General features: G+C 32.6%; 20 non-coding genes across 20 annotated transcripts; all 20 read left to right on the top strand.

Moving 5' to 3' along the window:
• The first annotated feature begins 39,589 nt into the window (after window positions 1–39,589).
• Trnan-guu (transfer RNA asparagine (anticodon GUU)) lies at window positions 39,590–39,663 on the top strand. Its single transcript has one exon. It is a non-coding gene; the product is annotated as a tRNA-Asn (tRNA).
• A 100-nt stretch (window positions 39,664–39,763) lies between these two features.
• Trnan-guu (transfer RNA asparagine (anticodon GUU)) lies at window positions 39,764–39,837 on the top strand. Its single transcript has one exon. It is a non-coding gene; the product is annotated as a tRNA-Asn (tRNA).
• A 447-nt stretch (window positions 39,838–40,284) lies between these two features.
• Window positions 40,285–40,358, top strand: Trnan-guu (transfer RNA asparagine (anticodon GUU)). Its single transcript has one exon. It is a non-coding gene; the product is annotated as a tRNA-Asn (tRNA).
• Window positions 40,359–40,632: 274 nt separating this feature from the next.
• Window positions 40,633–40,706, top strand: Trnan-guu (transfer RNA asparagine (anticodon GUU)). The gene has a single exon. It is a non-coding gene; the product is annotated as a tRNA-Asn (tRNA).
• Window positions 40,707–40,805: 99 nt separating this feature from the next.
• On the top strand, window positions 40,806–40,879 carry Trnan-guu (transfer RNA asparagine (anticodon GUU)). The gene has a single exon. It is a non-coding gene; the product is annotated as a tRNA-Asn (tRNA).
• A 100-nt stretch (window positions 40,880–40,979) lies between these two features.
• Window positions 40,980–41,053, top strand: Trnan-guu (transfer RNA asparagine (anticodon GUU)). The gene has a single exon. It is a non-coding gene; the product is annotated as a tRNA-Asn (tRNA).
• A 100-nt stretch (window positions 41,054–41,153) lies between these two features.
• On the top strand, window positions 41,154–41,227 carry Trnan-guu (transfer RNA asparagine (anticodon GUU)). Its single transcript has one exon. It is a non-coding gene; the product is annotated as a tRNA-Asn (tRNA).
• Window positions 41,228–41,327: 100 nt separating this feature from the next.
• Window positions 41,328–41,401, top strand: Trnan-guu (transfer RNA asparagine (anticodon GUU)). Its single transcript has one exon. It is a non-coding gene; the product is annotated as a tRNA-Asn (tRNA).
• A 622-nt stretch (window positions 41,402–42,023) lies between these two features.
• On the top strand, window positions 42,024–42,097 carry Trnah-gug (transfer RNA histidin (anticodon GUG)). Its single transcript has one exon. It is a non-coding gene; the product is annotated as a tRNA-His (tRNA).
• Window positions 42,098–42,197: 100 nt separating this feature from the next.
• On the top strand, window positions 42,198–42,271 carry Trnan-guu (transfer RNA asparagine (anticodon GUU)). Its single transcript has one exon. It is a non-coding gene; the product is annotated as a tRNA-Asn (tRNA).
• A 100-nt stretch (window positions 42,272–42,371) lies between these two features.
• On the top strand, window positions 42,372–42,445 carry Trnan-guu (transfer RNA asparagine (anticodon GUU)). Its single transcript has one exon. It is a non-coding gene; the product is annotated as a tRNA-Asn (tRNA).
• Window positions 42,446–42,719: 274 nt separating this feature from the next.
• Window positions 42,720–42,793, top strand: Trnan-guu (transfer RNA asparagine (anticodon GUU)). Its single transcript has one exon. It is a non-coding gene; the product is annotated as a tRNA-Asn (tRNA).
• A 100-nt stretch (window positions 42,794–42,893) lies between these two features.
• Trnan-guu (transfer RNA asparagine (anticodon GUU)) lies at window positions 42,894–42,967 on the top strand. The gene has a single exon. It is a non-coding gene; the product is annotated as a tRNA-Asn (tRNA).
• Window positions 42,968–43,983: 1,016 nt separating this feature from the next.
• Trnan-guu (transfer RNA asparagine (anticodon GUU)) lies at window positions 43,984–44,057 on the top strand. The gene has a single exon. It is a non-coding gene; the product is annotated as a tRNA-Asn (tRNA).
• Window positions 44,058–44,157: 100 nt separating this feature from the next.
• Trnan-guu (transfer RNA asparagine (anticodon GUU)) lies at window positions 44,158–44,231 on the top strand. Its single transcript has one exon. It is a non-coding gene; the product is annotated as a tRNA-Asn (tRNA).
• A 274-nt stretch (window positions 44,232–44,505) lies between these two features.
• Trnan-guu (transfer RNA asparagine (anticodon GUU)) lies at window positions 44,506–44,579 on the top strand. Its single transcript has one exon. It is a non-coding gene; the product is annotated as a tRNA-Asn (tRNA).
• A 100-nt stretch (window positions 44,580–44,679) lies between these two features.
• Trnan-guu (transfer RNA asparagine (anticodon GUU)) lies at window positions 44,680–44,753 on the top strand. The gene has a single exon. It is a non-coding gene; the product is annotated as a tRNA-Asn (tRNA).
• Window positions 44,754–44,853: 100 nt separating this feature from the next.
• Trnan-guu (transfer RNA asparagine (anticodon GUU)) lies at window positions 44,854–44,927 on the top strand. The gene has a single exon. It is a non-coding gene; the product is annotated as a tRNA-Asn (tRNA).
• Window positions 44,928–47,748: 2,821 nt separating this feature from the next.
• Trnan-guu (transfer RNA asparagine (anticodon GUU)) lies at window positions 47,749–47,822 on the top strand. Its single transcript has one exon. It is a non-coding gene; the product is annotated as a tRNA-Asn (tRNA).
• Window positions 47,823–47,922: 100 nt separating this feature from the next.
• Trnan-guu (transfer RNA asparagine (anticodon GUU)) lies at window positions 47,923–47,996 on the top strand. The gene has a single exon. It is a non-coding gene; the product is annotated as a tRNA-Asn (tRNA).
• Window positions 47,997–72,089: the final 24,093 nt, after the last annotated feature.

Below are 72,089 nucleotides of genomic sequence, written 5' to 3'. Positions count from 1 at the left end.
CGTGTACACATTGCGAACCATAAGAGTCTTGATATTTTTAGCGAGTTGTGGAAGCTATTTCGATATGCCTTGCCCAATTTAAAACGCCACGGTTTAGCAACAAAACGGCGCAAGGTTTTAATATCTCTGGATGCAAATGAAAACTACTTGGATTATTCACCTATATTATTCTATTAAACTTTATTCTATTAAAAAATTATCATTTTGCTTTATTAATTTTCAAAAAGTCTCTGTGAAATAAACAAATTTCTAGAAGATCTGAAGTTGGGAAAAGAGAACTAGGATTCTGTTTTAAACCCATATTTATTACGTTTTTGAGATTTCTTCAGCCTTGGTTCAATTTACGAAAGCAATTAGAAGCATGTTGCCGCTCTAGCGGGTTTTGAGTAAATTCACGCTTATCCAATAATTGCGAAATTGGTAACTTATTGGTAGAAATGGAATTCAAAAGCAATTTCAGAACTTTTCAACCAATATCTTTTCATAGAATTTCTTGTGAATGAAACTTAACCCTACACTATTCAAATAATCATGAGAATTTTAGCTCACTTGATATTCTAAGTGTAATTTCTTAGTCTTCAAAGTTCCCTTTTCTATTAATGTTAAAAGTACAAATTCTGTATTTTTGGTAATTGTTGTATTCAATACTTGTGCATCTAGGAGTTATCTGTTTGTAAATATAAAACTAGTCTTAAACGATCTTTATCCTCATACATTATGCGATGAAAGGGAAAACCAGGAGAACAACTTAAGAAAAACAGACTCAGCGAAACCAAATTTTTTTCCTGTTTATAATGCAAATCTTGACGGCTCTGCATTTACCCGAGTTATGTATTACATATACGAATAGGAAGGTATCTGCCACCTGGCAGACATTTCTCCTCTGATTAAGAACATTGCTGTTTGATGATAAAATGTTAACTTCTCTCGCATCTATCAATATGAGAAGATATTAGTTTACTTTAAGTAAGCGAGCTTTCATTCGGCTTTAAATCAATGGTTTTTGGTTTCTCTCGCCTGTTAATAATTTTGTGTCAACAGTTGAAAGAAACCAAAGTTTGCTAGCGTGATTTATATCGTACCAATAGCTGCACATTTCAAGCAAGCCTTAATTCCCCATCCATTTAGCTTACTATAAACTATATTTCCGCAAACTGTCGAATCACTGGTTGGTCGCGAGCTAATTTTTGGTGGGTGGCAATAAAATTTTGAGCGTGTGCGTCTTTTTACAACCTGAATAAAAGGATGGGGCTTAGAATCTTCTAGCCATATGGCAGCGACGCGACAAAAGTAGTACAATATGCAGATAAACTGATGCTGATTGACAAAAAAATTACGAACGTCTTTCCAACTTGCGGATAACGTATATAAGGAACCTGACTTTTGTACGTAACTGCCGCGTTGCTTATTGCCTAAATCTGCAACTTCTCTGAAGTTTAGATTTTCATGCAATATTCACTGTCCATTTAATCAGAAAATCCTCTACTTTGTAAATGTTTATTTTAAGTACGCAGCAACTTCGAAGCAGTTTGCTGTTTATGCATAAACATTCATATTTCTGTTTCTCGGTTCCTCGTTAGCCCATCAAACATCTGGGAAAAGAATGCTGTTAATCGCTGAAAAAATTCATTTCTCAGAAGATGAGTGTCTGTATTTAGGCTTTCTAAAGGTGAATCGTATTTAAAAATATGGGAACCCTTGCTGTAGATCGATTAGAATTACATGGGTAGCAGATTCAAATAAGCATGTAAACATCACAGTAAGCTTGCTAATACTGAACTTGGTAATATCACCACTTTCAAATCTCCAAAAAAGAGCAGAACTAAATTTTATTCAAAACCGTATATTTCTTATGCACTTTTATTTACTTCTGTATTTAATTCCATTTGGTATTGAGTCGATTCGTGCATTTGTCAGTTTTGTATATTGAGAATTGGCTTAGATGAAATACTTCTGTCTTTACAGGTGTCTGATTTGCGCTGAGTGCCGGTGTAGCCGGTCAATGCTTTCAACTACTGCATGATTGCACAGATATATTTCTTGATTTAAATTGCTGATCGAAGTGTTTAGATTTCTATGGGCTGTCGGAAGATGCGAGTGCTACGATGAAAACACTTTGGACATCAGCAGAGTCTTTCAAGTCATTTGAAAGAGAAATGCAGGCTTAAACTGTGAAAAGCACGAATCTCTATCCAATTGTAAGTAAAATATTTCGTTGACTTTATTTTATAAAACAGTAAATTTTCATTTGAAATAGTTTTGTGGTTGCTTATCATTCTCGCGAAAGGCTATTTACAAATTTGTATTTGCATAATCTTTATTTTACAATTGCACTCCCTAATTTTGTCCGAATTTTGCATATCGGAAGTCCTAGATATAAAATTTTAGATAGTTTCAACGTTACTAGATATAAAATTCCGTTTTTAATATTTGCAAATATAGCAAATAAATCACTTCATTAATACTTTAAGTTTTCAGTTTAATCGTCAATACGGCAGGTTTTCTCAAACTAATTTTTTTTATCGTCATTAGTATTGAAAAAATTCAAAATCCGATTCACACATTTAATTTTAAATGGCATTTTCGAGGCATATTGATTAAAATGATAAAAAAAATATCTTTGGATATATTTAGTTAATATTAATAAAACAAGCTATAGAGTAGTTGAAGAATAGTCGGATGCTTATTTTCTAGAAACGTGATGTTAATTTGCATATTCAAATTTTCACCAACCAAACATTTTAAAGCATTTCTTAATACTTTTTCTTTTTACTATAAGGCATATTAAATAAAAATTGCGGTAAGTTTAAACATTTGTTCCCTTTTAAAAATGGCCTGTGGGAATCGGGCATTACACTAGCTAACCTAAGGAAATCGTTTTTGTATTTTATTTCAGTGCTTTATGCATGTAATTCATCCAATATAAAACTTCTACTTTGCATTTTCTGTGCTTTTACAAAAACTGATAATATTTGCTGATATAACTCCTTGCCTATTTGTCCCAAACGACATTCGTTAAAAATGTTATTGGAGTAGTCTATTGTGTGTTGATCTACACCTATGAATCTACTGTGTTACCTTCGCATTATTTTTAAAAAAATAAAGCAATGTCGAAAGACACCCCTCTATATATAGCATTTTAATACTTTTAATTCCTGATAGAGAATCCTTTTGAGAAATCGAGATAGCGCTTGGAATGTGGAAATGTGCCATTCTAAAAGTTTTAATTTGTCTTTATATTAAACTATTCGAGTAGTGATGCTTTAGATCTTGTTTCTTCAATTGGTATCAAAACTTTAATAAATTTCTTTAAAAAAAATTCTTAACTTATGTATAAAAAATTAAACATAAAATATGCTTTATTTTTAAAATGAATTTCCTTGTTCGTTGGTTATTTTAATGTCGTAGGAATTATTTTTCAAGATTCGTTATTGATGTATTCAAAAACGGAAATTCTTATTTAAGTTTAAAACTTAATTTTCAGTTGCTTAAAACTTGTATATCGTTCACTCAAAATTACAAAATGTTAAGAACGTAAGCTATTTAAATCTGGAGAACACGGGTATGAGATCGAAATTGGATATTGGTATTTGAAAAAATTTTTTAATCTAAATTTGGAAATGGTCCTTTGCATGAAATATTTTATTCAGTTAGAGAATAGATTTTCAGTGACAAATGTTTAAAGTTTTACTATGCAGTACTTATTTTCCGAATAAAGGGCAATGTTTTGATATTTTCTTATTGAAATGACCATCCGGATTTAACGAATGTTTTAATAATCATACAAATTTATTTCAGGAAATGTGAAACTTCTCCGTCTCTGGCTTAACAAGACCTAGAACAGACATCTTTTTGGAATATGCAGCTAATTCGTGAGCTTTATCAACCTTCTCGTATGAAGAATCGTTCGTCACAACTTTCCTTCGAAGGTTGACTGTGACCATTCCAAATCTGAACCTCTGGAGATGACTCTCCTGATTTCTGAAGAGGATAGTCTAGTGCATCCGTTGCTCATCAGCTTTGATCGGTACATTTTGTATTAAACCTGTTAAGTTTCGAATATTTTCTATGCTGTATTTTGTGAGTAGTTTGCCAACCACCATTAAACCTTTTAATCAGGATATAGTAATTATCAGTTTATTTAATGTCCCGTAACAGTCCTAATGACTTGTATTATAAAGAGGGTTAAGACATTAAAATTTTGAAATCGAAACTAATCACTTAAACATCAATGTTTTAATAGAAGCATGAATATTTGTTATAGCATGCATTTCGAAAAATCTAAAGTTATTGGAAAATTATGTTGTGGAGAATTACATTATTCTGAAATTCAAGTAATGTGTTCAGATCTTTTCTTAGTCGTAAAAAGTTGCAAAACGATTATAGATTCAAAGGCATTAATTAAGCATAAAACCAAATTCGAACTGTTATCTACGGCTTCGGATCGTTTAAACAAGTTTGAATCTTTCATTCTGTAGCATTAAATGCACCGACGCTTCATACACAAACTGCCAAACGCAAAGCGTTTGCTAAAACAGTTACAGCAGGTTTAGCGTTAAAACCGGGGAACCAATGTCTTTCACTAAAATATTCAATAATATATACATTAGCCAAAAATGATAAAAATAGATCTGGTTTTCTTTTACAAGATGCACGTAAATTTAAAGCTAGTCTTTCAACCATATTAGCTAGACTAAATCAACCTTAATTCGCCTCCTTTTAATGAGCCTTATGTGTAACAATGCTCTGTCATTTTCCACTTCATGAAGAAATTTAGAATCCTTAGTTATCAATATACGTTGGGTCTTGTCGTCTAATATCGAAGTAAGGTATGTTCCAGTAAGGGGCATTGAAGAATATTTTCTCACTCCAATGTTAAGGTGCTAAGTTGAGCTTCTTTATGATCAGACGAAGATGGGCAAACGAATCGGGCATCTGCGGAATAGTCGAAAAGGATGTAGGCGCTTATTTTTAGAGTAATGAAAGAAAATACCAGGTCATTTCGGTCCAAAATAAGCAAAATATCAATATATAATAACACGATCTATAAATGTTCTAGCAATTAATATTAGATTCGGTCGTATCTATATGAGAACGCAAAATATATCTGCTTCGTACAAGTGTCTAGACGGGAGTTTGATTAGGGAAGGGCATCTTTTCGAAAGATAAATCGAAATGGAGGAAAGGGTGTGCTGGGAAAGAGATGTAGGAAGGTGGGCCAGCCGGCTGGCGAGGGGGAGGGAATGTTGCAGGCAATGGAGAATGAAGTATCTTTCAGGTTTGTAAAGAAGTCTGACTTGCATCTTCAACATTGGAGAACTAGGGAGAATATCCGAAATGAACCTCTGGGACATCTTCGCATTAACATTTTTTTCTGCAGTAGATTGATCTCAAAGCCGTCAAAATACACATCTCAGTCGAATCAATCGACTCGAAATCAACTGCAATAAAACTATGCTTAGCCTAATAAAGCTGCTTCACAATGATTTGTGGAAATTTAGCATATTCGTATTAAATGGCGTCAAGTACTTTATATAATACATAAAAACAGAGCTGCACAATTCATTCCATTTAAACGCCTTAATTAACTAGACAAATCAACGTTGCTTTGCATCTGTTACTTATACACTTGCCGTAGACCAGACCGCTGACGACATCGGCGATTTTAAGCCTAGTTTTGTGGGGAGCAATAGCTTCTGATGGTAAAGGCCCCCTGAGCACCCGAGGGCAGAAGTCTGACTTCTAGCTCATATGAAGAGGACTCACACATTCGCTTGCACAACCCCTTTTTACAGGAGGGCTGGTTCACACACCTCACCGATAGAACACAAGGTAAAGAACAACCATGCCCGAACCAGGACTCGAACCCGGGACACCCAGATGACGGAGAAGCTACCCCTAGGCCAGGACGCTGGCACTTTGCATCTATATCTAGTTATCATGAATTTTAAAACTAATTTGTATTCAAATGATAAATTTAAAATGGATTATTCGCAAATTTCTGCAATAAAATACCAGAAGATAAAATTGAGACCAACAATATTAGCTATTATGATCATAGATCCTACACAAGCAAACCAAGTGCATTTTATTTTTTCTCATACAAAATTTCAGAAATTAGACGAGACTCGATTGCTTAACAATTTAACGATCCTTCATTCCCTTCTTAGAACCTTAGATACCGAAGGGGAATTCTATTGCTATATACATCGTATTCCGCTCAATGCACAAGTAAATTTTCGTAATAGCTGAAGATCCAGAATGAGTTTGATGTAGTAATCTAGTGCTTTCAGTTGAAATGTACTAACGCTTTTAACCTTTTTAAAGCGTCATGGTTTAAATGGTTGGCGACTACTCCAGATTTGCATAAGTGTGAGTATAAAATGCAGAAGTAGTAATCTAGTGCTTTCAGTTGAAATGTACTAACGGTTTTAACCTTTTTAAAGCGTCATGGTTTAAATGGTTGGCGACTCCAGCTTTGCATAAGTGTGAGTATAAAATGCAGAAGTACAGTATTTTAAAATTGCAGTTTAACATTTTGTCCTAATGATTCTGTGCTCGATTGTTCAGTTGAGCATGAATTGAGTTTCTCTACTTACTATTGCATTGTAAATAGAATGAACAGCTATGATCTTGCTTGCAAGATTTCACGTCCTTTACTGTTTTGCCTTTTTCCCCCGATTAGACAGCACAGCCTGTTTCATAACCGTACTTCTGATTGAATTAAGAATCCTTAGAGTGCTTTATATTTATGTTATAATTTTTTTGTATTCTAGTACTATGAATGATTTTAATTAAGAAAGGATAAACAAAGCTTAAATTGCTCCAAAATTAGCAATTTGATTTGTATTATGCACGTGTAAGACGATTAAGAGTAACTGTAGTTTTTACATCATTTGGTGAACGTAATTACATAGATAATTTCTTGGGTGAAATGTTCATATATACAATTTATGTATGTATATGCAATTGGAAGTGCATGTTTTTACTATAAAAACTGTTAAAAATTAGTACGAAGAGGCTGGGTGATTTTCTTGGGTCCTATGGTTACATTTCACCTTCTGTTAATTATATTACAAATGTCGAGATAATTTTCATGGCTACATTATAGATCTGAAATGGTATTAGTTTGTTAAATTACTTTTAAATGCTGTATTCTAAGAACTTTAAAGGATTTGAAATGAAGACAATACATGTGATGGCTAAACAAATTTGTGTTGATGCTATCCTGGATTTTAAGAATTTCGAAGTTAACCACTTTTGGTACAAAGATGCTCTACATTCGTTCTGAGCTTTTGTTTACCGAGTATAAATGTGTAATGAGTTTTTCTCGTCTCTAAGTATGCACAGTATGTTTAAACATGTTGAAACTTGTGCAATATAGCGAAATTCGAATTCGTTTTTTTTAACATTCTGTATTACGTCAACTCGATAGTTTTTCAAAATTAAAGGAAATGGCAAGAGATCTGTCAGTTCCTAACTTGATCTTTTCGAAAAAATAAAGTCTGTTTTACATTACCAGCAGGAAAATGGACACTAAAAAGTTGAGGATTGGCCACACATTTCATCCTTCATATCTTGACAGAGAATATACGTCATTTTGTTAAATTTGCAAGTGGTCCATATCCTTATGTACTCTGGTTGCTTTTGTTTCATGACGTCTATTTTTTTTTTCGATGTTTACCATAATTTAGGTGATTTGCTTTTCAAAATGACTCCATTCATAATCGAACTGTCAAATATCGAACCATATCATGCATCATTGTATGGCTTTTCTCATCACAATAGTTTCTACATTTTGTCTTCTGGGTTGTTCAAGTCCCATATTTAAATTTCATTTTTGATTTAAATGTTATAATGCCATAGTTTATTAAGAAATTGAGTTAGTGTTTTATGGTGCAAAAGCCAACAGATTCTGCACCTATTCGTTCTGCAATGATTTGTGATGCAGGTTAATGCAGTGTTCCTAAAAGCAAACTACAACTTTATCTTGTTATGGGGAAGATGTCGAGGAATTCCGATTCCAGTGTTTGCCATTGTACCACTTTTCGGATTTGGAGATCAGTTGCTGTACCCCCTCGTATCTCAAATTGAACACTAAATAGTTCTTTCATTCGCGGAACAATTCGAAAAATTTGAACATGGAATAAGGATTTCATATCTATTTAGTGTTTGATGGTAATTAAATCTAGATTATCTCTCGGATAACCATGGTAAGTCAAATGATTTTGATTTATATGGCGTTAAACGGATAGTTGAAAAGCTAATGAGAAATACTATTTGAAGAACATTGCTTTCTTCGCTTGGTTTCCGTTGTATACTCTAAACAAGATGGGCGTTTTATTCCAAGAAAACGGAAAAAGCAACAAAACGGAAATTTTGCATAAAGCTGATAAAACAAATTTTTAATCTTGCTGTCCTTAAAACTGTTTTTTAATTAATCCAATTTTCCGTTTCAAATTTCATTTTCAAGTTTATCTTAAGATTTTGAATGTCGTATTCTCTCGATTTATACCTTGCGAAGTTAGCGAAATGAGCTTTTCGAAGGAAGCTAAATGCATTTCGGGAAAGGCCGTCTAATTTTCATTGGATCAATTGGCTTGCTGAAGTGATGCATCATCTATTTAATTTCAGAGGTCTTCCAAGAATTAAAATTCCGTCTTCTGTTAATGCTTAAAATCTGAAAATGAACTATTTTCTTGTTGGTTAGATCATTGAATCATTTGAAAGTTGCGATCCATCCTGGTCCGATATATTGCGCCAATTTTTTGGATGCAACTTCGTCTTATTCAAACTAGCTCTGTTTGGTAATCTGATCTTAAATCTGGAAAATTCGCCAGTGCTTGGTTTCGTACAACAAATAATATGAGATTGCACTTGTTTGCCATCTTTTTTTAATTGCTTTGTCTTTTGTCTGGAACAGTTCCTCGGAAACTGACTTCAGATGCGCCTAGAAACCAATTCTCAGAAGCGTTTGACTGACATTCTGCGTTAATCCAAAACTAAACAGTCGCATAGGCAATGGCGGGAAAAATCTCTGGTATTCAAATAGACTATTCATGTGTGGCATATGAAATGTATTCAAGGAAATGCACAAGTGAAGAACTAGACATTTTTCTGATGAAACGGGGCGCAATAAAGCATATATTGGCCATATTGCCATAAAAGAATAACTCACTGTGGTTAAAGGAATTTAAAATATTAAAACCTTTTATGAATGTTTTTAAATAAAAGCTTACCGATTTCTTGAAGTCTAGACTCTGCGCATAAGCAGTTGAATTTATAGAGCCATATTGGCGATGCCTTCGTTGCAGAATGAGAAATTTTTAATGGTACTGTCTTTCAAGGAAATCAAGGTTCTAATCTTTTCTTCGAATATATAATCACTGTTAATTTCCATTATACTTCATCTTGATTCACTTAAATTTTTCAAACATTGGTAAGTCTACTAGTTTATTCAGTCAGCTCATTATGGATTTTGCCTGCTTTTTTAACTGACATTGCATTTATATTGTAGCGGATTGTTATGAGCGAGGATGGAACCTGGGACCTTGTGGTTGGCAGCAGAGTAATAAGACCACAAGACAAAAGTAATTACCCATGTTTGGTAGCTGTTATCTGGCTTATATGCTTTCACCATAGTACTTTCCCTCCAGTGAGTCGGAGGCGAGACGAACGATATGGCTGAGTGGTGATGTATTAGCTGTTGAGTTGAATGTGCCTGTACCCATTTGAGTAGCGCCAAGCGTTATGGCGAGTGTGTGGGCGAGTGGTGGCTGTTGCGTCAAGTGAGTCTGACGACTTTGGGTTGCTGTGATTAGATGGCGCCACAACAGCTGTACGTAGGTTGAAGGTTCATCGTCCGGGGTCACCAATCTCGCGGATTCTTACGAGCGAGGATAGAACCTGGGACCTTGTGGTTCGCAGCCGTGTAGCAAGACCACAAGACAGAAGTAATTGCCCATGTTTCGTAGCTGTTATCTGGCTTATAAGCTTTCACCACAATATATTTGGTCTTAATGAAGATCTGAAATTCTTGGTGCAATTATCGCAGTTCAAAAATTTGCACTACGGAAAGCGGATGATAGTTTGATAAATATGTACGAAGCGTGTTGAGAACGGAGTAATTCGATGCTTTATGGATGCAAATCCAGTAATTTTCATTTATAGAAAAATAGTAATTCGACAGCCTATCGCTTTCGAATCAATGGCTGATGGATTTCAGTCTTTGACCAGTTTTTAAGAGGCACTTCGTAATAAGGTTTGAAAGATGTTTGCAGCGATTATTAGTCTTATAAAAATGGAGGTAATTATAAAAGCAAGGAGCCTATCGGATGTTTAGACCTTTTTTTAGAGCCTAGGTAGTTAAATATGAGTTTTTCCATTTAATGGTAGTTTGAAAAGCCATTCAAAGCAATTCGTGTTCCATATTTGTCAAATCATTCGAGGCAAAATACCCGACATCATCCCCTGCAATTCTTATCGATACTGCTGTTGCAGTGCTCTTTTCTAGAATATTGGAAGCATTTATTTGAAGAAATAGTCTTTATTTTAATTTTACGAACAGCAGAAAGTTAAATAGATTGGTAAATTTGAGATTAACTTTATTTGAACTATAATGATCAACTTAAAATACGAGCCGAACCCCTAGAAATCACTTAAAATGGATATAGCAACCTCTAAGTCTTTGAATTAAATCTTGGTAGTAAAATTATTTTACGATAAAGCCAACTCTTGCAACGAATTAAAATTTCCTCGTTTATCTTGAGCAAAATTTAACTTTCGGTTTTCCAGAAGCCTATCGATTGGCTTTGCCGGCGAGTCAATCGATGGTCTTCTGTAACTTCAGGTGAGTTTTAATCATGATGGCTGATCACCATCATGAATTAAAACTTCTTGATTTAAATTAACTGTTCCATTAATTTTTAGCTTTCGCATTAATTCAGACTAACGCAGTTGAAAATTCTCGCTAATATTTGTTTGGTATCTTAATGTCCAAGCAGTGCTTTTTAAATCTGAATTTAGTTTCTAAATTCGCATGGAATTCAGTTTTTAGTTATTAAATCCGCATTGCTAATTGCTTTTTGTGGAAATTTGGGAATTTAACAGTAGATTCATTATAAAATGCCCCCCCCTCATAAAATGTTTGTTTAATCGGTAGTTAACGAGGTTAAGATAGTTTTTGTCCTCTAGTAATCTGATAAATTGGAAAAACGAATTCTTTCGAATGGCTTCGTGTTAGTTAATTGAATCCCTCCCCCACCCCTAGATTCTTTTTTTGTATTCGGCCTGCGCTTGCTTTCATGATTCCTCCGTTTCACTGAGAAACGTCTTGCAGAAAATTCAATGAATGCAATCTTTTTCAAGGAAAAAGTTTTGAAATGTACATAAAATATCAATGCAAATCTTATCACCGTGTAGTGACTTTGAAAATTCAGTCATTAATAAATCGTAAGGAAATTAATTCGAAATTCGGATTAGTGGTATTTTTAGCTACAATCCTTCAGTCATTTCAACAAAATTCTAATACAAGCTTGAATTTAAGAGTACAAAGGTTTTTATTTCTAAATTAGACTGTTAATCTGTTTATTACCAGTTTAAGAGAAAACATTGAATTTTTGAATAGGAAATTCATTTGATATTGACAATACCGTTGTCTATTTTACAAACTGGATTGTTCAAAATTTATCTTCCTTTTTCATGTCACCAACATAATTATTTTTCTGCAGAGTATTAGAGCTACTTATAAATTTAACGGAGATTTCAAAGTTTTGGTGATATTTGCTAATCCTTCCATTTTTGAAGTCCTTTTTTAGGATTCTTTCTGAGGATTTGTTTCATAATATTGTATCCTGTCATCAAAAGTAGAAATACGTTCATTGGGGTTTTCCAATTTCAGCAAAAACCCCAAGTCAAAAGCCTGGAACAAGAAGCTTCCAGTTCCAAAAGTAAGCACACTCGTGCAGTTTGTTGATATAGACTAAAGCTTCCTTTACAGCTAGTTTTATAAAACTCCAGTTTGTTATAGAAAGTTCTGTTTGACATCTCCTTTTTTTTTGTGTGTGTGTGTCTTAGTTTTAAATCAACTTCTGATTGATTTACTCGGGATTATTGATTATCTAATATTAAATATACTACTCATCTGATCTTTTGTACTAAAGTTCAGAATAAAACAACCAGAAATATTCCCATCTCGATCATTAGTTGAACTTGAAGTACATCTCAGGCAATAGCATTTCCTCCTTTAGCCGATTAGGCTGGCCCATTTCTATGAACGGTCAGTTACAAAAAAATCTCTGGGCTAACCTACAATATTTTGCGAAGACCAAGATTCAAATGGTGCCGATTTGATGACAATTGTATTTAAATGTTTATTTGACTTTGGATGACTTTTGAATTACCTGAATTAGGACTGTAACATCACAAATAGGAAAGCTGAGACCTTTATTTATTCTGAAGGTATCGAATATCTGGGACAAGTGAATGATTGTCAACTTTTATAAATTCCTTTGGGGTTTTTTTTCTGAGGTCCTCGATTTTTTTGACATTCACTATGGGTTAATTTAGCCTTGTCCTTTCCAAGTTATATAAAGGAAGTATGATAAAAAGTTGTCATTTGTCAATGAAATGAGTCGACGATTGTGAATGTCGTCATGAACTCGGACGGTTTCTGCCACATCTTCTCGTACTAAAATTGTATTCTGTTCTTTCATCTAATAGAAGTTGTGTTATAGCCTCGCCAAAATACTTTGTGGTCCGAATAAACCTATGTTGCATAGTTTTTCGTTTTAGAAGACTAAAAGTGAATTTAGTTCTTGATGGTCTAGCTCTATGGCCGCCAAATCCTGGTCACTGATGCATTGCAATCGTTATATCCTCCGATTGTCGACACTGTAGAAAACTGAAATACATTGAAATCTTTTGCAAAGTGATATCGAAGATTCGAGGTCTAGAAAGCGATAAAACTTCCATTTTATTTGTGTAGACTATTAATATAAAGTCATACTCATTGTTCGGATTTCTTGAGCCGATTAAGAAAATTCTTTTGTACCAGTCCTAATTTTCAGAAAGTTGGCATTTATTTAATAAAAACTTAAGCTGTTTATTTAATTTTATTCACCTTTTATTCTATCAAGATGAGTCAAGTATATTACTCTTCTCTCTGAAGCGTTCTGAATATCCTTATTTTACTAAGGTTCACTACGTTCATTACTTTTCATATAATTGGAGTTTTGAATCAATGATATTCCGAGTTTTGGCCTGATAAAACGTAGTATAAACTTTTTGAGTACTTGGTAATGCCAATAATAGAAACAGTATTAACATCCCTATTGGTACCATCGGTGTCCTTGGTGTCATGGCGGTGATCTCCATCGATGGGGGGTCTTCGAGATCCACTGCAGTAGTTCGCATCTGACCCACAGATCTGCCATAGTTCTTCTATTCCTACTTCCGAAAAATCTCGCATCGGGATTTAGAAACAAGGTTCATTTTCTGTGTCCAGCTATCGGGGGTTATCAAACCGTCACTTTTCAATATTTCTTTTTTCGAAGTTTTTGAACTGGGTTATGCGAATTTGTGCTTCTCCGTCCTATGTGTTTTACAGTTTCTGAAACTGATTCTTTGGACGATTTCTATGGATTCTTGCAATGAATAACTGCTATAAAATTGATGCCCATCTCACCCTCTTTCAACTGAAACGCCTTGAATTTGTTTGCCAGATGCTTCTCTTGAATGGCGATTTAAATTTTTCATATAAGCCTTAAGTAACTACTCTTGTAAAAGTATGCTACTAATTTAAAAAAATACTGAGCAATAAAAACTAGAGTGAACTTTCAAATATTTAAATAGTTTTATTGAGATCAACCACGTCTCGCACTGTTGAAAGCTATGAAGCAAGACTGTCAACTATGAAGTAGTGGGAAAGCAATTTGAATAACATTTTCACTTGGGCTTTCTATATAGTGAAACTCAATCATTAATTCATTAGACGGAATGTCATAATGCTTCCCAATTTGTAATATTTTCATGAAACTATTGGACAATTAGCTATATATAAAGAACTTCCAGCTCATTTTTCTTTCGAAAATGCAATTACTTCCAGCAATCGCTAATTTTTCCAGTTTATTTTCTGGAAGCTTTTGAAAATAATTTGATCTAGGAATCTTGTTCAGTTTTCCATATTCTTATACTTAATGTATTAAATGCCGATAAAACTAATATTTCAGTAGAATTAATCTTAGCTTAACTTTTTTCTGGATTTTTTAAAATTTGATTATTAGCTTCAGTGTCTGACTAGTAGCTGATCTATTCTCTTGATGGAACATTTGCAAAGTGTTGATCTTTTGTAAAACAGATACGGTGAAATGTGATCTTCAAGAATATAATGAGGTAACGTTTTAGAAAACTTTAATTGAGATGCTTTTCATTTAGATTTCGTCGATTAGTTCTCAGAGTGTAAAATTTAACCGTCACTTAAATATTGCATTGTTACGTAACTAAAAACATGTCAAGGATAATTTTGTTTACTTTATAAAGTTATTAAATAATCCAAACTAGTCTTTTTAAATTTCAGTTTTTAAACGTAATTTAACAAGTATGTCAAGGGTTATATATTCAGGGGGAAACATTAATAGCAACTTCACATGCAGTAAAATTAACGTTTATCATAAATTACTAAAATGTTTAGAATATTTTCCTTGGATTATTAAGTTAATTCCTAATCTTATATACTTCAGATTTTTCTCTGGCAGAGTTACAAAAAGGTGGTCTCAAACATGATCATCACTTCAATTTTTTTCTTTAGGTTAAGCATAGCATAGGAGAGAAACTAAAATATTTGGTAAAAACAATTTCTAGAATTTCGAATCCGTCTACTGCTGCGGAATTTAACGTATTGAATTTTATTTCGTGAAATATCCCCTTATTTCTAGTTGCAAATTTAAATTTCGCACTTTAAAAACGTTATCGTATGTCTCGAGAATTAAATTGATTAAAATTAAATATTTTATTAAATTTGTTCTGTAGCAAAACTTAAGCTGAGCTTAGAGTATCTGAACGAGATTTCTTCTAAAAGATGCAAATATTAATCGCCGTTACTGCTTGTCTACTACTCTACCGTATTCGATTCTCTACATTATACGCTCCCTCAGACAGACTTTAGTATTGGATCAAGAATAATCTATCGAAATTTACTTAAAATTGCAACAAGCTGGGTATTGAATTCAAATATTCATTAACCTATGCACATAATCGCCCCTTTGAAATTGTGTCTAAAATTATATTCAATTTTGATGGTGAAGCCTTATGCTAATCCTTGCCGTTTGATTTCAATTCAATAAGCAAACGTGTCCAGGGGCAAGTTTTCAAAAAAATTTTAAGCTGTAATGGGGATATGACTAAAACGTCAGTAAGTCGAGACCGAATTTTGCGACTGTAATAGTAGGTATGCAAAGTACCGTTATAATAAAACTTCCGTACTTCCCTTTAAGTTTCATTACTTCAATCCACTCGTATATTCCACTGGAATATTCCATTCTTAAGATAATATCTGGAAATGCAGACATAAGCAGTTTAACTTGGGTAAGAAACCTTATTCTTTTAATTGGCACACCAATACACAAACTTCTTATTTTTCAGTTTGAAAGAAAAAAAATCCGGTTAATTTTAAATGTATCCGTAATTGGGTAGAAATCACTTCTTAAGCAAACTAAATACTAAAAATTGTATTTCATTTTGAGCTCAAATTAAATTAAGATGGGGTAAAAAAAAATTAGTAACTTCTGCGTCGGTTCATAATCATTCAGTGGCAGAATCTTGCAAATTTCTCTACGAATAGTAAATCGAAAATAGTGAATGCTCATCAAGGAATTTAAATCTTTAATTTATTTGAAATTCAAGTTTTGCAATTATTCGGGAGTTGTGCAAATTATGCCTACGAGAAAGAATATTATTGTCCTTTGTTAAATCTTTTAGACCTTTACAGAAATGGGATAAGTTACCTTGTAAAATGACGCATTTCTTGAACTTGCATAACTGCTTGCTACCGATATTTTTATGACTTAACTAGGCAAAATTCTTAACACTAACGCATGCTTTGCAAGTTCATTTTTTCATTCGATTGATTCTAAATTTTCTTATTAAAGGCTGTTGCCATGTCTTATTTCAGTTTCGGTCCATTCCTCTTGAAAGAGTAGGGACGACCAGCTTTGCCGGCAAGCTGGTCTGAATAGTCTTTTTGATCATGCCTGATCCCCATGATCAAAAGGCTTTTAACCCGAGCAGTGACCCAAAATTTTTTTATAAATTCTATTGGAAAAATTAAAAGCAACGTGTTCGTACAGAAAAATTTGCCTTTCTTGACTGATTTTAGTACTAGTGGAGAAAGGCAAGAAAGCCTGCGTGGGAAGATGATTATTCGCTCTTATCTTTTGAAATTAAATATTGTAAGGTAATAAGATTTTTTCCTTGATGAGTATTTCTAGTTTTTAGCCAGTTTAAAAGTACCATGATATTTCCCTAATTATTTGAGAGGGCAGGTCTCACCACTGGCTGACTTATGAATCCTCTCTGGCATTGCTGTTTAAGTACCCATACTTGCTCCCATGAGTCTAATTATTCCATATTTAAATAAGTGAATTTTGAAGATGAATAAATTTCTTTACAGCAGTAAAATGTAAAATTAAATGGGCCGACTTGCGTGGGAATATATTTTGCTTAATCCACATGAATTTTTCCGGCTTCTCAAAATTGTTTAAGGGAAATTCAATTCCCCTATTTATTGCTTTGGATTAAGAAATTGCGTTATTTGCCATTTTAGAACGTTAAATATGTAGGGAAGCTGCGATAGGTTTATGAATCATAATATGAAAAATGACGAACTGTTGTATATGTCCATAAATTCTTTTCGGTTGTCATCCGTTCGGGCTGCATTGCTTTGTCTATTAAATCCCTTCATGTATACGAATTTAAATTGCTCGTGAGTATGCGTTATGTTTTATAAAGATAAATCGGTATTTATTCACTTGTTAATGCAATTATATAATATTGCGATTAAACTTTTGCCTGAGAAATTTTTGCCGATAAAAAAAAAAATTACATCTAATTCTAATAACGTTAGCCATAGCTGGTCCTCAAGAAATTTGGACACAGATTTCCCAATAACTGCATATAACCCAAGTTTCTATTTGAGGAGAAGCATAGTTTGCCACAAAAAAAATCTCTTGACAAATTTACTTCTAACTGTTGGCAGGCGAGACGGATTCGAAATTAAAAACTTATCGATCCCTATCCATGGTATAATAATTGAGTATCCTAATAGGTACCCTTCCTTTTTTTAAGTAATGTTCAAAATCTATGAAGGAATTTATTTACTATATCTGTAAACATGTGAAGTTGCTATAAAAAATATAGGTTAAAATTTCAATTGTAAATATAAGTTTTTAAATTTCAAAAAAAAAAAAAAAACCTTATACTAAATATAATCTGAATTAATAAATTTTAGTAAAGCTGCGAGACTGTATTTAATTTTCTGCTAGTAAATAAGATTCTCTTGCATGTTCCAGAATTGTCTGGAGACCTTGAGATAAGATAGGATAGGATAGGAGAAAATGAAAGATACATCTTGGATCGGTGAACGCGTATTTCAGTCTTCAATGCTCTCATAGACGAAGTGATTGAATGCAATCTTTAGTTATAACTAAGTCAATGAATTTCGAAGTCAAACGAAATTAACTGAAGCAAATAAAATGAAGATTTATAGACACTTGGAATCTATTAATCCATCTGCTTAAACGTTTGGGATTAAAGTTGGTACTTGGAAAGAAATTCATAAACCACAGTTTTGCGATGTTATTCCGAAACGTCTTTCTCGTAACTGATAAATATACTTTCTAAACCACCACTACATGAAGTTGCTATGGAGGGTAGTTTGAATATCTAACATGTCTTGGTTAAGTGTTTATCCATTCATAGTGGCTCAACATTAATTCAAGCGTTTATGGTCTTGTATCTGTAAATGGACAAAAATCGTACTTGAATTTTCCTTGGTGAAACAAACTTCTTAATTTGTTGACAAGAACAAAATCTTGTCCAACTCTGTTACCCAAATGTGACACGCAAAATAGTTTAGTCAGAGTGGATTCTGCGTGGCATAAACTTTCTCCCAATTTCGCTAGGTTATTAACTTTTTTAGCTCGAAACGAATTCGCAAGCCTTTTTTTTTTTAACTAGGCAACATTTGCAATCCATCGATCCGCACATGTGAATACTATCCACTTATAATTTTTCATTGTCGCATTAGCCTTAGTGACAAATTCTGGTTATCGACGGTTTTTAGTCGTCAACATGAAATTCTGCAGATTGTCATGTTAGACTTTGGCCAAACTTCGTGTAAAAGTGATTAACAATATTGCTTGAGAGATTGTTATTGGGCTCTCGTTAGAAATTCTCTTATCCTGGAGTTTTTAAAGAATGTGGATATTCTAATTTCATATTTTACTAAGAAGTTTCAGCTCTAATTCTTTGTATACCCAGAGTTTTTCTGGGACTTCTTGGCACAGAATGTGTTCTCGGTGGAATAGAACAACACTCATGACAATTAAAATTCATTCTCGTCTAATACAGTTGCCTCTTTTTAAAATGGCTTCTTTCTATTCCTTGAACTTCATCCCTGCACTTTTCCATGAAACAGAGGATCCTGCTCAGCACTTTGACTATAAAGCTTGTAAATGCAATAAGAGGCAAAAAAACTCTTCCCAAAGAGGTCAACATAATTGTTGAACTTCATTATTAATGAATAAAATTGCATTCGATTAATGCCCTTTTGCATGTCTCTTGTAACAGTCTTATTTATAGCTTTCACTTCCATGGTGAAGGGTGGCTGAGGGACAAGATTGCCTTCAGCCAATAGTCTTGATTATGGAGATCTTGTTAATTTCTCGTTTTAAAGACGTAAAATACAAGTTGAATATGAATAGGGTGGAAAGTGAAGATGCAGAGTGGAAATCAGACATTTAGTACTCTCCTTGAACCTTTAAGTATCCGTTTTCTTAACATGCGTTGTGTTGATATTTTGGTCAGAAGGATAAACTTTGGCAGCTGATCTGGTTTTGTAAGTCGTCCTTTTATACAAAAATCGAAGCCATCTTTTCATTTCTTCTATTTTGAAGTCGAACATGTGTCGTTACTATAGGTATATTCGGAAACTGGAACTACTATAACCAAGATATTAAGTTCTGTCCGAATAACCCGTCACTTCCAAACAAGAGAAATTGACTATTCTAAGATTAGTACAAGTGTATTGAACATGCATACATAAATGTTTTTTTTTCACACAAAAGAAAAAAACATGGCTGGCTGTAAACGAGCAATGGTTAAAGCTCTCTGATCCGGGCAGTGATTTTTGGAGAAAAAGGTGTGACTCTTTCTGCATCATTTATTGATGGCTCAATTTCCGAGACATGCTTTAGCAATTTTTATTGTATTACACAAGTAATGTCAATTTGATATTAACATTGATGTAGATATAGTAACAATCTGACCTTTTTAAATCGCTGTTTATCATGTTGATCAGCTATATTAAGTAGCCAGTGCAATTTCAATTCTTTTTTTTTTTTGTACTACTTGATCCAATTGTTACTTTTGGTTGTAATAGTTTGGAGTTAAGTTACCAGCATTCCAATTAAGTGCTCCTGCCGGAGTAGTTGAATCTTAGGTCTCCGCCTTGGTTCTCTCGAATTTGTCGGGAATAACTAATTCAACTCGTACCAGATATCGAGGCAGAGTGAGCTCTACTATAACTAGTTTTTGTCTTTAGAACTTCTGCTTTTGATGAACAGATCTTGCATGCTTTCGAACATTGTACAAAATTTTGATTTACAAGTGTGTGGTCTAGAAAACAGATCACAATTAGGTAATCCAGAGTTAATTAATCCAATAACTCTTTTATGGTCTGCAGCTCACTTTTAAAGCGAATTGTTAAATCTAGTTGTTAATTTTGTTTGTATTCTCCATTTGATTTATTTCCGGATCCCGAGAACTCGCACGGAAATTTCAATTTGTATTGAAGAGCAATATTTCGACATAACAATTTCGATAACAGAAGTTCCCGGATTATTAATGCCTTCCGTTTTTATTAAAATGGAGAGGATGAATTTCGAATCTGGTATTATTCAATATGTCGAAATAAGAGTGAGAATGCAGATATTTTATCTATAAGCATATATCTGAAATGGTAAGACTACATTTCTGTTCTGTCACCCAGCCTCAAATAGCTACCATGCATCGAAATATTATTCTTGAAGATCAAAATTTTTTCTCTTGTTTTGCTGCAAGCTGATGTAATTTGCATGCTATATGAAATATGTACTTAAATTTCATTTTATTTCAATTGTGACATACTGTTAAATATAATTCTAAAGTATTCTTTAAAGAAAATGAAGTGAACTCAGTCGAGCTATTTTTATGTCAAGTTTAAATTTGAAACTGTTTTAATTTGTCTGTAATAATCTCTGTACTGAAATGGAGTTTTAAATCTAACATTTTGTATCTAGATCAATTTATTATTTGTATCTAGATTTGCTTATCTGCAGAGTATTGCATAGATAATATGTATAAATTTTGAAATATTTAATAAATAATTGAAAAAAATATTGCCTTTTGTCTACATGAGTGGTTAAAAAAAAATTATTTTAAAGAATATTTGTTATCATAATGCAGCCACGCTTATCAATTTGAATATTTTAGATTATATCCTTTTGAAGTCATTCTTCATAATTTTTAATAAAACAAGTTTCACCAAGCATGGGACTAGATGAATGAAAAGGAAATCGAATTTTCCAGCTCGTCCCTGAACAACTGTATAGCAGGTTATTTTACGATTATATCGTTCATGAACAAATTGTAAAAACAGTAAATAATATTGAGAACAAGAATCGCTTTTTTCTGCTTTTATATCGAAGTTAAAAACGAGATGGAATCCTATCTAATTTTGTACCTGCTTAGCAATAGTACTTTTAGAGCAAATTCTCCCCTTTAATTATCTCATGTACTTCATATTTTAGATCGTTTTGTCATTAGGTCGTACGGTTAAAAATAATAAAAACATGCATTTCGAATTTTCATTCGATCCATAATTTGATTCCAATATGAGATTTTAATGTTAATATCGCTTCCCACATTTCACTTACGGGGGATGATCCAAAAAAAAAAGTTTACAAGGGAAAGGAGAAATTCTTTTATCAAAAATAGATACAGGATACAAATGGTAATTAAGAGACGTATGTGGCGGTCACTTCCCTACATAATCGCCGAACCTGTTGAGGCATTTATCACTCCGCTGGACCCATTTGCTTAACCCGTCTTGGTAATAATCGGGTTCCTGGCTATTGAGCCAATTCTCAACACTTGTCCGAACATTACCGTCTGGTATGAACCTTGTTTCGGATAAGTGTTTCTTCAATGCCGGAAATAGTCACTCTGAGCCAAATCTGAGCTGTATGGGGAGATGGCTCCAGACCTCCACCTAAACGTTTCCAGCAGTCTCTCTGCCCGCTTAAAAGATTGCACAATTTCGCCAACTGTTGTCTACTCATTGCTTCGCCTCCGTGCACTTCAACTATTTGTCTGAATGTCCGATGGGGACATTCTTGGCCTATAGAACTCGTATCACGGCTCACACCTCTATGCGAGACCACTTCCCTAGACGTCTTGCCATTACGGTCGCTATTTCAGTTCTCGGTACTAACACTATCTGTTCGAACGACTGGTCTAAGACAACTAGCGCCATCTGTCTCCCCTCTGAGTAACAATATTCCCACCCACAATTTCAACTTTCCAAATACTGCTGCTTGAAGACTTTTTTTTTGGATCACCCCTCGTAACTTGTTGTGTTTCTCAAACTACATCTGGTGAAGTGGGGAAATTTGAGTGGCTGCCAGCTCTGACTACGGTTCAAAATTACGAAGTCCCTCTGAAAATAGCCTTAGCGTTGCTTTAATTGAATTAAAGTCCCGTCTTTAAGCTCATGCTTCATTGCATCTAGGTCTTTCTATTTCGTACAAAATTGGAAAAAAAGACTGAACAAGATAGACGAATTACTTTTACTATGCAGTTTTTCAGATGTGTTCAGGTAAGTCAATACAATTCCAAAAAATGTTTTTGGAACTCGGGGGAGATCTTGGTGTGCGAGAAGATAGAATTGGCTTTTTCGGGAGCGAAAAATTAATATGCTTTCGGATATTTGTTCGAAGGTTGAACAGATAGAAGAAAGGATTCTTTATAGAAATGGCTCTTTTTAACATTATTTCTTAACAATTTATTTTAACTTGCTATATCTTGTCGGAGACTAGAAGAGTTGAAATTTTACTATGCATATTTATCTCAAAATAGAGGCAATCGAAATAGGTTATCCTTATTTTGAATTCAGGTCTGGTGTTTGTATTCCATTCTGCTAACGAAATTGAGTGAGCGTGATGAACGACCAGAAGGGGCTTTCAGCTTTCTTGCATATCTACACAATAAAACTCGTTTAGTCTTGTTTTGTGGTTTAGAAGAAATCCAGTATTGATTTTTTTTTCTTTTGATGGAAATGGTCGAAAACTAAGCAGGTTTAAAATAGGGATGATAAATCCAACCCAGCTAGCTTTGTTAAATCCATCTTCATAAACCCATGGATCCAAAACTATAGTCGAGCCAAAATTGATTTTTCTGATCCTAGTCAAATTTAATCCAAAATTTAAATTAGAATGTAGAATTCTAGTAGATGAAATTCAATTTTGTCGTTCCATTATCTATCTCTTCTGGGTTTAATTATCGAGTTTGCATTCGTAAAGACATATTTTCAGTAGAATGAAAATTTGAATCGATTTTAATTTTTAATTTAGTTAGCTTAATTTCATTTGTCGAGTTCGAGTCCACAGACAGACCAAAAGACAATCTGATGAGGAAAAGTGTTAGATTTTCGTTAGTGCTAAAAAGTATAATTTTTCGTAATTTTAATTTATAGCTCATAATTTGGAATATTTCAATTTTTCTTGAATTTGCTTACCAACTTACATCATTGAAGCGAATCACAAATTTAATGAATCGATTAATTGATAATTATGCACTGAAGATGGTATATTGTTATCAAAATAGATGGTCTCAGAAAATTTCAACAATCTGTCCTATCGGGAAATGAAAAAAGAAATGAGTTATGAAATTCATCAACATGTCACAAATGAACTCCTTAACGTCTCTGATACGCTCATCGATTTACTTAATAGTTAGCTTTAAATGTGTAAGCGAAAGTAGTGAGTAATTTAAAATGCAACAATCACTCGGAAACCACTTCAATATCTCAAAGCTCCTTATATTTAGGGAATGAAAATAAATGTCTCGCATAGGGTTTCATCTAATTAGGAAGTAGAATAAGTTCATGTCAAGGGGGTTAAAGTATTTGATTTCTTCAAACACAAAGGCATGAAGCGAAGCGATTCATGAAATCTGGAAACCGAATTTTCCGAATGATATATATATAATTAATATAATTTGTTAAAAATCTGGAAGGTTGATAATTTTCATCAGAGATAAGGAAAAGAATTTAAACTTCGCTAAAATTTTCTAACAATTTCTTGAGTTGGAGCTACGAGAATGAAAGAGGGGAAATAAAATTTTTCTAACTTATTTTGCGATTAGGATGAAATGCAACCGAGTTGAAAAGCTGAAAATAGAGTTCCAGCTCTTTAACCCTTTGCACCCGGGAAAGAAATTCGATTCATAATTATTTAGCCAGTACAAGGAGTTTATTGCCCCGAAAAAATATATGTAGTTTTAAGTTGAATTTCCAACGAAAAATTAATCTAAATCGTTTAACCATTCTGTAGGTATTTTTAACAATCAAAATAGAAAATAAATAAAACGTTAAAATGATGCACTAACTTGAATGGTGAGCGAGAGGTACCATCCTTGTGCAAAGGGTTAAATTTTGAAGGATTGCCCCCATCGTAAATCTTGCTTTACAAAAACCGGTTAATAGATGAATTATCGCCTCATTCTAATTTGAGCATCTTCAATTGTAAGAACTAAAGAAAAGTAAAATTCCTCCTCCCTTTGAGCTGATTTGTCCATCTACTGACCCAGTTGATAATTTCAACGCATCTCTTGCTGCTTGAAATCAACCACAATGACTCGAATTATCGGTTCGTATGATGACATTGGTAATGAAATATTCATTTTACAACTTCTAAACGCAATGTGATTTTGTGTTCTGAGGGTCTACGAAGACGTGCAGAAATAATCGCCATATAATATGATATGGCGATTATTTCTGATGGATAATATTTCTAAAAAAAAAAGTCCAACAATGAAGCTTGATTTCGGAAATTCAGATCTCACGTTATCAAATAATTTGGTTAATAGAAAAATGTAACTTAAAAATACTCGATACAAGTTACATGACCGTTCAGCTTTCTAATCTTGTAGTGTCTATAAACGTTCTTTTATTTTTCATAAAGGTAGTGTTAAGTCCTTGCATTTCTCCATCAGTTTTTAATCGGGGCCGCGGTGGCCTTGTGGTAAGGTCTCGGCTTCGAAATCGGAAGGTTTCAGGTTCGAGACGCGATTTCACCAAAGAACCGTCGTGTAAGCAGGTCTGGTGCTTGTTAAATCTGTTCGGGCCAAACGCCTTCCCTCTTGTGGTATGGAAGTTTGGAGAGGGTTGATGTCAGCTCAGGTGTCGTCCTCGTCGTCTGACCTCGTTATCCAAAACTTAGAAGATGAGATATCCAGTCTGTAACAATAATTGCATTGATTTGGAAAAAAAAAAAGAATGATCTCAAATACTTTGAGAAAGGATCAATTAAGATATTTGATACATTTTGAAATTTACTTCATTAAATATAAAGTATGAGTCTGGTTTTTTGCGAAAAATAAGCAATTAAGAAATTCCTATTCATTTAAGAACGATAAATTGAGAGAAATATTAGAACAAAAACTACTTTCCATTTTCCACTTTTAATCGAGGATGTGCATTTAAATATGCCTCAGTTATACTTAAGCTTTAGTACAATCCTTTATAATTTGGATATTTTATCTTCGTAGTGTATATACAGTTTGTTCTGTATATTTTAGTGATGAATGCAATTGTGTGGTTCAAATTCTTTAAGACTTTAATTGCGGTAGAGTAACCATACATTTTTCTAAAACATAGCTCACCAAATGTGCTATTGCGTAAAGAGTTCAAACTCTTATTTAAATTAAGCAAAAGTTAAATATTTCTGATAATAATGAAAACAGCAAACTTCCTTTACTGTCGTCAGTCTTGAACGTTTGGCGAATTTTATAAAGATTGGTGAAGTTTAATCAATCTTGTCAACTTACAGTTCCCATTTGGTCTTGTTTTAACTGTAGATTCTGGATTTATTTATAGATAAAATGACAACCTTGAAATATCCGCATGTTAAAAAATAATACTGCCATAATGTCATTTAAAAACAAAATGACACAGTAATTAAATTGTTTAATAATGTCGCAAGTCCTTACAGGTATTACATTATCGAAAAAGCAACATTTAATTATAGACGCCGAACCAATTAAATACAGAATAAATGACAAATTACTAAAATTTAAATTTTATTGTTTATCAAATTGAATTTTTTTTCTTGTTTATTAGGAGTCAAGGAATTTCACACTTACAGAAAGAAAATCCTTCAATTTTTTAATTAAAATTTTTTTCTTTTATTTATCAAATTATTTCTGAGTTGTAGAGAAGCATCAATTCAGAACATTTTCAAAGTATGTATTTTTTAATGATCTAATTGATAGTTAATTTCTTTTCTTGAAAAAAAATTAATAAATTGTATCAATAACTAACCATGAAACGTAACTAACTAATGGAACAAATAAATTTTAAAAATATCAAAATTTAGATAACTAACACACTAACCCAATCAACCCGTATTGAACAACTGGAAACTGAAAGGCAAAAATCAATTATATATATGAATAATCCCAAACAAGTGCAGTGATTAATTACAAGAAGCAAAAAAAATTACAATTATAATCAATCCAATTAACAGTGAAAAAAAAAGAAAATATTCTTGAAAATCTCAATGTTCGAATATTTAAAAATCTGAAAGAACAGATTAGATTTTCATCTACATCTTTGTTACGAAACTTTAGAAAGTTTTTGGAACATTTCTCTAATTTATGTTTTTCTAAAGTTTAATTATTTCTGATTCAGATATAAAATCAGAAATAATATTTGGTATACTTTTAAATCTATATTCTATTTTTACAATAACAGTATCAATTACAGTGTTAAAAAAATAACACCTAAATTCCTCAACCGGGTCTTTTTATAACTTCATCTTCTGCTAATTCGGAATATAAACTTTTTTTTTTCTAATTCATTTTTCAGGTTTCATTTTTCTAAAATATTCAAATTACGTGCTAGCACTTTTGCTTCGTCTAAAAATGTGTTAAATTTTGGATTTCAGTTTTAATTATTTCAAGCAATTGTTTTTGCTTGAAATAATTTATTGATAGTGTTAATTTTGGACAAGATTGCAAAAAATTAACTTTTATTTATTAAACATTAAATAAATGGCATTTTTTGTAGTGCATCCAATAAACTTTTAGCTTCGGACACCATTGTATTATCGTTACTTACATCAATAAATTGTTTTAGGGCATTAAAAGTATGTTTAAACTGTGTATACATTGCTTTAACCAAATCTATTTTGGCTTCTCAACAAATGTCAAATTATGGCTTAAGAGTAATGTTTAAATGCTTTTGTAGAATTTGCCATCTTTTTGTAGATGCAGAAAATAAACAATATAAGCTTTGGAATATCCCAAAAATATTTTTACAGTATATACTGCTGGAAGCGGCGTCACAAAATTAATAAATTAAATAAGTGTGATAAGCAAGGCACATAAATTGCATGCGAGTTTAGAGAAAGTTTTCTAGACTGCACACCTTTATTTTCTCTTTCATGTTGCTACCGTTGTCTATGCTTACCTTTACAATTCATAATATTTAAATAAAGCTCACTTACTTTTCACAATAGAGTTTTTGCTAATCCTTCTCCTGTCACATCAGTTACTTCAATAAACCTTGTAAATGACTTATTTATAGTTAACCTTTTTTTTTTTTTTTTTTCAAAATTTACATACCTAATAATGATTAAAGTTTACTCCTGATATTTCCCATAAGGAACAAAGTCCGTTTGGTTATTATACTATATGGCTGCTTTTATATCGTATTTAATTTTGTCAAGGACTTCATTTCCTAACGCAAAAATAATTTGTTCTTGTGATCTATGTGCTAAATGGTGCACAATTCTATTTTTAGAATTTAGCACAGTGTCGTATTTACTTAATAATTCGATTAAACTTTAAAAAATTCCATTATTAGGCGTACTTTATTTCGTGGGTTTCTCGAAGTGGAAGATTATTACACGCTAAAAATAGAATCACATCTACAATTCTTTGAAATAGTAATTTGAGTCATGCCGTTTCCTTACTTATTAATTTGATTTGGTTTGTCAATAATCGAACATAAATTTAGTCGTTTTAGTAATTCTTTCCAAGCAACAAACGAATTAAAATGACAATTAGAGCGCTCATGATCTTGGATTACAGTTAACAGCTTTCTCCAGTTATTATAGCCACCTATAAATCGTGTAATTTAGTCATTTGCTCTTCTTTTGGAAAGCGGTATACAATAAAAACAAAATAAGGAGTCTTGAGTTGTTTGAATAAATTAACCAGCTGCGAAGATGGGTTTCACCATTTGGTTTTTTTTTAAAGTAGTACGAGGTGGAAAAAGATCTTATTTCAGCATTTTTAGCAAAAACTTCTTTGCGTCGAACAGGTCCGATTTTAACACAAAACATTCTAAATTATAATACTTGGCCATAAACCAGAATAATTTATATTCTCTTGATCATATTTGTTGTCATTTTCGTCATATTCTGATTCGATCATATTTGTATAAACACATGGTTCTTCAACAAATTTCTCCGTTTCAACATTTTCATTGCAAGACTGTTAACTTTGCGTGGAACCTTCTTCCTGAATTGAAGTTTGAATTGTAACTTCTGAAATCGAAGAAATTTCTTTGCCAGAATTACTTCGTAGCCGAGAAAACAGATTTACTTGCCACTTCTTGAAGTTTAGCTTTTCTTCTTTTTTTTTTCTCTGATAATTTTAATTTTTGACACCCAGAGGGATATATCCTTGGCATGGTCATGGTTATATCTAACAGTATTAAGCAGCTTATGGAATGAATGATCAAATTACTGTATGCTATAATATACACTATTACATAATAGGTAAGGTAAGTGACTGTAAATCTACTTACCTTATATTAACAATATTTTGTATACTTACTCTAGACTATAATATATACTGTAAACTTCGGATATTTCCAAATCCGTCAACTCTCCATTTAAACTTCTTCCTTAATTTTTTTCATTCCGGTCGCGGCCGGTGAAGCTGTAATGTAAAGTACATTGCTAGGAGTTGATGGTTTAATTTATCTTCGTTTTACTTTGTTTGAAAAACTTAATATAAACAAACATGCACAGATGCACGCATAAAAAAATATTAAATTAGATGTGGAAAAAAATAAATCGCTGATGATTTACAAGCCCATTTGAACCCAGCCTCGGCTTCTGGCCACCGCTTGCACCCAGAAGTCGCGCCGCTCTATCTTCACATGTCTGAAGGGAATTTCCTTATTCATAAATGAACTTTTTCTCTCTTTTTATATATATATCACTGTCTTCATTGCCTAATAACGGCGTTAGTCGACGCTCAGTCAGCCACTTGGAAACAAACTTGTATACTTTCAGTACGTGCAAACGGTATTATTGTTCAGAATATTATTTTAATTCTAAATCATGATGCTCCCTCCCACAGTCGCGGGGCCCCGGTGCAGAGCACCCACTGCACCCCCAACATGGCCGGCCCTGAGTACAGGGGCAATGTCTGAGCGTGCGCAAGGTATTGAATTAAAAAAATTGTGTTTATTCTATTTATATTTTACAATACTGGCAAAATATAAATTTGCATTTTCTAACTGGTCAAGTGTTAACCTGACATTACTGGATGTTTGGCCATAACTACAAGCAGATAATCCTTGATGCAGAGGCATAGTTAGAGATGCATAATCCACAATTTTTTGAATAAAAAATAATGTTGCTATTTTTATTTTTAAATATTTGTTCCAAATATCTGTTATTTGAATCATATTATTAATTAAAAATTACTAATTAGAATTAAATATAAAATTTATGAAATGTAATTAATACTTAATTTACTAATTTAAGTAACGTGTGATTGAATTAATTTATCTATTTCAGCTAACTTCTTAAATTTGATTTTTTTCGTCAAAACTATTTATTTAATTTCTTTATTGGAGTAAACCATTTTCTGAAAAATTTGAATTAAATATAAATGTCATTTCTTTAAATTGCTTACTTTAGTTCTATATTCTACCAATAGATGGAATATATGCAAAGTCAAATCACGAGCAATTAAGAACGATTTGTATGGAACAGTGCATCAACACATACGAATACCAGTAAGACCGGTTACTCTCATGAAGTGGAGTGGCGACTTCACACTTTCCAGTGAAGTCACCGCTCCGATAAATTTCAGTGATATGCAATTCAGTGATACGATGATTCCAATAACCGGTCCGTTTACTTTTCAATCCATTCACAGATTTCTCCTTTTCTGTTATGTTCGAGAGCTTCCATTAGACAGATCGTATCGATTGTTATTTTCCAGCGAAGTCACCGCTCCGGTAAATTTCAGTGATATCGTATCGATTGTTACTTTCTATCGTGATCCAAAACCTGTAATCGAAATATCACCAGTAAGATCTTATCAAGGATTTGAATCATACCCCTCTTTGAAAAGTATTGATCACTGGTATTTGTGACTTTATGATACTGGTTACGTAATAACCGCTCATAAAATATTCGTCATCTCTAGGCATAGTAACTTTGAAATTTCGATTAACGCAAGAATTTTAGAAACGCTACGTTCCACATCACGAATTAAACTTCAAGATGCATGAATAAATTGTCATGCTATTTATGGCTTCTGCCTTGGCGTACTATAAGTGGGGGAAATAGTTCTCAATAATTATTTTTTAATAAGTAGCAGGCATTTTTTGCAACATTGCAGGGTTTTGTTTTGTTTTTTTAATTTTGCAAAAACATTATATGATCTGATATGGGAACTACTACAACTTCTTTCCGATATTGAAAACATAAATATATCATTAATTTGTATTTTGTGATATTCGAGTTTTGATTTTTGTGAACCCGGCACAAGCTAAGAATCCGTTCAGGAGCATACGCCGGAAAACAAACCTCATTCCTTCCTTCCTTCCTATCATTAATTTGTAAAGCGCCAATTTGTTTAACAGGATACTGGCGAAGACTTGTTTTTTCCCACGTAACACAAGTCAGCAATTTTCAACTTTATCACATGTTTATATTAAATTCCGTTTAAAGTATTTCTGATGGCCTGAATTTTCTTGTCCAGACATTATTTGAGTTCAGTATTTCATCTTGTTTTGGATTTCATTCGTTTTTTAGATTTCGCAATCAAATGTAATTTCTGAATATATTATTTGTCTATTAAACTGGATGAACGACATTTTACCGTTACCGTTATTGATGTGGAATGATAGGAATTTTAATGTGTCGTTTATAATCAACAAAACGAAAGGAATTATCGTTGTTGAATCAGAAGAACAATTGCTTTATATTCCAAGAATTTCTGTTGTTTTCAACGATTAATATTAATTGAAAAGTTAGTATCATCTTGTAAAGTAACATATTTATAGAAGAACTTTGAATCGGTACGAGTTCCTTTAGTAAAATCATATTTTAAAAAAATTTCTTATGATGAGCATTTTTATAAAATATGAGAATGAACAATATAATATGACAATGCTTATATGCTAGCATATTTTTCGTTTTAAAAAAAAATCATAAATTGCACTTCATGACTAATTTAAAAGAATGTTCAAAAAATGCTTTGAAAAAGCATTTATTTATTCATGCTAAACATAGACCTCATGTTTCTGATATGTATAACAAAGAATGCAGTGAAAAGAATGACTTAAATGTTCATTTACTTACTCATACAAAAGAGAAATCCCATGTCTGTGAAGTGTGTAATAAGGGATTCATCTCAGAGAATTATTTAAAGAAACATGTAGTTAGTCATACTAAAAAGAAGTTTCACATTTGTGAAATATGCAATAGCTCATACAGTCGGAAGTGTTCTTTAAAAAAGCATTTACGTATTCATTCAAAAGAAAAGCCATATGTTTGTGAAATATGTAACAAAGCATTTACTGAAAAGAAATCTGTTAGAATACATCTACTTACTCATACTAAAGAAAAACCTCATGTTTGTGAAGTATGCAACAAAGCATTCACTGTTATATCAAGTTTAAAAGATCATTTACGTCTGCATACAAATGAGAAACCTTACATTTGTGAAATATGTAGCAGAGCATTTCTTAAAAAGAGTACATTAAGAACACATTTATTTCTTCATACAAATGAAAGACCACATGTTTGTGAAATATGTCAAAAAACATTTTCTTTCAAATCTAATCTAAACAATCACTTGAAAACACATACAGATGAAAAAAGGCATGTTTGTGAAATATGTAACAAGGCATTTGCTAGAAAAAATACTTTAAACGAACATTTATATACTCATACAAATGAAAAACCTCATGCTTGCAATATATGTAACAAATTATTTACTAAAAAATCCAATTTAAGAAGACATTTGCTTACTCATTCAAAAGAAAAAAATCTCATGCATGAAATATGTAGCTGAGTGTTTATAATTTTATGAAACTATTTACAAATGTGAGGTTTTCCTTTTACATAAATAAAACATATAATAAATGTCGATTGCTGTTTTGGAATCCATTATTTAGATTCAATGGAGAAAAAATTATCATTCATGCAGGTTTCTAATATTTATCAAGTTATTTTTATTCAAAATATTTAGTTTTACAAAGAAATAATATAACATTTTATTGTGAATTTTTTATTAAAAGCATATTTGTTAAAATATAAGAATTCTTTCAACTGATGCTAAAGTTTATTGTCATACATGCAGTGTCAGAAAATATTACATAAAAAAAATGCTTATATATCAATAGAATCTCTTTAAGCTGAACTATATTATAATTAAATATAGATATTATTTGTGTACACAACATTTTCTGTACAAATGATCAGTAATATTGTATGTCGAAATATATTAGAAAATTGTGTATGATGACTGCAGTCAACTTTGAATGAATATTAAATAATGATTTAAAGTTCTTGAATGTATTATATAGTGCTTGTTCATGTAGGAGCCAAAAGATTCTATAGTATATACAATAAAGTGATGCATATTTATATTACTGCAGTGATAAATATCTGCATTGATTCTTTCTTTTTTTTAATTAATCATTGATATTTTAACACATAATTGTTTAAAAAGCATACTTATAATATTTTTTTATGTGAAATCAATAGATAATTTAGCTACATAAGTAAAATTAAAAATTTATTGTAACATAGATTATCAATTTAGTTTCCTTATGATTCTATAAGCATGCACAGCTGAATAGCAGTGTAGGGTTGGAATGGGCACTGATGAGAAAACTGTTTTCTTATTTATAGTTATTAAAAAAATATTATGACATAACAAAGATAAGGAACAGTTCATCAGATTTTTATTATTATTATTTCTTCTTCTCTCTCTCTCTCTGTCTCTCTCTTTTCTTTTCTTTTCTTTCTTCATTTTCTCAAGAAAGATTCTAAATTTTTACGAGAATATTCATATGATTATTCAAAACTATATTTTTCAGTTTGAAATCTGTTCAAATACATATAAAGTATCAGAATAGATTAAAAAAATGTTATATTTTTTGCATTAAAAATCGAAGGTTAATGTGCTAATATTTTTAAAAGATAATTGATTCTGATGTGTCTATATATATATATATATCTTCAGTGATATTTTCAAATATGAATGCTATTATTAGTATTATTTAACATATTTTATTCTATAAAGTTGCCTATATTTTATTCCAAGTTGAGTCACTTTAAACATTTGATCATAACTTTAATGACTTAATCATTAACTTCTATCAAATTCTTCAATATTAAAAAAAAATATTAGAAACATTTTTATTAGAAAAAAAATATTATTTAAAATTAATTGTAAAGCAATGAAAAGCTGCTAGAGCAATTACAAATAATATTATTCTTAATTATTTCATTATTTTTTTAAATATATTAATTTTACTTATTTCGTGTTTAAAAAGAAGGAATTTTGCTGTGGATTTTTCAATCCCTTATAGAATTACTAAAGCTCTCAAATTTTGTACACTTGTACATTTTGTATGCATTTTTTAATATTTTCAGACTTTAACCATTTAATAGATTAATTTAATTTTTTTTTCCTGCATGTGGCATTTCCTAATAGTGAATATAAGAGGAAAAATATTTCAGTAATAATTTATATCGGTTAAATTTTTTATTAAATTTAGGCTCTGATGAAAGTATTATGATTCTGAAATTCTATTTTGTATATATTTTAGCTGTCTCTAGTAATATCAGAATATATCAGCCCTGTATGAATTATTATTCTATTGTTTCATATTTGTGAAAAGCTTACTTTTTTCATCTCCTTCATTATCTATTTACAAATATATCAATAAATCAATTATTATTTTATAAATACATTAAATGTTGTTTATGAAAGAAGGCTTATTTCAAAAGTTTTAAAATTAGAATTTTCAGTAGAATATCTATAAATTTCAGCTTCAATACAGTATTACTCAGTTTTTACAAATCAATATTTAACATTTAACCGTTATTTAATGATATTTTGTTACTTCTTACAGACAGTAACATAATGAAGGCAAATGATAAGTGAATCCTAATGATTTTTTTTATTTTTTTTTTGCACCCTATCATTTTTATTGGTTTTGCAAGCGTAAATGACTCCTGGGGCAAAGTATCCCCCCCCCCTTCATTGTATTTAGTTTCAAAAATGGACATGATCATACTCAGGTTATGTCTTGATGTCACTTAACAATTTGATGCATGACCTTGTCCCTGGTTTCTATACCATTTCTCTCAGTTTTCTTTTCTTTATAATGCATTAAAATCTGCAACTTTATCTTTTTGCTGTTTAGACTCACTCTTATAGTTTAAAGTGACATCATAATGAACTCCGAGTAACTATGGTGTAATTAGAAGGTTTGAAAATAATTTCAGTGTTATAGAAGTCAAATAACGGAAATATTTGATAAATAGAGGGCAAAAGGCATAAATGATATAATAATATGTTTTGGTTTACATATTGCAGTAGGAGGCTGTAATTGCATTTTTGTATATAGAATAAATGTATGTTAATATTTCAGATAAAATAACAGATATTCAAAGTTAAATACTTCATTTCAGAGAAAAAACATTTATTACACTTTAGGTATTGTATTCCTATACCATGTCAAAACAAACTAGTATCAGTTTTTAATTTACATTGGATATTTATTAACAGGAATAAGAATAAAATATTTTACAATATTAATCATATAAATTTGTGATATATACCTTTTCTTTGCCTTTTTTAGCATTTTTGCTTAATTAAGTTGCCTTACATGGTTTATGTTTCTATCTCTTAAACCTTTATTCTCTTAGTTGTTTGAAAATTGTAATAGCAGGGTAATACAATATCTTATTAATAGTAGTAAAACATTAGTATTTATATCCTATTATTATCAAGAAGGAGAATTTTGATTTTTTTTCCATATTAAAAACACTTTTTATAGTTTATATATATTTTTATAGCTGCATTTTATCAAAAATTATGTTTAAATCAAGGTAATGAGTTTCAGAAAAATATTTGTGGTATATACAGTTTCCATGCTGTTGCAGTTTATGTTTGTGAATGATCCTTCCACAAAATTAAAGTTATTACCAAAATGAAATCTGAGTAAATGATTATTTCTTCTAAAATATTTTTAAATATGTTAAAATAGCTATTAAGCAAAATAAAATTGTGTTTGTATATCAAAGAAAGGAGCCATATTTCAGTGTGGCCATTTAATACAGTTGACAAGAAAGAATAACATGCCACCAGTTAAATGAAATCAAGGGAAGCTTAATATATAGCCTATGAAATCTGTTTACTTTTTGTTCAATGTCAGTAGAAAACTCATCAGTATCTGTTGTTAAAAATACCTTTCACGTCACATTTCAATCAATCAAAACTGACAAGTATATGACAAAAAAAATAACAAACCGTGGATAATTAAATAACTATTTTACTCAATAGTTGCAAAAAAGCTAAAACCAAGTTGTGAGATTCTTTATTAATAAATAAAAAATTGAGATTTATTATTAATTAATAAAAAGTTGTGAGCGATTTTTATTAATAAAATATGCTAAAAAATGCTTCTAAATCATTTCAAAGATAAAAAAATATTTTTAAAATCCGTTAATTATAGATTATTAATAGTATTATTAGTTCTGCTCTTTTTATTTAGTTGACATATATTATTACAAATCATTTGTGATTAGGCAAAAAACTTGCATTTGTAACAATGCATGTTCAAATTTTTGTGCAGCAGCCAAGCATATATTGTGTTCACCTAAAAATATAATCCAGTTCATTAATAATTTTCTAGAATTGTATATGTAAATTCATAAACTACTTTTCCTTAATTGCTTTAAACAAAAATCATAAAATAAAATTGTGAAATATTTTTTTATGATTAATACACTATTTTATTTACAACTCAGAAAGTTTCTAAAATGCAAGGTTTACATTTTGAAAGTGTTTGTAGCTAATTTGCCAGTGTTTCTTTCATGATTAATAATAATAAATAAAATAAAAACGTTTATCGTTAAGATTTTTATAAAATAATTTTCAGTTTCACATTAAAAATTCAATTTTTTATTTCATTATTATGTTTTTTTAACTGTCATTTTAATTTTCGAAATCAAAAAATAAATAATTGACAATTGCTTATTTGTAATTGGATGGAAACTTTAACATGGAAAGTAAAGCGATAAACTGTGAAATATGCTGCAAGCGCATAATGTGTGAAAAAAATTACAAAACTGCCATGGAAACAGTAAATAGTAACATACCAAATATCAATGAAAAACGTTTATTATAGCGAACGACTTAACTGGTAATATTCAAATGAGACAGGCGATTATAAATAGTTACGCTTTTGATCCAGAATCAGTTTTCCGTAGCATGCTATGTAGGTGAGCTAGGATGCTGAGTAGGAAATATAAAGCCTTGCTTGTGAAACTGTTTTACATGAACCAGGAATCATCGACTGTTGCACTGCGTATATTCCAACTTCAGAAAAACGTGAAGGTTGGAAAAGGGCCTTTAACTGAAGCAGGTCTCATAAAGCTGCTTCAGCGATTTGAGGAAATTGGATCGTGTAAGGTCCGGACGACCAAATTTAAGACAGACATGTTCTGTGTGCGTTGCAGCCGAAATGGAAAATTAGCTTCAGAGTTCGCTGTAGGGACTAGCAGTGCACGGGAAGCTGGCAGACGCTTGGACTTACTACCATCCTCCATACGTAACATTCTTCATTGTCTTCTTAATTCAGTATCCATACAAATTACAGTCTTATCATGAACTTTTGCCGTCGGATATCGAAAAGAGAGAAGCATTTGTGTGGTGGGCTGTCGCCAAGATTGAACAAGATTCCTAATGGATCTTTAACATCTTTTGGACATATGAAGCTCATTTTTCGCTCCATGATGACGTTAATACACACTTCACATCTGGATACGTCGAATCCGCGGGTGTACTTTGAGAAACCAATGCACTCCAACAAAGACACAGTGTGGTGTGTGCTCACAGGTTCCTTCATCATAGGAATCCTCTTCTTTGAATCCAGTTTTTAGTAAATCGGTGGAAAAGTGGCGGCAGTAAATGTTCAGTGTTATTTAACGCTTCTGCGCGAAAAGGTTCTTCCATGTTTGCGTGAAAAAAGATGCGCCTTCTGCTGTTACGTTTATGCAAGATGGAGCAACAAGTCACACTGCTATTCCAGTCAAGGAATTCCCGATGCAGACGTTCAGGAAAGAGGGAATTATTAGTAGACGTTGTAAGTTTCCATGGCCTTTCCGGTCACCAGGTATGACAGCAGCAGACTTTTGGATATGGGGAAATTTAAAATCCCGGGCATGTCGATCCCGTTCATCCAATCTGTCGGAATTGAAAGATTCAATCCGCCGAGAGCTGTCATGTGTGCAGTCGGACATGCTGCACTCTGCCGTTGCTGGATTTGTGACACTTTTGCAATGTGTTATCACCTGTGGTGGTGGACATGTTGAACACATATTGCTATAATAAATGATTTGGTAACATTATTTTTGTTATTTGCGTGTCTTTTCTATCACTTATTTACGAAACGCCATCTGTCGAATGTATTTTTAATTTTCTTCTTATATTGAAAAAAAATCCTGTGACTTATTGATGCTAAACCTGCAAACCTCTTTTTACTTTAACTTTCCAAGTCACCTTAATTTTCCGAGTTTTATAAATTTTTTTACGGACTTTTTGTCCGTCCTATATAAAACATTTGAAATAAATCATAAGAGACAAAATCAAAGATATTTTTTTAAAAAGATATTGTGCCCATGAAGACTGCACTTAGGTGGATTTAAAATACTATAAATTAGTCCCTTAAGGTGACTATCAACTTCCTTCTAATTGCAACATCTCCTGGTGTGAAGCAATGATAATAATTATTATACCATTTTTTTAAATTAAATTAAAATTTTGGTAGCCTGTCAGCCGTTGTTGGATTTGAAACAACAGCGTTGCCCGAGGAATCTTTCTGGACAGCCCACGGGAGATCGAAAGGATCACGACCCCCCACATGCCTAAAAATGGATTTCATCTGCTGATCATAAATTCGGGTTGCTGTCCAAACAGCTGTCCGAGGTCACCAATGTGGCGGATTGAATGAAGCGAGGATAAAAACCTGGGACCTTGTGGTACGGAGCCCAATACAAAAGCAATTGCTCGTGTAGCGTAGCTGTTAACTGGCTAATAAGCTTTCACCACAAGCCTCTCAAAAAACTCAAAAAATATTTATTGAGGAAGCTAATTGAGAAATTTCAAAGTTTAAAAATAGATCGAGTAATACTTTATTGTTAATTGCAAAATCGATTGAACAAAACGCTTAGAATATTTGTCAAGTTTGTAAGATTGTCTTGTTGGTATTAATTTCATGAATTCTATTAAGTTGTAAATACACATATATAAGGATTGATTTTATATCGCTTAGTATTTGCAATGTTTCCTAAATTATAGATCTTTTATATTTTACAGCTACATTGCTAATCGAATTAGTTCCAATTGGGTACACCCACATTCTAGACGGCCGAAAATTCTACCATGTAAAAAACCATCCAAATGCGTCCTTTGTGTCATAACTATGCGGTTATTGAACTGAATGGCTTATAAAGCGCTTGCGAAAAGCTTTGCCTGCATTCCTTATACATCACTCTCTTAAACTCTCGTCATCGTAACGTACTATCGGTGTCATTTGGTAGCTTCCTGCAATTTGCATATGATTTTTGAATATGTGTGTAGTCATTTTACGAGTGATTGTATTTTGTATACAGTTCTTGTATTTTAAAGTTCGATATGCGCGTGACTCTGAATTATCATTAGTTTATGGACATGAGTGTAGATGACATCGGTTCGATACTTGCTGGACGAATTTGTTTTTCTTTCGCTATTTTTTAATTTTATTTAATTTTTTTTAAATTTTTAAGTTTAGATTTTTTTTTTTTTTAATTCGTGATGTTTTTCAAAAAATTTTAAGAATTTCTATAATTCCTTTAAAAGTCCTTCATAAATAAAGAAATTATGAAATAGAAATGCAAATTCTGCCAGTAATTCTGGGCATGCGTAGACATATTCTTAATGTTTTAAACAGGGCATTCCAACAGGGAATCGCAATATTATAAAATATACACAAAAAATGTGTGGGCCTTTGTGTCGCAATCGGCTAGCGCGTTCGGCTGTTAACCGAAAGGTTGGTGGTTCGAGCCCCCCTGGGGGCGGGAAGTGTTTTTACTTTCATGAAATTTTTTTAAAATATTATAATTGGTAGAAATTTTAAATCCGTACAGTTTTCTATGTAATCAAGACAAAACGCGTGGCCTCCGTGGCCCAATCAGCAAGCACGTTCGGCTGTTAACCGAAAAGTTGGTGGTTCGAGCCCAGCTGGGAGCGGGAAGTGTTGTTATTTTAATGAAATTTTTTAAAAATAATATTGTTTGTAGGAATTTTAAATCTGTACAAAGTTTTCTATGTAATCGATACGAATAGAGTGGCCTCCGTGGCGCAATCGGCTAGCGTGTTTGGCTGTTAACCGAAAAGTTGTTGGTTCGAGCCCACCTGGGGACTGGAAGTGTTTTTATTTTAATGAATTTTTTTTAAAATTATATAATTGGTAGAAATTTTAAATCCATACTAAGTTTTCTATGTAATCAAGACAAACATCGTGGCCTCCGTGGCGCAATCGGCTAGCGCGTTCGGCTGTTAACCGAAAGGTTGGTGGTTCGAGCACACCTGGGGGCGGGAAGTGTTGTTATTTGATTGAAAATTTTTAAAAATAATATAATTGGTAGAAATTTTAAATCCATACCAAGTTTTCTATGTAATCAAGACAAACATCGTGGCCTCCGTGGCGCAATCGGCTAGCGCGTTCGGCTGTTAACCGAAAGGTTGGTGGTTCGAGCCCACCTGGGGGCGGGAAGTGTTGTTACTTGATTGAAAATTTTTTTAAAATAATATAATTGGAAGAAATTTTAAATCCATACCAAGTTTTCTATGTAATCAACACAAACATCGTGGCCTCCGTGGTGCAATCGGCTACCGCGTTCGGCTGTTAACCGAAAGGTGGGTGGTTTGAGCCCACCTGGGGGCGGGAAGTGTTGTTGTTTTAAAGAAATTTATTTAAAATTATATAATTGGTAGAAATTTTAAATCCATGCCGAGTTTTCTATGTAATCCAGACAAACGTCGTGGCCTCCGTGGCGCAATCGGCTAGCGCGTTCGGCTGTATCCGAAAGGTTGGTGGTTCGAGCCCACCTGGGGGCGCGAAGTGTTGTTATTTTAAGGAAATTTTTTTAAATGATATCATGTGTATGAATTTTAAATCCGTACTAACTTTTCTATGTAATCGATACCAATAGAGTGGCCTCCGTGGCGCAATCGGCTAGCGCGTTCCGCTGTTAACCGAAAGGTTGGTGGTTCGAGCCCACCTGGGGGCGGGAAGTGTTCTTATTTTAATGAAAATTTTTTAAAATGATATCATGTGTATGAATTTTAAATCCGTACAAAGTTTTCTATGTAATCAACACAAACATCGTGGCCTCCGTGGCGCAATCGGCTACCGCGTTCGACTGTTAACCGAAAGGTGGGTGGTTTGAGCCCACCTGGGGGCGGGAAGTGTTGTTGTTTTAAAGAAATTTATTTAAAATTATATAATTGGTAGAAATTTTAAATCCATACCAAGTTTTCTATGTAATCCAGACAAACGTCGTGGCCTCCATGGCGCAATCGGCTAGCGCGTTCGGCTGTTAACCGAAAGGTTGGTGGTTCGAGCCCACCTGGGGGCGCGAAGTGTTGTTATTTTAAGGAAATTTTTTAAAATGATATCATGTGTATGAATTTTAAATCCGTACAAAGTTTTCTATGTAATCGATACCAATAGAGTGGCCTCCGTGGCGCAATCGGCAAGCGCGTTCGGCTGTTAACCGAAAGATTGATGGTTCGAGCCCACCTGGGGGCGGGAAGTGTTCATATTTTAATGAAATTTTTTTAAAATAATATGATTGGTATAAATTTTAAATCCGTACAAAGTTTTCTATGTAATCGAGCCAAACGGCGTGGCCTCCGTGGCGCAATTGGTTAGCGCGTTCGGCTGTTAACCGAAAGGTTGGTGGTTCGAGCCCTCCTGGGGACGGGAAGTATCGTTCTTTTATTGAAAATTTTTTAAAATAATATAATTGGTAGAAATTTTAAATCCGTATAAATTTTTCTATGTAATCGATACGAATAGGGAAGCCTCCTTGGCGCAATCGGCTAGCGCGTTCGGCTGTTAACCGAAAGGTTGTTGGTTCGAGCCCACCTGGGGGCGGGAAGTGTTCTTATTTTAATGAAATTTTTTTAAAATAATATGATTGGTATAAATTTTAAATCCATACCAAGTTTTCTATGTAATCAACACATACATCGTGGCCTCCGTGGCGCAATCGGCTAGCGCGTTCGGCTGTTAACCGAAAGGTTGGTGGTTTGAGCCCACCTGGGGGCGGGAAGTGTTGTTATTCGATTGAAAATTTTTTTAAAATAATATAATTGGTAGAAATTTTAAATCCATACCAAGTTTTCTATGTAATCAACACAAACATCGTGGCCTCCGTGGCGCAATCGGCTACCACGTTCGGCTGTTAACCGAAAGTTGGGTGGTTTGAGCCCACCTGGGGGCGGGAAGTGTTGTTGTTTTAAAGAAATTTATTTAAAATTATAATATTGGTAGAAATTTTAAATCCATACCAAGTTTTCTATGTAATCCAGACAAACGTCGTGGCCTCCGTTGCGCAATCGGCTAGCGCGTTCGGTTGTTAACCGAAAGGTTGGTGGTTCGAGCCCACGTAGGGGCGCGAAGTGTTGTTATTTTAAGGAAATTTTTTTAAATGATATCATGTGTATGAATTTTAAATCCGTACAAAGTTTTCTATGTAATCGATACCAATAGAGTGGCTTCCGTGGCGCAATCGGCTAGCGCGTTCGGCTGTTAACCGAAAGGTTGATGGTTCGAGCTCACCTGGGGGCGGGAAGTGTTCTTATTTTAATGAAAATTTTTTAAAATAATATGATTGGTATAAATTTTAAATCCGTACAAAGTTTTCTATGTAATCGAGCGAAACGGCGTGGCCTCCGTGGCGCAATCGGTTAGCGTGTTCGGCTGTGAACCGAAAGGTTGGTGGTTCGTGCCCTCCTGGGGACGGGAAGTGTCGTTCTTTTATTGAAATGTTTTTAAAATAATATAATTGTTAGAAATTTTAAATCCGTACAAATTTTTCTATGTAATCGATACGAATAGGGAAGCCTCCGTGGCGCAATCGGCTAGCGCGTTCGGATGTTAACCGAAAGGTTGGTGGTTCGATCCCACCTGGGGGCGGGAAATGTTGTTATTTGATTGAAATTTTTTTAAAATTATATAATTGCTGGAAATTTTAAATCCATACTAAGTTTTCTATGTAATCAAGACAAACATCGTGGCCTCCGTGGCGCAATCGGCTAGCGCGTTCGGCTGTTAACCGAAAGGTTGGTGGTTCGAGCCCACCTGGGGGCGGGAAGTGTTGTTATTTGATTGAAAATTTTTTAAAATAATATAATTGGTAGAAATTTTAAATCCATACCAAGTTTTCTATGTAATCAACACAAACATCGTGGCCTAAGTGGCGCAATCGGCTAGCGCGTTCGGCTGTTAACCGAAAGGTTGATGGTTCGAGCCCACCTGGGGGCGGGAAGTGTTCTTATTTTAATGAAAATTTTTTTAAATAATATGATTGTACGGATTTAAAATTTATACCAAAGTTTTCTATGTAATCGAGCCAAACGGCGTGGCCTCCGTGGCGCAATCGGCTAGCGCATTCGGCTGTTAACCGAAAGGTTGGTGGTTCGAGCCCTCCTGGGGACGGGAAGTGTCGTTCTTTTATTGAAATTTTTTTAAAATAATATAATTGGTAAAAATTTTAAATCCGTATAAATTTTTCTATGTAATCGATACGAATAGGGAAGCCTCCGTGGCGCAATCGGCTAGCGCGTTCGGCTGTTAACCGAAAGGTTGTTGGTTCGAGCCCACCTGGGGACTGGAAGGGTTGTTATTTTAATTAAATTTTTTTAAAATAATATAATTGGTAGAAATTTTAAAACTAGCCAAAACAGCGGCTAATGCTAATTAAGATCGGAATGTAATGAAGCTTCCAAGATGTCATCTGAAGAACATCCTCAAAACCGATATGATGACAAGATGGCAAAAGGAATGGGAAGAAGGAGAAACAGGCCGCTTCACATTCAATATAATACCGAAAGTTTCTCTCTACGCGACCAACTGGAACAGAGCGGATGTCCTTTTCTTCACTGGACACGGCCCATTCCCGACATACCTACACAGATTCCACCTGGCCAACTCTCCTTATTGTAGCTGTGGGGAGATAGGATCCCCAATTCACTATGCCACCGAATGCCTACTGACTCTCTCATGGCACATGAGGAAGCCAGAAACAAGTCTCGAGGAAGAATGGTACAGGAGAGTTGCATCGAATACCCTTTCACGCGGCAAGATCCACTCCATAGTAAACCATATTCATAAATACCAAGGCCTCTTCAAAACTACACAATAGCTGAGACCAAAATGCCACTTATCAAAATCAGCCGAAATTATAACTTCAAAAGTGCAGTTCTGACAAAGGAAATCAAAACCACAGGACTCAGAAGGACGTTACAGATTTCTGACTTTTCAGTGATTATTTATATGCTTATACATATCATACGGATGTTCTCAGTGTAATTTTTTCAGTTAGTAATCTCGTTTCCCTGTAAGTTGAACCTATAGTGACCATTTGTTTAAGTATCCTGGTCCCCTCTATTCGGTTATTACGTCACCAAAAAATTAAATACAGTCGTGTAGGATTTGACACCTTTGGGATTCTCTCTGGAGAACCCTGGATGGTCTGTCGTCTCTTTCTTTCTACCAACATTTTCTTTCTTTCTTTTTTTTTTCCTTCCATCTTGTGCTCATCCAACTGGTTAGATAACTTAGTGTTATAGGCACCGGGGGCACAGGATGGCGTTATGTTATGTTATGTAATCGATGGGAATAGAGTGGCCTCCGTGGCGCAATCGGTTAGCGCGTTCGGCTGTTAACCGAAAGGTTGGTGGCTCGAGCCCACCTGGGGGCGGGAAGTGTTGTTATTTGATTGAAAATTTTTTAAAATAATAGAATTGGTAGAAATTTTAAATCCATACCAAGTTTTCTATGTAATCAACACAAACATCGTGGCCTCCGTGGCGCAATCGGCTAGCGCGTTCGGCTGTTAACCGAAAGGTTGGTGGCTCGAGCCCACCTGGGGGCGGGAAGTGTTGTTATTTGATTGAAATTTTTTATAAAATAATATAATTGGTAGAAATTTTAAATCCATACCAAGTTTTCTATGTAATCAACACAAACATCGTGGCCTCCGTGGTGCAATCGGCTGGCGCTTTCGGCTGTTAACCGAAAGTTTGATGGTTCGAGCCCACCTGGGGACTGGAAGTGTTGTTATTTTAATTAAATTTTTTTAAATAATATAATTGGTAGAAATTTTAAATCCGTACAAAGTTTTCTATGTAATCGATACCAATAGAGTGGCCTCCGTGGCGCGATCGGCTAGCGCGTTCGGCTGTTAACCGAAAGGTTGGTGGTTCGAGCCCATCTGGGGACTGGAAGTGTTCTTATTTTAATTAAATTTTTTTAAAATAATATAATAGGTAGAAATTTTAAATCCATACCAAGGTTTTTATGTAATCAAAACAAACTTCGTGGCCTTCGTGGCGCAATCGGCTAGCGCGTTCGGCTGTTAACCGAAAGGTTGGTGGTTCGAGCCTACCTGGGGGCTGGAAGTGTTGTTATTTTAATTAATTTTTTTAAAAATAATATAATTGGTAGAAATTTTAAATCTGTACAAAGTTTTCTATGTAATCGATACGAATAGATTGGCCTCCGTGGCGCAATCGGTTAGCGCGTTCCGCTGTTAACCGAAAGGTTGGTGGTTCGAGCCCACCTGGGGGCGGGAAGTGTTATTTTATTGAAAAATTTTTAAAATAATATAATTGGTAGAAATTTTAAATCCCTAAAAAGTTTTCTATATAATTGAGAAAAATAGCGTGGCCTCTGTGGCGCAATCGTCTAGCGCGTTCGGCTATTAAACCGAAACTTTGGTGGTTCGAGCCCACCTAGAGGCGGGAAGTGTTGTTATTTTAATGAAATTTTTTTTAAATAATATAATTGGTAGAAATTTTAAATCCGTACAAATTTTCTATGTAATCGATAGGATTAAAAAGGTCTTCGTGGCGCAATCGGCTAGCGCGTTCGATTGTTAACCGAAAGGTTTGTGGTTCGAGCCCATCTGGGGGCTGGAAATGTTGTTATTTTAAAGAATTTTTTTAAAAATAATATAATTTTTAGAAATTTAAAATCCCTACAAGGTTTTCTATGTAATCGATACGAATAGAGTGGCCTCCGTGTCGCAATCGGCTGTTAACCAAAAGGTTGGTGGTTCGAGCCCACTTGGGTGCGGAAAATGTTGTTATTTCTTTGAAAATTTTTTAAAATAATATAATTGGTAGAAATTTTAAATCCGTACAAATTTTCTATGTAATCGATAGGATTAAAAAGGTCTTCGTGGCGCAATCGGCTAGCGCCTTCTTCTGTTAACCGAAAAGTTGCTGATTCGAGCCCATCTGGTGACGGGAAGTGTTATTATTTTAATGAAATTTTTTAAAAATAATATAAGTGGTAGAAATTTTAAATCCGTACAAAGTTTTCTATGTAATCGAGACAAATACTGTGGCGTCAGTTTCTGAATCGGCTGGCGCGTTCGGCTGTTAACCGAAAGGTTGGGGGTTCGAACCCACCTGGGGGCGGGAAGTATTGTACTTTTAATGAAATTTTTTTAAAATAATATAATTGGTAGAAATTTTAAATCCATACAAAGTTTTCTATGTAATCAAGACAAACATCGTGGCCTCCGTATCGCAATCGGTTTGCGCGTTCGTCTGTTAACCGAAAGGTTGGTGGTTCGAGCCCACCTAGTGACGGGAAGTGTTATTTTAATGAAATTTTTTTAAAATAATATAATTGGTAGAAATTTTAAATCCGGACAAAGTTATCTATATAATCGAGACGAATAAATTAGCCTCCGTTGCGCAATCGGCTAGCGCGTTCGGCTGTTGACCGAAAGGTTGGTGGTTCGAGGCCACCTAGGTAAGGGAAGTATTGTTATTTTAATGAAAAATTTAAAAATAATATAATTGGTAGAAATTTTATATCCGTACAAAGTTTTCTATGTAATCAAGATAAACCGAGTTTCCTCCGTGGCGCATTCGGCTAACGCGTTCGGCTGTTAACGGAAAGGTTGGTGGTCGAGCCCACCTGATGACGGGAAGTGTTGTTATTTTAATGAATTTTTTTAAAATAAAATAATTGGTAGAAATTTTAAATCCGTATAAATTTTTCTATGTAATCGATACGAATGGAGAAACCTCCATGGCGCAATCGGCTAGCGGGTTCGTCTGTTAACCGAAAGGTTGGTGGTTCGAGCCCAGCTGGGGGAGGGAAGTGTTGTTATTTTATTCAAAATTTTTTAAAATAATATAATTGGTAGAAATTTTAAATCCATTTAAAATTTTCTATGTAATCGATACGAATAGACAAGCCTACATGGCGCAATCGGCTGTAGCGTTCGGCTGTTAAACGAAAGGTTGGTGGCTCGTACCCGCCTAGGGGCGGGAAGTGTTGTTATTTTAATGAAAAATTTTTAAAATAATATAATTGGTAGAAATTTTAAATTCCTACAAAGTTTTCTATGTAATCGAGACCAATACCGTGGCGTCAGTGTCTGAATCGGCTGGCGCGTTCGGCTGTTAACCGAAAGGTTGGTGGTTTGAGCCCAGTTAAGGGCGGGATTTGTTGTTTTTTAATAAATATTTTTTTCAATAATATTATTGGTAGGAATTTTAAATCCGTATAAAGGTTTATGTAATCGGTACGAATAGAGAAGCCTACGTGGCTCAATCGGCTATCGCGTTCGGCTGTTAACAGAAAGGTTGGTGGTTCGAGCTCACCTGGGTGCGGGAAGTGTTGTTATTTTAATGAAAATTTTTTAAAATAATATAATTGGTAGAAATTTTAAATCCGTACAAAATTTTCTATGTAATCGATACGAATAGAAAGGTTTTCGTGGCGAAATCGGCTAGCGCCTTTGTCTGTTAAAAGAAAGGTTGGTGGCTCGAGCCCACCGGGGGAGGGAAGTGTTGTTATTTTAATGAAAATTTTTTAAATAATATAATTGGTAGAAATTTTAAATCCGTACAAAGTTTTCTATGTAATCGAGACAAGCAGCGCGGCCTCCGTGGCTCAATCGGCTAGCTCGTTCGGCTGTTAAACGAAAGGTTGGTGGTTCAAGCACACCTGGGGGCGGGAAGTGTTATTTTATTGAAAATTTTTTTAAATAATATAATTGGGAGCAATTTTAAATCCGTATAAAATTTTCTATGTAATAAAGAGAAACAGCGTGGCCTCCGTGGGGTAATCGGCTAGCGCGTTTGGCCTGGGGGCGGGAAGTGTTGTTATTTTTGTGAAACTTTTTTTAAATAATATAATTGGTAGAAATTTTAAATAAGTACAAAGTTTTCTATGTAATCGATACGAATTGTGTGGCCTCCGTGGCGCAATTGTCTAGCGGGTTCGGCTGTTAACCGAAAGGTTGGTGGTTCGAGCCTACCTGGCTCCGGGAAGTGTTGTCATTTTAAAGAAATTTTTTTAAAATAATATAATTGGTAGAAATTTGAAATCCGTACAAAGTTTTCTATGTAATCGATACGAATAGGGAAGCCTCCGTGGCGCTATCGGCTAGCGCGTTCGGCTGTTAACCGAAAAGTTGGTGGTTCGAGCCCACCTGGGGGCGGGAAATGTTGTTATTTGATTGAAAGTTTTTTAAAATTATATAATTGGTAGAAATTTTAAATCCATACTAAGTTTTCTATGTAATCAAGGCAAACATCGTGGCCTCCGTGGCGCAATCGGCTAGCGCGTTCGGCTGTTAACCGAAAGGTTGGTGGTTCGAGCCCACCTGGGGGCGGGAAGTGTTGTTACTTGATTGAAAATTTGTTAAAATAATATAATTGGTAGAAATTTTAAATCCGTACAAAGTTTTCTATGCAATCGTGACAAACAGTGTGGCCTACATGGCGCATTCAGCTGTTAACCTGAAGGTTGGTGGTTCGAGCCCGCCTGGGGGCGGGAACTGTTGTTATTTTTTTAAAATAATATAATTGGTAGAAATTTTAAATCCGTACAAAGTTTTCTATGTAATCAAGAAAAACAGCGTGGCTTCCATGGCGCATTGGGCTAACGCGTTCGGATGTTAACCAAAAGTTTGGTGGTTCGATCCCACCTGGAGGCGGGAAGTGTTGTTATTTTAATGAAATTTTTTTAAATAATATTATTGGTAGGAGTTTTAAATCCGTACAATGTTTGCTATGTAATCGATACGAATACAGTGCCTCCGTGGCGTAAGCGGCTAACGCGTTCGGCAGTAAACCGAAAGGTTGGTGGTTCGAGCCCACCTGGGAACAGGAAGTGTTGTTATTTTAATGAAATATTTTAAAAATAATATAATTGGTAGAAATTTTAAATCTGTACAAAGTTTTCTATGCAATCGAGACAAGTACCTTAACCCCCGTGGCGCAATCGGCTAGCGCGTTCGGCTGTTAACCGAAAAGTTGGTGGTTCGACCCCACGTGGTTGCGGGAAGTGTTGTTATTTTATTGAAAATTTGTTAAAATAATATAATTGGTAGAAATTTTAAATCCGTACAAAGTTTTCTATGTAATCGTGACAAAGAGTGTGGCCTACATGGCGCATTCAGCTGTTAACCTGAAGGTTGGTGGTTCGAGCGCGCCTGGGGGCGGGAACTGTTGTTATTTTTATGAAATTTTTTTTAAATAATATTATTGGTAGGAGTTTTAAATCCGTACAAAGTTTTCTATGTAATCGATACGAATACAGTGGCCTCCATGGCGTAAGCGGCTAGAGCGTTCGGCTGTTAACCGAAAGGTTGTTGGTTCGATCCCACCTGGAGGCGGGAAGTGTTGTTATTTTAATGAGAAATTTATTAAATAATATAATTGGTAGAAATTTTAAATCAGTACAAAGTTTTCTATGTAATCGAGAAAAACAGCGTGGTCTCCGTGGTGCAATCGGCTAGCGCGTTCGGCTGTTAACCGAAAGGTTGGTGGTTCGAGCCCACCTGTGGGCGGGAAGTTTTGTTATTTTATTGAAAATTTTTTAAAATAATATAATTGGTAGAAATTTTAAATCCGTACAAAGTTTTCTATGTAATCGAGACAAGCAGCGTATCCTCCGTCGCGCAATCGGCTAACGCGTTCAGCTGTTAAGCGAAAGGTTGGTGGTTCGAGCCCACTGGGGGTGGGAAATTTTGTTATTTTAATGAAAAAATTTTAAAATAATATAATTGGTAGAAATTTTAAATCCGTATAAAGTTTTCTATGTAATCGATGCGAATAGAGTGGTCTCCGTGGCGCAATTGGCTGGCGTGTTCGGCTGGTAAACGAAAGGTTGGTGGTTCGAGAGACACGTTGAGTAAGTCTGGATGTTATAGGATATGCCGCTTGAAAAGTGCTTGGTTGTTAAAGAGTTAAAAAAATTGCGAAGAGTCAGAAGCAAAATAAATGTGACTTATTTGTAAATCCTATTTATTAAACAAAATGTAAAGAGCAGAAAGGATGCTGTATGTTTGATATCATTAATAAAAATTGTGTTTTTTTGCACCCTGGAGAAAATTACAAAATAAAAACATATTTACCAAAACCAATATTACATGGTTGGTGTGATGGCTAATACATAATATGTCTCCCAGACGATGCAAAAAGTCCGTACTACGCCTAGGCATGTTGAATATCAAATTATCGATCTTGAGGAATATTACACCAATCATCAAACTATGCTCTCCGAAGTTCCGGTAGACATGCAACAGGTGGTTGGCGTGCTGCAACTCGTCGGTTAAGCATGTTGCTCTACTGGATTCAAGCCCGGTGAGAATGCTGGCCAGTGATATCCTCCGATCGAATCCACTCGTCTACGATGTTTGCACGGTGAGAACGGGCCTTTTTATCCATAAACACGAAATTTGCTCCCATGGCGCCTCGAGACAAACGACATATTGTTCCAGAATGAAGTCTCGATAGATTTGACCTGTCATGGTTCCAATTTGAACATGCAGGTCAGTTCTGGAACCCAGAATAATTCCTCCCCAAACAAGCAATCCTGCACCACCGTAACAGTATCGTTCAATGATGTTCCTTTGGTGGTGACGGGTACCTGACGCTCTCCATATGAAAGTCAGACGAGAATCAGACTGGAAGCTAAACCTTGATTTGTCGGAAAACGTCACACAAGCTCACTGTTACGTATATATATATATATATATATATATATATATATATATATATATATATAACCAATCTAAAGTAAGAAAAAGTTTGAAAACGAAACTAAAATGAAAACGAAACAAAACAGTTTCGAAATCGCAACTAAAATTTATTATCTATTTAAACTAAAACCAAAAAGGAACTTCATAGTATTTAGAGAGCGCAATTGCAGCTACTTCTAAAACACAGATGAATTTATACAAAAGTATTAGAATCAAGTTAATAGGAAAAACAAAATCAAATAAAAATTAAACCAAAAAAATTATTAAAAAATATTAAAAAAGAATCCGGCCTGAAGACTTTTTCAAGGGTCACCCTCAGGCAGGGATTCAAATAAAGGGATTTTTTCTGTGAGGACATACAGACATTAAGTCTAATAATGATTCCTCGTGACCCGAAAATCCCCCGAAATTATGCTCAAGAGATATACCATTTTAACAGAAAGGAAATACAAAATAACAAATTAGAAAAAAACCACAAAGTAAAAATACAATGAAAACAATAACAATAAAAACAAAAACAGCATTAAAATTAAAATTAAAATTAAAAACAAAAAGGCCAGAACATACCTTCCAACAGTGAATGAAACTTTAAACAATCGATTGTGATTTCCTGTTTTTGAAAGTTAACGGTTAACGGGGACAGCTTTCTCAAGTGCTTTAGCTAATATTTTCCTGCATTACTATGAGAAAAAAATAATTAAATATAATTTAATAAACGGGTGGAGATATATTGATGACCTACTTTTGATTAACTTCGACAATACTAATATTATTACTAATTGCTATCCAAAAGATTTAATTCTAAAAGATACAAATATAAATCAACTTGAGGCTACCTTTCTGGATTTAAAAATCGAAATTGCTAATGATAAAACAATAGTTGGTATATACGATAAAAGGGATGATTTCAACTTTAAAATAACAAAACTATGTAACTACCATTCCAATCTAAACTCTAAAATTTTCAAAAATCTAATTTTCTCACAAGTTAACAGGATCAAAAGGGTTTGCAATAATAAAAATTCTTATATTGAAGCATCAAATATCCTCCTTAAAAATTTAATTAAAAATGATTTTCCTAGAAATTACTGTAATGTCAATTTTTTAATTAAACAAGGTATGGTTTGGGATTAATCTTTTGGCTTAAATAAAAATAGAAATTTACTTGCATATTGGATCACTCAATAGATGGCGCTGGGTGCCTACCTCTGTTTACATAATTTAACCGTTAACTTTCAAAAACAGGAAATCACAATCGATTGTTTAAAGTTTCATTCACTGTTGGAAGGTATGTTCTGGCCTTTTTGTTTTTAATTTTAATTTTAATTTTAATGCTGTTTTTGTTTTTATTGTTATTGTTTTCATTGTATTTTTACTTTGTGGTTTTTTTCTAATTTGTTATTTTGTATTTCCTTTCTGTTAAAATGGTATATCTCTTGAGCATAATTTCGGGGGTTTTTCGGGTCACGAGGAATCATTATTAGACTTAATGTCTGTATGTCCTCACAGAAAAAATCCCTTTATTTGAATCCCTGCCTGAGGGTGACCCTTGAAAAAGTCTTCAGGCCGGATTCTTTTTTAATATTTTTTAATAATTTTTTTGGTTTAATTTTTATTTGATTTTGTTTTTCCTATTAACTTGATTCTAATACTTTTGTATATATATATATATATATATACGTAACAGTGAGCTTGTGTATATAGCTTATACACAAGCTTATGTGTGAGCTTGTATATATATATACACACACACACACAACGTAATAGAAATAATAAAATTAGTACCAACAAAACAATGTTACAAGCTTGACAAATTTTCTAAGTTTTTTTTTTCAATCGATTTTGCAATTAACAATCAATTATTACTCGGCCGAATTTTGAACTTTGAAATTTTTCAATTATCTTTCTCAATTAAAGATTTTTTGCTTTATTGAGAGCTTATTTCGCAGATGTCTTGCAATTGTTTGCAATATTAAGAGCGATAGTAATACCCGAATTTGAGACTTAAATAAAACTTCCCGAATACGTGACTTAAATAAAGTGGCAGTGTTTGTTCACTCCCACTCACCAATGTGTTCTTCGAGCCCCACCAGTGGCCGAGCGCCGATGTTCTTACAACTGGTAGGCCTCTGCTGTGAAAGTGGCTCTCTGTCGGGCTGGCTGCACTGGTTTTGCTTGGTTTCCCCGAGCGTCACACGAATGGGGGTCATCTTCCCGTACAAGTCCTTCCAGGAAGGCACTTGGCGCACTTTGACTTACTTATTTGGCATTAACCCTTTCCAAGTTAAGTGCTGACGAGATCAGAGCTTAGTTAAGTAGCATTTACAAATGTGTAACTTTTATCCAAAAACGCGATTTAGGTATAATAAGATCATTAATTTCTCTCTTGCACGCGTGCGCCAAGATTTTGTGGACGCGTTGATCCACTTTTCCCTTCTACAATCAACACACGACATTTTGCTTATTGATAACCCGAATTTGTGACCAGCAGATGAAATCCATTTTTAGGCGTGTGCGAGGGAGGTCGAGATCCTTTCGATCTCCCGGGGCTGTCCAGAAAGATAAGAGTCTGTGTGTGAGAAGATAGTCTCGAAGGACTCTGGTGGCCGATCTCCACGTAGTGTTCTTCTTTGAAATCCAAAAGCGGCTGACGGACTACCAAAATTTTAAAAAATTAACTGTGGATTAAATTTAATTTAAAAAAAGGTACAATAAAAATTATCGTTGCTTAACACCAGAAGATGTTGCAATTAGAAGGAAGTTGGTAGTCACCTTAAGGGACTAATTGATAGTATTTTAAATCCACCTAAGGGCATTCTTCATGTACACAATATCTTTTTTTTAAAAATTGATTGAAAATCTCTTATGATTTATTTCAAATGTTTTATAAAGAATGGGCAAAAGGTCTGTAAAAACTTTAAAAATTTATAAAACTCGAAAAATTAAGCAAAATAAAAAAAAAGGTTTGCAGGTTTAGCATCAATGAGTCACAGGACTTTTTTTTTTCAATATAAGAAAAAAAAAATTAAAAATACAGTCGATAGATGGCGTTTCGTGAATAAGTGGTAGAAAAGATACGCAAATAACAAAAATAATGTTACCAACTCTTTTATTATAGCAATATGTGTTCAACATGTCCACCACCACAGGTGATAACACATTGCAAAAGTGTCACAAATCCAGCAACGGCAGAGTGCAGCATGTCCGACTGCACACATGACAGCTCTCGGCGGATTGAATCTTTCAACTCCGACAGATTGTATGGACGGGATCGACATGCCCGGGATTTTAAATTTCCCCATATCCAAAAGTCTGCTGCTGTCATACCTGGTGACCGGAAAGGCCATGGAAACTTGCAACGTCTACTAATAATTCTCTCTTCCCTGAACGTCTGCATCAGGAATTCCTTGACTGGAATAGCAGTGTGACTTGTTGCTTCACCTTGCCTAAACGCAACAACAGGAAGCGCATCTTTTTTCACGCGAAAATGGAACAACCTTTTCGCGCAGAAGCGTTAAATAACACTGATCATTTACTGCAGCTATTTCCCACCCATTTAATGGAAGCAAGATTCAAAGAAGAGGATTCCTATGATGAAGGAACCTGTGAGCGGACACCACACTGTGACTTTGGGGGAATGCAGTGGTTTCTCAATGTACACCCGCGGATTCGACGTCCATCTGATGTGAAGTGTGTATTAACGTCGCCGAATTTGTAAGTATACTGATTAAGGACTCCGTGAAGAATGTTGCGTATCGAGGATGGTGTTAAGTTCAAACGTCTGCCAGCTTCCCGTGCACTGCTAGTCCTTACAGCGAATTTTGAAGCTAATTTTCCATTTCGGCTGCAACGCGCACAGAACGCAGAGGTGCATAATCCATGATTTTTTTAAATAACAAATAATTTTGCTATTGTTATTTTTAAATATTCGTTCCAAATATCTGTTATTTCAATCATATTATTAATTAAAAGTTATTATTTATTATTAAATATAAACTTTATTAATAGTAATTAATATTTAATGTACTATTTTAAGTAACATGCGATTGAGTTAATTTATCTATTTCAGCTTACTTTTTAATTTAAATCTTTTTTTCAAAACTATTAACTATTTTATTTATTGGAGTAAACCATTTCATGTTACTTTAATTCTATATTCTGCCAATAGATGGCGCCTGCCTAAAGATAAGGAATGTATGCCATTAGAGAGTCATGTCACAGTCAATTAAAAATGATCTTTATGGAATAACGCATTTTCAAATCGGAAAGTCAAGCGGAGCGGTGACATCACTATTACAAACACTTTCCTGTGATAGCTCCACTTTCAGTGATATATGATTCAATGATACGATAATTCTCAGAATAACCGGTCCGTTCAATTTTCAACCCATTCACAGATTGCATAATTGAATTCTTGTTTGAGAGCTTCCATTGGACAGATCGTATCGATTGTTACTTTCTAGACTTTTAATCGAAATATCACCAGTACGATCATGTCAAGGATATGAATCACATCCCTTTTTGAAAAGTATTGATCACTGGTATTTGTGACTTTTTGATATTGGTTACGTAATAACCGCTCTTAAAATATTCGTCATCCTTAACAGAACGTGCCTGTCTTAAACTTGGTCGTCCGGACCTACACGATCCAATTTCCTCAAATCGCTGAAGCAGCTTTATGAGGCCTGCTTCTGTTAAAGGCTCTTTTCCAACCTTCACGTTTTTCTGAAGTCGGAATTTACGCAGTGCAACAGTCGATGATTATCGGTTCATGTAAAACAGCTCACAAACAAGGCTTTATATTTCCTACTCAGCATCCTTGCTCACCTACATAGCATGCAACGGAGAACTGATTCTGGATCAAAAGCGTAAGTATTTATAATCGTCTGTCTCATTTGCATATTACCAGTTAAGTCGTTCGCTATAATAAACGTTTTTCATTGATATTTGGTGTGTTATTATTTACTGTTTCCATTGGCAGTTATATTTTTTCACATATAATGCGCTTGCAGAGTCAAGATTTCTCCTATCGGCTTCTACTTTTTTTTAAAACATAATCGAAACCGCATACTTTAATGTGCACGGTGGCCAAATTTTGTTATATTTCGTCCAGTACATAACACCCTACAGGGCTCCAAACACCTCCTGCTATTTCTTAATCACTCTGTATTTACATCTACTTTGATTCGTATCTTACCTAATAAATAAGGTTTGGATTTCTGAAATAAAATTCCGTTCACATCATCTATCACAGTTTATCGCTTTACTTTCCATGTTAAAGTTTTCATCCATTACAAATAAGCAATTGTCAATCATTTACTTTTTGATTTCGAAAATTAAAATAAGACATTTTATAAAAACATGCTAATGAAATAAAAAATTGAATTTTTAATGTGAAACTGAAAATTATTTTATAAAAATCGTAAAGATAAATGCTTAGATTTCTTTTATTTATTATTATTAATCATGAAAGAAACACTGGCAAATTAGCTACAAACACTTTCAAAATGTAAACCTTGCATTTTAGAAACTTTCTGAGTTGTAAATAAAATAGTGTATTAATCATAAAAAAATATTTCACAATTTTATTTTATGATTTTTGTTTAAAGCAATTAAGGAAAAGTAGTTTATGAATTTACATATACAATTCTAGAAAATTATTAATGAACTGGATTATATTTTTAGGTGAACACAATATATGCTTGGCTGCTGCACAAAAATTTGAACATGCATTGTTACAAATGCAAGTTTTTTGCCTAATCACAAATGATTTGTAATAATATATGTCAACTAAATAAAAAGAGCAGAACTAATAATACTATTAATAATCTATAATTAACGGATTTTAAAAATATTTTTTTATCTTTGTAATGATTTAGAAGCATTTTTTAGCATATTTTATTAATAAAAATCACTCACAACTTTTTATTAATTAATAATAAATCTCAATTTTTTATTTATTAATAAAGAATCTCACAAATTGGTTTTAGCTTTTTTGCAACTATTGAGTAAAATAGTTATTTAATTATCCATGGTTTATTATTTTTTTTGTCATATACTTGTCAGTTTTGATTGATTGTAATGTGATGTGAAAGGTATTTTTAACAACAAATACTGCTGAGTTTTCAACTGACATTGAACAAAAAGTAAACAGATTTCATAGGCTATATATTAAGCTTCCCTTGATTTCATTTAACTGCTGACATGTTATTCTTTCTTGTCAACTGTATCAAATGGCTACAGTGAAATATGGCTCCTTTTCTTTGATATACAAACACAACTTTATTTTACTTAATAGCTATTTTACACTTAAGCACCAATTAAAACCCTACCACATAAAACTGAGCAATTGCAAAATTATGAATATTAATATGAAATATCCGAAGATTCATTAAAATATATACATATGAGATTTTTTAAAAACTGTTATTTCTCAGAAATTGAGCAAGAGTTGTAAATAATTCTTTAAAAACATTGCATAGAGAACATATTTAAAAATATTTTAGAAGAAATAATCATTTACTCAGATTTCATTTTTGTAATAACCTTAATTTAGTGAAAGGATCATTCACAATCATAAACTGCAACAGCATGGATACTGTATATACCACAAATATTTTTCTGAAACTCATTACTTTGATTTCAACATAATTTTTGATAAAATGCAGCTATAAAAATATATATAAAATGCTAAACTATAAAAAGTGTTTTTAATATGGAAAAGAAAAATCAAAATTCTCCTTCTTGATAATAATAGGATATAAATACTAATGTTTTACTACTATTAATAAGATATTGTATTACCCTGCTATTACAATTTTCAAACAACTAAGAGAATAAAGGTTTAAGAGATAGAAACATAAACCATGTAAGGCAACTTAATTAAGCAAAAATGCTAAAAAAGGCAAAGAAAAGGTATATATCGCAAATTTATATGATTAATATTGTAAAATATTTTATTCTTATTCCTGTTAATAAATATCCAATGTAAATTAAAAACTGATACTAGTTTGTTTTGACATGGTATAGGAATACAATACCTAAAGTGTAATAAATGGTTTTTCTCTGAAATGAAGTATTTAACTTTGAATATGTGTTATTTTATCTGAAATATTAACATACATTTATTCTATATACAAAAATGCAATTACAGTCTCCTACTGCAATATGTAAACCAAAACATATTATTATATCATTTATGCCTTTTGCCCTCTATTCATCAAATATTTCCGTTATTTGGACTTCTATAACACTGAAATTATTTTCAAACCTTCTACAAATTACACCATAGTTACTCGGAGTTCATTATGATGTCACTTTAAACTACAAGAGTGAGTCTAAACAGCAAAAAGATAAAGATGCAGATTTTAATGCATTATAAAGAAAAGGAAACTGTGAGAAATGGTGTAGTAACCAGGGACAAGGTCATGCATCAAATTGGTAAGTGACATCAAGACATAACCTGAGTATGATCATGTCCATTTTTGAAACTAAATACAATGAAGGGGGGGGATACTTTGCCCCGGGAGTCATTTACCCTTGCAAAAGCAATAAAAATGATAGGGTGCAAAAAAAAAAAAAATCTTTAGGATTCGCTTATTATCTGCCTTCCTTATGTTAGTGTCTGTAAGAAGTAACAAAATGTCATTAAATAACAATTAAATGTTAAATATTGATTTGTAAAAACTGAGTAATACTGTATTGTAGAAATTTATAGATATTTTACTCAAAATTCTAATTTTAAAACTTTTGAAATAAGCCTTTTTTCATAAACAACATTTAATGTATTTATAAAATAATAATTGATTTATTATTGATATATTTGTAGATAGATAATGAAGGAGATGAAAACAGTAAACGTTTCACAAATATGAAACAATACAATAATAATTCATACAGGGCTGACATATTTTGATATTACCAGTGACAGCTTAAGTATAAACAAATTAGAATTGCAGAATCATAAACTTTCATCAGAGTCTAAATTTAATAAAAAATTTAACTGATATAAATTATTACTGAAATACTTTTCTGATAAACATTATTTAATTGTGAAATATTTTTCCTCTCATATTCACTATTAGGAAATGCCACTTGCAGGAAACCAAATTAAATTAATCAATTAAATGATTATAAGTCTGAAAATATTAAAAAATGCATACAACATGTACAAAATTTGAGAGCATTAGTAAATCTGTAAGGAATTGAAAAATCCACAGCAAAATTCCTTCTTTTTAAACATGAAATAAGTATATTAATGTATAAAAAAATCAAATATATAATCAAGAATAATATTATTTGTAATTGCTCTAGCAGCTTTTCATTACTTTACAATTAATTTTAAATAATATTTTTTTCTAATAAAAATGCTTTTTAATATATATATATTTTTAATATTGAAGAATTTGTTAGAATTTAATGATTAAGCCATTAAATTTATGATCAAATGTTTAAAGTGACTCAACTTGGAATAAAATATAGGCAACTTCATAGAATAAAATATGTTAAATAATACTAATAATAGCATTCATATTTGAAAATATCACTGAACATATATATATAGACACATCAGAATCAATTATCTTTTAAAAATATTAGCACATTAACCTTTGTTTTTTAATGCAAAAATATAACATTTTTTTTAAAGCCTTATAAAGTATCAGAATAGGTTATACATATATGAACTGATTTCAAAATGAAAAATATAGTTTTGAATAATCATGTGAATATTCTGGTAAAAATTTTGAATCTTTCTTGAGAAAATGGAAAAAAGAAAAGAAAGAGAGAGGGAGAGAGAAGAAGAAGAAATAATAATAATTATAATCTAATAAACTGTACCTTATCTTTGTTATGTCATAATATTTTTTTAATAACTATCAATAAGAAAACAGTTTTCTAATAAGTGTTCATTCCAACCTAACACTGCTAGTTTTATAAAGCTAAATTATCTATTGATTTCACATAAAAAAATATTACAAGTATGCTTTTTAAACAATTATGTGTTAAAATATCAGTGATTAATTTAAAAAAAAGAAAGAAAGAACGCAGACATGTATTGCTGCAGTAATATAGATATACATCATTTTATTGTATATACTACAGAATTTTTGGCTCCTACATGAACAAGCACTATATAATACATTCAAGAACTTTAAATAATTATTTAATATTCTTTCAAAGTTGATTGCAGTCATCATACACAATTTTTTAATATGTTTCAATATACAATATTACTGATCACTGGTACTGATAATGTTGTGTACACAAATAATATTTATATTTAATTACAATATAGCTCAGCTTAAAAATATTTTTTTTATTTAATATTTTCTGATATTGCAAGTATGATAATAAACTTTAGCATAGGTTGAAAAAATTGATGCATGAAAGCATATTTGTGTATTTTAACAAATATGCTTTTTGAAAAAAATTCACAAAAAAATGTAATATATTTTTTCTTTGTAAAACTAAATATTTTGAATAAAAATAACTTGATAAATATAAGGAACCTGCATGAATGATAATTTTATCTCCATTGTATCTCAATAAAGGATTCCAAGATAGCAACTGACTTTTATTATATGTTTTACTTATGCAAAAGGAAAACCTCACATTCGTAAATAGTTTCATAAAATTATAAACACCCAGCTACATATTTCATGCATGAGATTTTTTCTTTTGAATGAGTAAGAAAATGCCTTTTTAAATCGTATTTTTTAGTAAATAATTTGTTACAAATATTGCAAGCATGAGGTTTTTCATTTGTATGAGTATATAAATGTTCGTTTAAAGTATTTTTTCTAGCAAATGCTTTGTTACATATTTCACAAGTATGTCTCTTTTCATTTGTATGTATTTTCAAGTGATTGTTTAGATTAGATTTGAAAGAAAATGCTTTTTGACATATTTCACAAACATGTGGTCTTTCATTTGTGTGAGTAAATAAATGCTCTCTTAAAGTACTCTTTCTAACAAATGCTTTGCTACATATTTCACAAATGTAAGGTTTCTCATTTGTATGCAGACGTAAATGATCTTTTAAACTTGACATTACAGTAAATGCTTTGTTGCATACTTCACAAACATGAGGTTTTTCTTTAGTATGAGTAAGTAAATGTAATCTAACAGATTTCTTTTGTGTAAATGCTTTGTTACATATTTCACAAAAATATGACTTTTCTTTTGAATGAATAAGTAAATGATTTTTTAAAGAACCCTTTCGACTATATGAACCATTGCATATTTCACAAATGTGGAACTCCTTTTTAGTATGACTACGTACATGTTTCTTGAAATAATTCTCCGAGATAAATCCCTTATTACACACTTCACAGACATGGGATTTCTCTTTTGTATGAGTAAGTAAATGAACATTTAAGTCATTCTTTTCACTGCATTCTTTGTTATACATATCAGAAACATCAGTTCGATGTTTAGCATGAATAAATAAATGCTTTTTCAAAGCATTTTTTGAACATTCTTTTAAATTAGTCATGAAGTGCAATTTATGATTTTTTTAAAACGAAAAATATGCTAGCATATAAGCATTGTCATATTATATTGTTCATTCTCATATTTTATAAAAATGCTCATCATAAGAAATTTTTTTCAAATATGATTTTACTAAAGGAACTCGTACCGATTCAAAGTTCTTCTATAAAGATGTTACTCCACAAGATGATACTAACTTTTCAATTAATATTAATCGTTGAAACGAACAGAAATTCTTGGAATATAAAGCAATTGTTCTTCTGATTCAACAACGATAATTCCTTTCGTTTTGTTGATTATAAACGACACATTAAAATTCCTATCATTCCATATCAATAACGGTAACAGTTTAATAGACAAATAATATATTCAGAAATTACATTTGATTGCGAAATCTAAGAAACGATTGAAATCCAAAACAAGATGAAATACTGAACTCAAAAAATGTCTGGACAAGAAAATTCAGGCCATCAGAAATACTTTAAACGGAATTTAATATAAACATGTGATAAAGTTGAAAATTGCTGACTTGTGTTACGTGGGAAAAAACAAGTCTTCGCCAGTATCCTTTTAAACAAATTGCCGCTCTACAAATTAATGATATATTTATGTTTTCAATATCGGAAAGAAGTTGTAGTAGTTCCCATATCAGATCATATAATGTTTTTTGCAAAATTAAAAAAAAAAAAAAAAACCCTGCAATGTTGCAAAAAATGACTGCTACTTATTAAAAAATAATTATTGAGAAAATTCTTGCGTTAATCGAAATTTCAAAGTTACTATGCCTAGAGATGACGAATATTTTACGAGCGGTTATTACGTAACCAGTATCATAAAGTCACAAATACCAGTGATCAATACTTTTCAAAGAGGGGTATGATTCAAATCATTGATACGATCTTACCTGAAAAATCTTACCTGACTTCACTGAAAAATAACAATCGATACGATCTGTCCAATGGAAGCTCTCGAACATAACAGAAAAGGAGAATGTGAACGGATTGAAAAGTAAACGGACCGGTTATTGGAATCATCGTATCACTGAATTGCATATCACTGAAATTTATCGGAGCGGTGACTTCACTGGAAAGTGTGAAGTCGCCACTCCACTTCATGAGAGTAACCGGTCTTACTGGTATTCGTATGTGTTGATGCACTGTTCCATACAAATCGTTCTTAATTGCTCGTGATTTGACTTTGCATATATTCCATTTACTGCTGGTGCCATCTATTGGTAGAAAATAGAACTAAAGTAAACAATTTAAAGAAATGACATTTATATTTAATTCAAATTTTACAAAAAATGGTTTACTCCAATAAAGAAATTAAATAAATAGTTTTGAGGAAAAAAATCAAATTTAAAAAGTAAGCTGAAATAGATAAATTAATTCAATCACACGTTACTTAAATTAGTAAATTAAGTATTAATTAATTAGTAGTAAATTAGTAATTAAGTATTTTTTCTTTTGAATGAGTAAGCAAATGTCTTCTTAAATTGGATTTTTTAGTAAATAATTTGTTACATATATTGCAAGCATGAGGTTTTTCATTTGTATGAGTATATAAATGTTCGTTTAAAGTATTTTTTCTAGCAAATGCCTTGTTACATATTTCACAAACATGCCTTTTTTCATCTGTAGCGTTTTCAAGTGATTGTTTAGATTAGATTTGAAAAAAAATGTTTTTTGACATATTTCACAAACATGTGGTCTTTCATTTGTATGAAGAAATAAATGCGTTCTTAATGTACTCTTTTTAATAAATGCTCTGCTACATATTTCACAAATGTAAGGTTTCTCATTTGTATGCAGACGTAAATGATCTTTTAAACTTGATATAACAGTGAATGCTTTGTTGCATACTTCACAAACATGAGGTTTTTCTTTAGTATGAGTAAGTAGATGTATTCTAACAGATTTCTTTTCAGTAAATGCTTTGTTACATATTTCACAAGCATATGGCTTTTCTTTTGAATGAATACGTAAATGCTTTTTTAAAGAACACTTTCGACTGTATGAGCTATTGCATATTTCACAAATGTGAAACTTCTTTTTAGTATGACTAACTACATGTTTCTTTAAATAATTCTCCGAGATGAATCCCTTATTACACACTTCACAGACATGGGATTTCTCTTTTGTACAAGTAAGTAAATGAACATTTAAGTCATTCTTTTCACTGCATTCTTTGTTATACATATCAGAAACATGAGTTCGATATTTAGCATGAATAAATAAATGCTTTTTCAAAGCATTTTTTGAACATTCTTTTAAATTAGTCATAAGGTATAATTTATGAATTTTTTTTAACGAAAAATCTGGTAACATTTAAGCATTGTCATATTGTATTGTTCATTCACATATTTTATAAAAATGCTCATCATAAGAATTTTTTTTCAAAATATGATTTTTCTAAAGGAACTCGTAACGATTCAGAAGTTCTTCTATAAAGATGTTACTCCACAAGATCATACTAACTTTTAAATCAATAATAATCGATGAAACCAACAGAAATTCTTGGAATATAAAGCAACTTTTCTTCTGATTCAACGATGATCGTACCTTTCGTTTTGTTGATTATAAACAACAAATTAAAATACCTATCATTCTATATCTAAACCATATCAATAACGGTAACGATAAAATGTCGTTCATCCAGTTTAATAGACAAATAATATATTAAGAAATTGCATTTGATCGCGAAATCTATGAAACGATTGAAATCGAAAACAAGATGAAATAGTGAACTCAAAGAATGTCTTTCCTGGTTTATAACACACGAAAATTCAGGCCATCAGAAATACTTTAAATGGTATTTAAAATAAATATGTTATAAAGTTGAAAATTGCTGCCTTGTGTGATGTGGGAAATAGATAGCTTTGCCAGTATCCTTTTAAACAAATTGTCGCTTTATAAATTAATGTTATATTTATGTTTTCAATATCGGAAAGAAGTTGTAGTAGTTTCCATATCAGATCATATAATGTTTTTGCAAAATTAAAAAAAAAAAAAAAAAAAAAAAAACCTACAATGTTGCGAAAAATACCTGCTACTTATTAAAAAATAATTATTGAGAACTATTTTCCCCACTAATAGTACGCAAAGGCAGAAGCCATAAATAGCATGACGATTTATCCATGCATCTTGAAATTTAATTCGTGATGTGGAACGTTGCGTCTCTAAAATTCTTGCGTTAATCGAAATTTGAAAGTTACTGCGCCTGCGCATCAATCATTATCTGCTTGTAGTTAGGGCCAAACTAGGGATGACGAATATTTTCAGAGCGGTTATTACGTAACCAATATCAAAAAGTCACAAATACAAGTGATCAATACTTTTCAAAGAGGGGTGTGATCCAAATCCTTCATACGATCTTACTGATGATATTTCGATTACAGGTTTTTGGATCACGATAGAAACTAACAATCGATACGATATCACTGAAATTTGCCGGAGCGGTGACGATACGATCTGTCCAATGGAAGCTCTCGAAAGAAATCTGTGATTGGATTGAAAAGTGAACGGACCGGTTATTGGAATTATCGTATCGTATCATTGAATTGCATATCACTGAAATTTATCGGAGCCGTGATTTCACCGGAAAGTGTGAGGCTTCACTGGAAAGTGCGAAGTCACCGCTCCACTTTACGGGAGTGACCGATATTCGTATTTGATGATGCACTATTCCATACAGATCATTTTTAATTGCTCGTGACATGATTGACTTTGATTACATGTACTCTGTTTACTGCTGGCGGCATCTATTGGTAGAATGTAGGACTAAAGTGAACATTTTAAAGAAATGACATATATTTTTAACTCATCTTTTTCAGAAAATGGTTCACTCTAATAAATAAATTAAATAAATAGTTTTGAGAAAAAAATAAAATTTAAGAAGTAAGCTGAAACAGATAAATTAATTCAATCACACATTAATTAAATTAGTAAATTAAGTATTAATTACAATTAATAAATTTTATATTTAATATTCAGTAATAATTTTTAATTAATAATATGATTGAAATAACAGATATTTGGAACGCATATTTAAAAATAACAATAGTAATATTATTTGTTATTCAAAAAATCGTGGATTAGGCATCTCTAGGCCAAACATCCAGAAATGTCAGGTTAACACTTGAGCAGTTAGAAAACACAAATTTATATTTTGCCAGTATTGCAAAATATAAATAGAATAAACACAATTTTTTAATTCAACACTTTCCGCATGCGCAGACATAGCCCCTGTACTCAGGGCGGCCATGTGAGGGATGCAGCGGGTGCCCTGCACCTGGGCCCCACGACTGAGGGGGGCTCCATCGTGATTTAAAATTAAAATAGTGTTCTGAACAATAATAGCGTTTACACGTATTGAAAGTATACAAGTTTGTTTTCAAGCGGCGGACTGAGCGTCAACTTACGCCGTTATTAGGCAATGATCGCAATGATACCAATAAAAAAAGGGGGGTGGGGTGGATTCACTTAATAAAGTGAGTTCGCAAATTGTACAGACTAAATATATGGCAATGGATACCGACGTGCTCTGATTGGTTTAAGCCTTGACATCTTTTTGGCAATAATTGCCAAAAAAGATATCAAGGCTTAAACCAATCAGAGCACGTCGGTATCCTTTGCCATAGACTTAGTCTGTACAATTTGCGAACTCGCTTTATTTACCATAAGATAAAATTTAATTTGTACGAGCACGCTTCGCGAGCATGGAAAAAAAAATTAGCTTTTATAAACGTGTTGCCATCACTTTAACAGAAGTTCAAATTTAAAAATAAATCAACTATTATTGCAAATTAAATATATAAAAATGTGATTTTCAGCACGTGTCTGCATTAAATGAAAAAAATAATGAAATATGATATTTTCTAATATGTGAGAACAAGGAAAAGCTTTCTATGACTTTTGACAATATCTGTATTTTAATTGAGTAAAATAGTTTAATTTAAGAGAAACATAGTTTAAGATATATATAGGATAATCACTCTAATCAGCGCCCATCAGCTTATTTTCGAAATACATCTGCTAACAAAATGGTCTAAATGAACTAAATAATATTTTATGTAACTTGAATCAATAAATCATCTGATGAATTACAAATTAAAAATTTTTACATTGGTACTCTGTCCTTTGAATCATATTTAAACAAATATTCTTGAGACACCAATATTTTAAATAAAAATTGTTATCTCCAATCAACTAATTCAATCACTAAAACCGACTAATTTTGAAAATCACTCTTCTATAAAAATTGGAGTTTTTAGACCACTTCAGCGACCGTCTCAAAGAAGATACGCCAATCTTCTGCAAGATTTCTCGACAGCGATTGGCCTATGATTATAAAAATGTTGATTGTTCTAAAATTGATTTATAAAAAACTTCATAAATGGGTCAAATTTGATCGCAGAAGGTAGAAACGCTTATTTATTTATTTTAAAGTTGAAGTGCCAAAAGTATTTCGCAGACTATGATTTCTTAGGACCAAACGACTGTGTAAAATTTAAAATTTTTCTAATAAACCAATAATTTTTTCATAAGTACATTTATTGACTGAAATAAAATAAAATATTTTTATTTACATCATTTAAAGATTTTGTATGTAACACTAAAAACTGAACTTTACGATTAATAATAAATATTTTTGTTGAATCATTCTTTAAGATATTATATAAAATATGAAAATTATTCTGCAGTGCATATACAACTTCAATACCTAACGCTTCTGCTTTCAATTTTCATATTAAAAAAAGATGTAGTAGATTTCAGTAAAAAATGTTTTTATATTAATCGCTGTATTAATTTAACCTTTCCACTTTAATTTAAAGCAAAAAATTTATAAGCGCTGACAGAAAATTAGAGAGAGCTATAAGTAGTGCAATGAACAGAACTGTTCAAGGTCTACATTATACTATGACTGAATTATATAACTATCAAAATCTGAAACTTAAAAATATTTTGCAAAAAACTTTATTAAAAGAACAAGTTACATAAAATATTTAATTGGAAATTTTTGCCAACATTAATACTGCTGAACCGGCTGGTCGCCAAAGGTGGCTAGTAAGGAAATAAGGCCGAAATGAATTTAATTAAATAGGGTGTCAATAAAAATTTATTAAAGCTCTGCTTCATGATTATCTTTATATTTCCTACTTGCTAAGAGCATTTCTGTTAGCAATCAAAATTCTTATATTTTTGTTTTAAACCGCTGATTTTTTAATAAAGCAACATATTTGCTTCTTTCAAATGTAAAAATTTAACTGTAGCTGCAATTTCCAAAGAAGCATTTTAAAAGGTTTATTACTTAATGGTCTGAGAAAGAGAATGAAATTTTCATATTTATATACTTTTACAGTACAAGATATACAGTACAAGTTACAGGTGGATACTTATACAATATAATAAATTTTTATTATATAATTACTGGAACTTTACTCAGTTATATTTTATAAAATGCAGGAAAAAATGACACAGTGAATTTAATAAATATTTCAATAAATAATGAGACATAAAATTGAAGCCGAAAATTTTATTTGTGTGAAGGACCATAACAAGGCTATTGGAAATTTTGACTATTGCAAAAAAAAAAAAAAAAAAAAAAAAAAAAAAAAAATCTTTATTCTATAAAATCATGAGCAAACAGGTTCATTTTGGAGTCGCCGAGATGGTAATAGAAGAGCCATGATGACAGAACAAGCCTGGTGCCGTCGAGATGAAAGACTAAGATGATGAATCAGGAACCGCCGAGATGACAGAGCGTTTAGGAAAGTCTTGTAAGACCGAGATGACAAAACGAGATTCTAAATCTCGAACCACCAATTGACAGAACGAGATAGTACATTTTGAAACCGTGCGAGATGGGAACTGTGGAACCCTCGAAATAATAGAAGGAGTTGATAAGTCTTGAGCCGCTGAGATGAGGAAACAAGATAGAAATCATGAGTCACCGAGAAGACATAAGCGAAATGGTAAGGTTGCAGCAATCGCTAGGAAATAAAGCAAAAGAGTGTCTGTAGCCATAAAGATGACACTAATGTGATGGCAGTCTTGACTCTCCGTCTTCTCAGAGATTTGCTGATGTTCGAAGTCATAATCAGTGTTGACCTCAGTGAGGTATTAGTTATAGTCGGGAAAGTTTTCAAATCAAGTAAAAGTAATAAGAGTTGCAATTTACTGTTATCATGCCATGCATATTAAATACACACAGCACATATCCATTATATAAAACCCACAATTTTAATAATAAATAAGAGTCCGTAGGTGAAATATAAAAAAACAAACAAAAAAAAAATAATATATACAATATGTACAATATATACAATGATTACTTGTGCCCATTAGGACAAGGAGATTCTTAGCAGGTTGTGCTTTAAAATCCATAGATCCTTTCATTTCAGCCTTTGCCAGATAGTATATAAATTCAGAAATCTTTGAAGAAACTAAATGTTCGTACATTTCTCGAAAAAGTTGTTCCAAAATGATTTACATAGCTTTTTCAGAATAGTGGTAGAACAGGGCAGAGAATTATTTAAATGTTCCATTTCAGCTATTGAAGAACTAGTGATGATGTAAAATATTTCTCCCAGTTCTTGAAAAATTAGCTCATAAGTAATTCAATAACATTTTGCCATTTTTTTAAAAAAAAATTTGTTAAAAATTGCTATAATTATTTCAACATCATTATTGTCAGATTGTAAATATGCATAAAAGCACCTGTAAAAGTAAATGTTCACTATAATCAGACTATAACATTACCACTTTAGTTTCAAATAACATGGTGAATTGGTAACCATATTTCTTGACTTCAACCAAGACGCAACTTTGTTCACCTTTCGTTTTAAATAATGGTTGGGACGTGATGCCACTAATGGACGATTATCTTGCTTTGGATATGAACAAGTGTTAAGTTCAGACATTTTTTGTTCATTTGAAATATCAGAAAATTGATTGTTATTTGCGATGATTGATTCTTTGAACGGGTTTTTATTTGTTAGTCGAAAGGATTTCTTGCCAAAAATGGATTTGTAACATAATCGTTTTCCGAAGGATTGTCAAGAACACTGAAGATATTTTTGGAGTTTACAAATATTTCCATTAACTCAGGTTCTTCTTCTTCAAACCAGGATGGATCTATTTCTGGAGGTTCATCAACTTCCTGGTATAAAAGCAATGTTTTCTCCTTCGAATAAATGTCAGTTTTGAACGGATTTGTTTCTTTTTTCACATGTGCAAAATCATCAATATTGTCCAAGAATGGATTAGTTGCTTTTAATTCAATTGGGGACGGAACAAAATTGTCCAAGAAAGGATTATTAAAAGGTTGAAAACATTTAGTCTTTATATCTTCAAAATCCAACTATGCAGAATCAAAATCAAAAACATATACTCCAGTTTCGCCACAGTCATAAATATCAGTCAAAGTTGAAGCATGTTTGGTTGTTTGATTCTGCTGATAATCTGTCTGCACAGAAACATCAGTCTTTTTCTTGTTCTTTATGCTTGAGTTGCCCATGACGATGATGTGAATTGCGTATTGAATGAAGTGAAGGCAATTGAAAAATTCTAGGCAGAATATTTAAAACACACTCGGCCCAAAATGGATAAAAGCACAAGGACTAATAGCAATCTCCGCAGTTTCAATGACTTAAATTCACTTGATGAAATCGCAAACAAATTCAAGCTCACCACACTTGAATGCGAACAAGCAGAAAATAGTGTATTGTTAGATTATAATTGCATTGATATATCATCAATAATAATTTCAAGTATTGTTAACAACAAATACTGATTTTTAACAATCACTTGTTTAAACATAGTTATGCACTATTGAATTATAACAATAAAATAGTTTTTAATTCTTGTCTGAAGGATGACTGTAGAGAAAATTTTATATAGCCAATAAAGTGTTGTTGTTTCTTATGGCACTTGCCATGGATAGGTCCCGCTGTTCAAAGACAGCTGATTTAAGCCTGATGGGGAGCGCCTCTTGTTTCTTTAGTAGCGCCATCTAGGGCCAAGAGAACGACTTTAGCTACACACGTCACAACCCTTTTTACGGGGCGGACTTCATTCACAGATGGTAATTTAGACCTGAATCAGAGAACGATCACCCCTGATCCAGTACCCCCAGTGTTATTGCTCCCTACATGGAGGACTTTGTGACCACGACAGATTTATACGCGCGTCAGCCACCAAACAAGCGAGGAATCTTTGGCCGGCGGTTTTCGAACTCGCAACCTGAGGGACGCGAATCCAACGCTCTACCAACCAGGCGATCCTTGCCAGTGTATCGAAATAGGATATCGAAGGTTTTAATGATATTCACAGTTTTTGAATTAATAGAAAATAGTAATTTTAAAATTTCTAATTAAAAATAATACTGAAAGCTTTAACATATTAGGTTTTAGGAAATTGATAACAAAAGCGATTAAATAAATATCGAGATTATATTCAATATAAAATATTTAATTTAATTATATCATATTTTTTTCTTACGGCACCAAATTCTTCTGAATTCAATAACAAACAGATATAATTTGAAGAGTATTCACCTATGTTATATAAATAGATAGTTTAATCTGATCTTTATTTTGCTGCATTCAATCAAAAGATTTATCAAAAGTAAACCAAATCATTTATGAAGGAATAGAAAAACATGTATTTGAGAAAATTGACTTTATATTTAAATCTAATGTCTTTATAAATTAATGATTACTCGAACAAAATATATCTATGAAAATTAACTTAAAGCTTATCAAAAATCTAATAATAATTTTTATAACAATTCTAAAACTATTTTCGAAAATAAGAATAATGTGCAAAATATTTTTGTTGCTGAAATCTATGGTAAGTAGTGTTGAATTTAAATTACAACAGACTTATGTTTTGAAGGGAGTAATTGATATTGTTTTTGACATACTGTAACGTTTCCTCTTTTTCCTCCAGATGTAACGTCACCCGTTCCCCCGAAAATTGTTAAGTGCTTATAAAATGCCAGATAGGTATACTCTTCACTGTTTTGGCTGTCTTTCTTTCCATTAATTTTAACTCAAATAAAAATCGTCGTGGCTATGTATGCATGCACATATTCACACATGTTCCGCATCCACTTCTAAGCAACTAGTCCGAATTCTTCCAGATTTTCAAAAGGCTAAAATTAATTAACTGTTCTATTAATTAGAAATTGACAAAAATTTTAGCATTTTTCGCCTTTTTTACTATTCTAGCAGAAATTTTTAAAATACCTCTTTTTTTTATAAAATGTCTTTTTAATGTTTTCATTGGTCTTAAGGTATTGATTTAACGATACTTAAAACTAAGTCAATAGCTTAAACGAATAGAACCTTCCTTACACTTAAGTACTTGTATTAATATAAAAGTGTATATTTCCCTAATTCCCCTTGCATGCAATCGAAATACTCGAAGAAAACAATTTTTTTTCCCTAACCAACGATAACAAATTAGCCGAAAGACTGTCAGCAAAAATGCGACATCTTATTCATTTGTCAGCTTATTGATTATTCTGTTAAATGTAGCGCACATTATAAGCTGAATGAACGACATTTAAATCAGATGTCTAAAAATCTGTGGACTTAACATCGTAAGCATTCATTCCATTGTGTTCTCAGTCGACTGATAAAAACTTTTTGGCAAACTGCGGTATCTCATTAACCTGTCACCTTATCGGTTATAATGCAAAACATAGTACAAATTATAAACTGAATGAACGATATTTGAATCAGATGTCTAAAAATCTGTGGACTTAATATCGCATTTAGTTCATTGTTGGCTGTCCAGAAATTGTTGGTAGAATGCGATATATTTTCACCTTTTCCGATATACTGCCAAAAAGTAATGCAGATTATAAGCTTGATGGACGATTTTTCAATCAAAAGCCTTAAAATCTGCGAATTTAGCTTCTTTGACATCCATTGAATTGCGTTCACAGTCAGCCGATCAAAAATTGTCCACAAAATGTGGCATCTTATTGACCTGCCATCCTAACGATTATTTTGCCAAAAAATAATCAAACTGCTTTAAACGTTACTTGAATATTTCGACTGTTTAAACATATTAACTTTAAGGTTGTTTTTAAATTATTATATTGGAGAATGTGCAGCACTTTACAACAATACTGAAGTGATGAAAATTTTTGCCGACGAAACTCTCGCCGACGGGGAGTCAAGCGGTTAACGACAAGGGGACAATTGCCTTCCTTGTTCCC

This window comes from Argiope bruennichi, chromosome 10, assembly GCF_947563725.1.
Source record: "Argiope bruennichi chromosome 10, qqArgBrue1.1, whole genome shotgun sequence".
In the NCBI taxonomy this organism is placed as follows: Eukaryota; Metazoa; Arthropoda; class Arachnida; order Araneae; family Araneidae; genus Argiope; species Argiope bruennichi.
The sequence above is the reverse complement of the archived record's forward strand: the minus strand, read 5'-3'. Positions and strand labels throughout refer to the sequence as shown.